This window comes from Ascaphus truei, unplaced genomic scaffold, assembly GCF_040206685.1.
Source record: "Ascaphus truei isolate aAscTru1 unplaced genomic scaffold, aAscTru1.hap1 HAP1_SCAFFOLD_386, whole genome shotgun sequence".
NCBI classification, from domain to species: domain Eukaryota; kingdom Metazoa; phylum Chordata; class Amphibia; order Anura; family Ascaphidae; genus Ascaphus; species Ascaphus truei.
The window spans coordinates 36,170-108,258 of NW_027456716.1; the positions used below are offsets into that span (position 1 = coordinate 36,170).

The 72,089-nt window shown below is 44.0% G+C and overlaps 2 protein-coding genes across 3 annotated transcripts; one reads left to right on the forward strand and one right to left on the reverse strand.

Annotated features, from left to right (window-relative positions):
• Positions 1-5,530: 5,530 nt before the first annotated feature.
• On the forward strand, positions 5,531-44,876 carry LOC142483891 (uncharacterized). The gene is made up of 9 exons (XM_075583820.1): positions 5,531-5,843; positions 13,396-13,512; positions 14,332-14,398; positions 16,064-16,137; positions 27,270-27,324; positions 27,413-27,474; positions 36,638-36,698; positions 37,631-38,985; positions 44,775-44,876. Exons 1-9 carry the CDS (start codon positions 5,697-5,699, stop codon positions 44,874-44,876), a joined length of 2,040 nt encoding a protein of 679 aa, XP_075439935.1. The 5' UTR covers positions 5,531-5,696.
• On the reverse strand, positions 19,325-25,965 carry LOC142483893 (uncharacterized). Of its 2 annotated transcripts, XM_075583823.1 has the most exons (3): positions 25,268-25,965; positions 24,255-24,434; positions 19,325-21,090 (listed from the first exon to the last, which is right to left on the reverse strand). In XM_075583823.1, exons 1-3 carry the CDS (start codon positions 25,509-25,511, stop codon positions 20,954-20,956), a joined length of 561 nt encoding a protein of 186 aa, XP_075439938.1. In that variant the 5' UTR covers positions 25,512-25,965; the 3' UTR covers positions 19,325-20,953. The 2 variants fall into 2 exon arrangements, with proteins under 2 accessions (XP_075439938.1, XP_075439937.1); XM_075583822.1 differs by having other exon boundaries at positions 19,325-24,434.
• Positions 44,877-72,089: the final 27,213 nt, after the last annotated feature.

Genomic DNA, 72,089 nt, shown 5'->3' on the forward strand with positions numbered 1-72,089 from the left:
ACAGGCACCATGCGGCTTCTGCACCATAAAAGTTCATTTGAATCAAAAATAATGTCATCTTTTAAGTGAGGCGCTATTGAAATCTTGGGGGTCTAAGTGTCAAGACAATCTTGACATAAAACGGAGGCATCATTTTCAATCATTCAATAATGATGTGGTTTTGGATGACAGTATTCTATGAGATATCATGGGAAAATAATAGGAGACATAATGGAAATACAGTATCGTCCAATTTGTGACCATAATGGGAATATACATAGCGCTTCCTTCACAGGAAATAATACATGTGACATAACGGGAATGTAGTAAGTATGTGGGTTTGGCTGGGATTATCCTACATCCTGCAGGGATATAATAACTGGGAAAACGCTATATTTGATACCGCCACGTTGTGGGATGAGCGAGTAAACATTGCATGTCATTTCCCAGAATCCCTTGCTGCAGTGGGAGCACTGTATGCTACTGTACTGTAGGTGATAATGGTTGAAATATATATATATATATATATATATATATAGATATATAGATATATATCTATATATATATATATATATATATATATATATATATATATATATATATACATACACATCAACCAGTACAATAATTTAAAAGGGGGGAATTAAAATGGTTGAAGTGGATAATGACAAGTATATACCGATCCAAAAAAACAACTCCTGAGCATGTATGTACTGCTTACATGGATGTACTATTAGCATGTACAGTGTTGTTTGTTACTGCAGTTACCAATTTATTTCCATTTTAAATATTTAATTTCTCTGAAATGGTGCAAGCAAATTGTATGAAAAGTTGCAAACGAATACATGAATGTTTTGTATCCAGAGTCAGGGGGATGAGATGAGATGGGGTCATGTTCATACAGTATTTGAACTGTACATTACTAAAAGAAGGCTTTTTTTCTATGCAGATACAGTATAGTGTTTCAAACACATGCTATACACACGTACACACACATACACATACACACACACACACACACACACACACACACGAGGTAATGTAAAGATGTGGGTGAACAGAGCGAAAAAGATTGTACTAGAAACGCTTATTAACATCAAAGGAATGGGCCTAAAGCAAAAGTTTGAACAGCAGCAGCAGCTGCAGTACCCTTGATATCTATGGATGGGACAGATACCCCCTGCAGACGCACGCACGCACACACACACACACAGGGAGGGGTCTGTAGTGTGACAGAGCACACCAGCTTCGCCACCAGGCACTCCTTCTTGAATTAAAATAAAACTATCTCCTTACCTCTTTCTGGATGCCCCCTCTTTACCAACAAGAGGGACAGGACCAGCTCTCCTCAGCTTCCATTTTCCTCTTCCTTTCCTCTCTCCCTTGAAAACTTTCTGCACCTGAGACAGTGGGAGGGAGGGAGATAGAGCATGAAACAGCACCCCAAATCCTGTCCCATTACAAGCAGCACAGGCTTCTGTCCCTCTACTCCTCTGCCTCCAGTCATTTGCATGGGAGGGAGGAGCTGCTTGCTCTCTCTCTCCCTCTTTCTCCCTCTCTCTCCTCTACCTCTCTCCCTCCCTCTCTCTTTTAGAAGCTTTACACCTGCCATCCTGCCTACAGTATGTGATGATATCACAATGTCTCTCTTACATCACAGACAGGCTGACATCATCACACAGGCTGGCGGCCAGCAAGAGACAGAAATGCAGATAGAGACACACTGACAAATACATACACTGTAGGCACAGGCACCATGCGGCTTCTGCACCATAAAAGTTAATTTGAATCAAAAATAATGTCATCTTTTAAGTGAGGCGCTATTGAAATCTTGGGGGTCTAAGTGTCAAGACAATCTTGACATAAAACGGAGGCATCATTTTCAATCATTCAATAATGATGTGGTTTTGGATGACAGTATTCTATGAGATATCATGGGAAAATAATAGGAGACATAATGGAAATACAGTATCGTCCAATTTGTGACCATAATGGGAATATACATAGCGCTTCCTTCACAGGAAATAATACATGTGACATAACGGGAATGTAGTAAGTATGTGGGTTTGGCTGGGATTATCCTACATCCTGCAGGGATATAATAACTGGGAAAACGCTATATTTGATACCGCCACGTTGTGGGATGAGCGAGTAAACATTGCATGTCATTTCCCAGAATCCCTTGCTGCAGTGGGAGCACTGTATGCTACTGTACTGTAGGTGATAATGGTTGAAATATATATATATATATATATATAGATTCAGAGGCAGTCACGTGGCGACAGCCTCTGAAAAATCAAATTTGACCAGCACCAAATTTCGCGCCGCCACGTCGCATTGCGCTTACTATAAGCGCACACAATGGCGGCAATACATGTTTTGCCGCAACGTCGCCGGCATTATAAGCGCAGCCTAAGGCTGCGTTTATAGTACTGGCGACTGCGATTTTGCGCAGTGCCTTAGCAAGTACATGCAGTCCATCGCGGGTGCCCATAATGGGGTCGACGCGATCGCTGGAAGACTTCTTCGGCCCAAAAAAACCTTGCGCACCCCTGCTTTACGGTAATGTCATGATTTGCGTGGTGGGAAATTTAAGTGGTGGTCTTGCAGCCTCCATACTATTTAAGAGAGTGGGGAGCACTATACTTGCTCACTGCACCTGACATAGGGAATCATTCTCTGAACTGTTGTGATCTTTCTGCAAATAAATGCATGCCTTTTTTTTTTCCCAACGTAAAATAGTGCGCGCGACAAAGTAACGGAGTGATGTCGCCGTCGCAAAAACTGGAAGCCGGCAAATTTTGATTTTTCAAGGGCTGTTGCGTCACGTGACGGCCCTTGAACAAATCAAATTGCCGGAATCCCGCAACGCTGCTGCCCGGCGAAACATAACTTCCGCCGGTGGCGACGTCACACGTCGAGTCGCGGTCGACGGCATTATAGGCACGGCCTTAGATATTGTGGAGAAGGCTCGGTTCAGTGTCCAACTTATTCCAGACTGACTTTCATCAGACTATATTGAAGTCTATGAAACCCCTCATGCTAAAAATCAGTGACGAACTCAGAATCAGTGATATGGAGAAAATCAATGGGCATTGACATGTCTGATATAGTTATCAGCATCGGCAGCCCTCACTTTGTTGTCAGCCCGAAATCTGTCCTCATGAAGCTGCTTCCCTGCGTTCCGCTTCAGTTGAAGGCTATGTCCTATTAGATCTTACAATGGTTAAGGAGCATTATGATTGGTAACAAACTATGGACAGTGGTGGTAGTGCATTTGATAAAAGCTGTGGTTTGGTGCTTGGTTGCTGAAGAATAGAATTTCTTTTAAAGCATTTAGAACTGTGAAGTGGCTAAACAGGATTTGAAGCAGTACAAGCTCCTTGTAACTGTGGGATAGTCACTTTGTCTGCTTTGTCCTTAAGCTCCAAGGCCCTAATGTAACATGCTGTGGAGCCGCTTCTTTGTGCAAGAAACTATTTTAGTCCCTATTGTTTAAATGGAGCTGCTCTCTTCCCCAGTGCAGGAAAGTAGTTTCACAGCATATTGTATAGTGGTGCAATAATTAAACGGTGAGCTTTAGGCCCGCGCTTATAGTGCCGGTGGTGGCGACGCGACGTCGCCCGAAAACATGCATTGTCGCCGTCGCGTGCGCTTATAGTAAGCGTGACGGGGCGACGCGATTTTTTGCAGCCGGAAGATTTGATTTTTCAGGGGCTGTCGCCTCGTGTGACAGCTCCTGAACCAATCAGTGGCCTGGTCGCCCGCGCCGCCGCCGCAAAGCGAAATACAACTTTCGCTAGCGGCGACGGGTGACGTCACGTGTCGCCGTCGCGGTCACTATACGCGCGGCCTTACACAGGCAGGGGACTAGTGCCTGGAAGCTGTATATAGAGTGCTATATAAATGAATACTGTAGTGCATTATCATACCATTACAGTTAGTCCCCGCTCTTCAACGTTTCACTATACAACGAATGGCATATCCAGGGGTGAGCAAACTTTTTATGCCGAGCCCCCCTTTTCATCCATGACCTTTCTCGGGGCCCCCCTGCCTGATGTAATAAAAATCGTATGGAAAAAAAAACCCTTTATTAAACGGTATACAATGTAAATACAAATATGTCTAAATACTTATATATTTCAACAGCTCACGCTTGCAAAATTAGGCTGCGTCCATGTTGCCGCTGAGAGCGGTGACATCTCAAAGCATGAGTCACATAATTTTGCAAGCACGAGTGGGGGGGGGGGGGGGAGTGGATCAGGGCTATTTTTGTGTGTAGCTGTGTGTGTGTGGCTGTGTGCATTGACTGCTGCTGAGCGTGCTACAAAGACAATTTTGTTTGTCTCCCCAAGCGCCAAGCTTGGGAGAGCGTACGTGCACAAAGGCAATCCTTTAGGGTGGGCATTCATCCACTTCTTTGCTACCTCCCTTTCCTCTCTCCATTTTTTTCCCTTCCCTCCCTTTTTTCCTTCTCCCATTTGCCTTTTTATTCTCCCTGCTCTTTAGCTTGCTTTCCCCAGTGTCATCCACACTCCTACCTACAGTATTATGTATTATTTATTTATTTCCGTTTTCAATGTTGTGTTATTTTTAATTATTTCTGTATATTCATAGTATGATTGATAGTGGCAGCCTACCCTTTCACTTGCAGAGGAAGTTGCAGAGGATCGCAGCGAAACAGTTTGCCAGCGGAGAGCAGGAACCCAGCGCTATTGCAGGGCAGACACCGGAAGGAGGGGCGTTTGACATCACAGCGCTGGGGCGTGCTCCTCCCCGTACCTCCGAAGCCCTCGCGCGTGCGCACACACAATCACGTGGCCGCCACCGGCACTATCCTGTTCGCCCGCGCACATCTTCGGCTGCCCGTCCGTGCACATCTTCTTGGCCCTTCCATGCACAGCATCTGCCGGCCCACGCACACCAGGTTTCGCTGCACGCGCCCCCATAGATAATCTTGCGCCCCCCCCCCCCCCCGTTTACGCACTGCTGCATTCAATCACAACACAGACACAGCACACATGATCACAACACACACAGAACACATACTCATATCACAACCTACACAACACACACAGACACAACACACACACTCAATCACGTAGCAAGCGTGCCCTCTATAGAACAGCCCTTGCAACGGTTTCACTATCCAACGCTACTTCCAGAACGGATTCCATTGGATAACCGAGGACAGCCTGTAATTATACACAGTACTATGCTGTTAAATTATTCCCCTTTCCCTGGCTGGAGATGAGATCAGCTCCAATCTAATGTGACTACAATCTTGTCCAGTACTCAAAAGCACCTTCACAGCATATTGAATTGGGAAGGTTTGTAGAATACAATCAGATCTTCTTGATGAAAATGAAAAGGCCACTTTCGGTCCAGAACACCTACATGTCACTCATGTTCTGTCCTTGGAGACTGATATCCGTGTTTCCTTCAACATGATTTCTGCTTTAATAACAGAAAGAGTAACATTGTTAAAAGAACGCACAGAACACGCGCACCTCAGCGCACAGAACACGCGCACCTCAGCGCACAGAACACGCGCACCTCAGCTAGGGAGACTGCTGCCCCAGCCCCCTCCGTGCTGCATTACTGTGACTAGGGCTGGCGTGCTGGCTATCAGTGACGTCACTACGCCTGCCCTCACCACCAGGCGCTGGTTTGGTGGCATAGAACGGGGCGTCTGCAGCGGCGGCGGCGGCATCATCATGCAGGGCGCAAGGGCAGGAAGGAGCGGGCAGGCTGCTGATCCGCGGCCGTGCAACGAGGTAACCACGGGCAGAGCCGGCGGGGCACTGAGCAGGGTTACCCCACGCGCTGCCAGGGTGGCAAGCAACACACGGGCAGAGAATTGGGTAAAGAGCGCCTTGTGCATGAAGAGCCGTGCTCAGAAGTCCGTGATTAGGGTGAAAGAGCCCGGACTCTGGGCCGGGTAGGCAGTAATATGCAATGGTGAAGAGTGTCTGCTTCCTGGAGTGACAGCTCTCTGCAGGGCCCCGTGGTTGGATTACCCACTGGCCCTATCTCACCAGCCTTACACATCCGTTCATACAATTCATCTCTCATTCCCAGCATAGGACACTGCAGGTTTATGTGGTGACATCTGGGATGGGGCAGGAGTGCATCGCCATGTTAGCAATGGTTTGGCTAAATGTTACTGCATGTGTACTGCATGTGTACTGTCCAAGTATTATTTTTTTTATCATAGGAATTCAGATTTTACTGCTTTTACACCTAGTTGTTTTTTTTGTTAATAATAAAACGCGTTACACGATTGTTGTGTCCAGCAGTTCTGATTAAAGCATTTACTGTAGTAAAAGAAAAACACTGCACAGAACAGCAAAGCGTTAATATTAAGCTATTATTGGCTTCTTGTTTTTTGTTTTACACAATTGCATCCACATTTTAATGTATTGAAAGTATGCAGAAAAATTCATTAAAACATTTTTTTTTACATAGTGAAACCATGCAACACTGCATGTGTAATTTTTGTAACTATGCCCAAGACATACAGTACTTGAAAAGGAGAGGTAACTCAATGTATTACTTCCTGGTAAAACATTTTTATAAATAACTCATTTAACCCCTAACCTGCTTGCAGAAACACTGAAGTTTATTGCTGGCCCTGTGACTGAAGGAATCCGAGTACTTTGACAGCAAAGCTTTGATTTGCTATTGAGGGTGATGTTTAACCCTTTGAAGAAAAAAAATGTTCCCAGCACTCATAAATGATGAGTAAGTGTCAAATGGATATGCCAAAAAAAACTTTACCCATATTACAAAATCATAACAAAAAACACGAATGAATGAACAGTTTAGACACTGTATGTATATATACATGCAAGAACACACGGATAGAGAGAGAACAGAGCACAGTGTGTGAACACAAATCCAAAACACCGTGCGCAAAAGGGAAATACTACACACAAGAACAGATGACCAAAGGGGGGGGGGGAAATGAGAAGGAAAAGAACACAATGAAAATCTGTTACCACCGAAAGGTCTGTGGTACTTCCCTTAAGACCCTTAGGCCTTGCCCCCGCTGCCTACTACAGCGTCCGCTGTGGCGGACGCTGCGCGCACGAGAGCCCTCCCCGCAATGGCGCCGGGCCCGCTGCGAGCGGGGGCCGCAGCGCTCGAGCGAGAGCTACTCCTGCTCTCAATAGAATTGAGAGCAGGACCTAGCGTCGAGCGATACGGCACGCCCCCCGGCGGTTCAGCCAATGAGGGCGAACCTGCCGGGTGACGTCATGGCCACGCCCCCGTCACTCCTCCGCCACGCCCCCCCGGTCTCTTACTGCAGCTCCCTGCAGACCAGGTAATCGGCTGCACGCGCCGCCAATCTCGCGGGCGCGCGTTGCAGCTGAGTTACAGGGGCCGTAGCCTTAGGCTGCGTACATTGTGCGGAGACGACGTGAGTGACGTCGCTTGCGCCGAAAACAAACACTAGGGCGCCATTATAAGTGTGTATAGTGTGAGCGCGTGCACAAGAGCGACCGGCGCTTCGCGCGACAACCTTTATTGAATTTGCTGTGCGATGCTGGTTCTCGTGAGCAGTTCGCCCAATGAGTGTGAACCAGCTCTGTGACATCACAGCCACGCCTCCCTGTCGCTTCTGCCTGCAGGACAGAACAGGCGAGCGTGACGTTGCACACGCATTCACTATGGACGAGTCCTTAGTTAGGTCCTCCCTTGTTGGCAAAGAAAAGATGTAAAATGTGTACTGTAGTCCCAATGATGGGAAAGCAGTTGCACAATGGCTGGCCTATGTAATAGCCCAAGAAACAGGTATGTCCTCTAGCAGTGATAAACAAAACAAGAAAAGCTTCCCTGTTGAATGCACTCGTACAGTGAGTGCGTTCAACAGGGAAACTTTTCTTGTTCTGTTTATCATTATTATATTGTTCCTATTGCACCTCCAGTGTTAACATATCAATCAATATATTAAGGCTGCGCTTATAGTGCCCGCGGCGGTGACGCGACGTCGATCCGAAACAAATACATTGACGACCTCGCAAGTGCTTATAGTAAGCGCAACGGAGCGACATTGCAACCAAACATTTTGTCGCCGGGTCTATTTGATTTTTTAGAGACAGTCGCCACATGTGACTGTCTCTAAACCAATCAGGGACGTCGCTTCAAATCAAATTATAACTTTCGCTGGTGACGTCTTCTGCCGTCGTCGCCAGCACTATAAGCGCGGCCTTATACTGTAAGTACCAGGTCGCACTATATTCGGGCAAATATGGTACTTAGGCTGATGCGGGAGTATCATCCCTTCCCCCTTTCCCACAGAGCTCCGAAACTTGTGCAAAAAAAAAAAAAGCTAAGTACAAGCAAAAGTTCAAAACGCTGGAAAGCTCCAAGTATAAGCGTCCTCAATACTAAATATTCCCCAGCAGGGCTAATGGTATGTGATGCAGGAACCAAAGAACCGTATAGCTGCAAATTCAGATTTCCTCCCTCCCCCTTTTTTGGTCATCTGTTCTTTTGTGTAGTATTTCCCTTGTGTGCACTGTACTTTGTTTTGGAATCATTTGTGTTCATATTTTGTTCACACACTACTCGGTTTTATCTGTGTGTGTGTGTGTGTGTGTGTGTGTGTGTGTGTGTGTGTGTGTGTGTGTGTGTGTGTGTGTGTGTGTGTGTGTGTGTGTGTGTGTGTGTGTGTGTGTGTGTGTGTGTGTATATATACACACACACACACACTACATTGTTCATTCATTAGTGTTTTTTGTTATGATTTTGTAATTAAGTAAAGTTTTTTTGGCATATCCATTTGAGACTCATCATTTACCTTTCAGTGCTGGGAACTTGAGTGTGTTTTCGTGTGGATATTTTCAAGGGTTTTAGGGTCCCTCGCATGTTCCACTTGTACCACCATTGCGCTTTTGCATAGATGTGTTTATTTTTAGAGTGCTGCCTATACTCTATACTTTAATGTTTAACCCTTTGGTTGCGATCTTTCAGTGACCACGGGAATAGAGGAAATATGGTAGGGCACTCGACCTGCATTGCGACCTTTTTAAGTGCTAGATAAGACCAGGAGGGCTTTAGCGTTTTCCAGGTAAATCCAAGCGTAGAGTATGTTACAGCAAAAAGAAAAAAAGTGAGAAGCGCAGTCAAAATTGGGTAGTGGTAAAACTAGACACTTTTATTAAAAATCCTGTCCCAGGGATCACCCTCTAGGACAACAAAAACATGATGATCAATATATAGACAATAAAGTTTAAAAACTGTGCAGATGAAGCTGTTGTGCAATTGCACTCAATGGGTCTCCAAGGGGTTAAAAACGGGAGAATCCCGGTGTACAGTCAGAGTCCTGTAAACTGTGCGCTGCCCGGGCAGATTATGATATAGAGGGGTACCCCAGGGTTGAAGCAATGCTCGATATGCTCACCCTTTAATCGCTGCTGGTCCGTGGGGGTCCGATGACTTTCTTCAATCTCGAAATTTGCTCCAGTACACGCTGCACAGATGCACGTTGACACACGATACCACGCAGCCCTCCGGGTGTCCGGGTCTGATGTCACTTCCGGCCGTGACGCACAGACCCTTCCCGGTAGTCTCTGGACTGCGTCCGTCAGCTCTCCTCCTGGTGGTTGCCGATGAAAGGCAAACAAACTTGAAACAGGTGCTACTGGCTGGAGCCCACTGTATGATGTTGCTTGCTCCACTGCACTGAATGAGAGCAAAAACCCTATGCTCCTCCTCCTACGCGTTTCACCATGAAGATGGCTTCGTCAATTTGGGGCCCCTTATTTGCCTGACAATGTCTTGGTTAAATCTCATCTGGAATTCTAAGGACATCTTTTTATTTATAGATTATGTATGCCATGATCTTATTGCTTTTTCCAGTTGTTTCTTTGCCATTAATACTGCGTCATTGCTCTGGAACACATTGCTTCACGAGAGGCCCACGCCAAGTATAGGGCGTAGGATAACCCTCTATTATATGCTGGAACATTACTGCTGTAGTGTTGGTAATGAGCTTCCCATATGATTTGGGTTTTATTGTAGAACAGTTGCCTTTAATCTAACCCAAGCAGACCAGATTTTAGGAACCATTAATGAAGCATTGGGCAATAATGCAGTTACTTTTGGACATTTAAAGTAACCCGTATCAGTTGGCATTATTTTAATGATTTTTTTTTTTTATTATCGAAACTGAAACTCAGAGGAAGGCCAGCGCTAAAACGAGGCACGGGCCGTGGCACCCAAATATTGAGGGGGAGTGAAACGCAATCGCCAGGAGCAGTAGTGGTAATGTCACAACCTTTTGAAGTGGGTGATCACCGTTAAAAACCCAGTGTCTGCTGCCTACGTCCTGGGTAAAGTCACTTTACGTCCCCTTGTGCCTCAACTACTGTTATTATAATGTTACATTATAATGTTAATAGTGCAGGGATTTATGCCTGAAAACAATCCAAGCACAGGAATGCATAAGCAACAATATTATATTATCATATCACAATGTCCCTATATTATTACCTCAACTTCAAAAAGAGTTTCCCGTGGTTTTAAGCTTAAAGCTACAGCGCCAGTGAGCGTGCGCGAGCAACGGAGTGCCTGGTGGCGCTCGTGGCCTTCAGCCGAGCAATCTGAGGCGGCGGGGGCGCAGCCATGATCTCATGTGTCTGCTTCGCCCTCATTGGCTGAACCGCCACCGTGACGTGGCCATCGCTCGGCCGCACCATAAGTCAAATTTCTTGACTTCTCAAAATGTAGTCGCCACTCGCGCTTGATCATATGCGCGCATGCACTGACTGGGGCCGGCCCCATAGAGCCGTATTTTGTACGTGCTAGCAGTGGGGACGAGGCCTTATGCCTTGTCCATGAGGACGGAGCGCCATGGCGCTCGCTTGCAGCACGGGCGATTCCTGGCCTGCAGTGTAGCGCGATGGGCGGCTTGCTCGGGGTGTGCCCGTGATGTCACGTGCGCAGTTCGCTCTCATTGGCTGAACCAAGCACGTGACCGGCCCATCGCGCAACAGACAATTTTTGTCTCTGCATGAATCGCGCCTACAGACGCGCGAGCGCGCACACAGAGTATGGACACTCCAATGGATTTACATTGATCAACATGGAGAGGCCTAAGGCTGCGCTTATAGTGCTGGCGACGTCGCGGCAAAACAAATATATTGCCGCCATCGTGTGCGCTTATAGTAAGCGCGACGGATTGGTCGCGATCGCTGGAAGTCATCTCTATTTGATTTTCCAGCGACCGTCACCTGACAGTCGGATCGCCGGCACTATAAACGTAGCCTAAGGCTTGCTACCGCCGGGTCACTTATGACTTTTAATATGTCTCACTATCGCTTTAGTGGGTCGGTGTGTGTGTTGCACACTTTTTTGATTTGCGTTTAGGTGTGTATTGTGTGTTGATCTTAATGTCGATCCGTTAATACAGTACAGCAGTGTTTTCTTTATAAAGCTTTCTATGGTTGCCTGCATTTCCCCCTTGGTTTGGACTCCAGGGCCCTGACACAGCGCTTTGTATATTGCATACTTTGGTTAGTCACAAAAACCTGGTCTCTCTGGTGTCCCTAAGGGTAGACGTGAGAAAGTATGGCTTCGACGTTATTAGAGATGGACGAGCGTGTTCAGTCTGCAAATTCTCACGCACATTACTATTTCTTTGCAAATCCGTGGAGGTTTGTGCAAAGAGTTTGTTATAAAAAGTTTGTGCAAAAACATGCAGTTTCACCTTGCGCCACTAGAGTTCGCACCGACAAACTTCATAAATTTCGCTGAGACTCGTTATCACTAGAGTCCCAAGTGCTATACAGGCATACCCCGCTTTAAGTACACTCACTTTAAGTACACTCGCGAGTAAGTACATATCGCCCAATAGGCAAACGGCAGCTCACGCATGCGCCTGTCAGCACGTCCTGAACAGCAATACCGGCTCCCTACCTGTACCGAAGCTGTGCGCAAGCGGGGAGACTATAGAGCCTGTTACAAATGCGTTATTTACATCAGTTATGCACGTATATGATGATTACAGTACAGTACATGCATCAATAAGTGGGGAAAAGGTAGTGCTTCACTTTAAGTACATTTTCGCTTTACATACATGCTCCGGTCCCATTGCGTACGTTAATGCGGGGTATGCCTGTATATACCTCCCAAAACACACCATTTTATACAACGTGGAGAGAGACGTGCACCTAATGGAACACCCCTGAGATTCCTGGGAAACATGCTATTTTATTTATGCAATATATATATATATATATATATTATATATATTATGTCTTTAACAAAACTACAAAAGTTACAAACGTGACAACCGGTCATGTTTCACTCCCCACAAAAAGCGAAATGCTGACCCTGAGACCATTTTGGTGGACACTCATGAATGTGATTGCATTGTGCAGTAGTTTAAGTGGGGCAACGTAAAGTCATCAATGCACTCACAAGATGCCAGTATCAGCGGGTTCATCAGAAAAGTGGGTAGTTCTCCTCGAAGGCATTGCAGCTGTATATGCTGGATGCTTCTAGTAGTGGTCTGACTGCAGAGTGTGCTGGAAATGTCACCCGAGCCTATTCCCACACTCCTTTCCGGTATCTTCACTGCCGCGCGTGTCCGGAGCCGGTTCATACTGTTTTTTAGTGAAGTGCAGAGACAACCTTGTGTAATATTTTGGTTCAGTGATTCATAAACCGCCCCATTATAAGGAGAGAACTCACCAGTGTAACATCATTTAAAGCTTGAATAAAACAGTGTTATCAGGGTAATTGTGCTCAAAACCAAATATAAGTGCAATTCTTAAATAAGAAAGTGCTTAGTGAATTATTCAATACTGTATAACAATATAAAATATAAACTGAAAATTCTGTGATGAAAGACCAGAAAGTGACAATTTTCACTTTTTGATTATTTAAAGCTTACCTGAAACCCAGCAAGAATACCTAAGATTATAGGAACTACTGCCAGGTTTACATAAAATGGCTATTATTTGTAGGGTTTTTTTTTGTGTGTGTCAAAACAAGCACACAAAAAAACAACAAATATCTCAGGAATTAAATGGTCCATTGAAGGTTGGAGGACCATGGATCAGCTCAAGGGGAACCCAATTCCAAGTAAGTTATAAACCAAATAAGAACCAAAAAGGTATAGCATCGTGAGCTGCTGATTTTTAACCTGTCTTGAGTATCAAACAGTAATGTTGAAATTAAGTTCCAGCACTAGTCTTCCATCCTATTATGCTTGGTTCTGGTTAAACATCAGGTAACCGACCTCCTAGATAGTTAGTGAACGTATTGGCTTGTTTGTTGCCCCTTCTTCTGTACTACAACAATGACATTAGTGAGACATTTTAAGAAGTTAAAGCCCTACCCTGAGTGCCTTTGTCGGTGAATTCGGAAGACTTGATTTTTCGTGTTTAATTTTACCCTACCCAGGTCTTCGCTGACCTGTCCTCCGGGAAATTGCCTCTGGACCCAAGCGGCGTTTTGAACAGTGAACTGGACAGAAATGAGAAGGTCTTCCAAGCTAAAATGACAATGATTTTAATGAAGGTAGGAGCCATATCGCTCTACCATGAATATATGGATTGATGTTTCTTACATGATATTTTCATTTAACCGTTTAAAGCCTATGCCTGTGCTATATATTATTTATGATGTGATCTGCATCAGGGGGGTTCGCAGACATTTCTCAGGTCTGTCAGAGGAATGGAGTACATGGGTTTGAAAGCCTGTACAAGAGTAGAGAGAACACACCTGGTACACCTGTGCATGTGTTTTCACAGGCTACTTTAAGTTGGTATTCCATATAAAGTGACAATCTCCTGTGCCCGCCATAAAAATAAATGTTTATTTCATTTCTAAATTCTGTAAGGGCATTCTGGATAAATGATTTTTATTTTTCTTCCCCTCCGAGGGAAATAAAAATGGTTGCTGCCACCCACAAACATTTTAAAGCAGCTATTTGCATGGGGATGTCTTAACAGTGCAATAATAAACCGGTGAAAACTGTGTAAACCAGTTTTTTGGAAAAAAATTAAATAGAACAAGAAAAATCTGCACAATACAATCTAACTGTTTTGGGTTCTGATTTTTATTTTTTTTATATATATATATATTATTTTGGTGGGGGATGCTGCTTCAACCCTAATTTTAGTGGAGCACCTGAAAAAGCAGATTGTGTGCTGCAGTACAACCAGCAGTGAATGTTATATCTGTATCCAACACACACCACCACGACATTCCATATCAGATAAGTGTGAGGTGTAGCTGAATAATGTGAAGGTATTTGTTGTTATGGTTCTGTCTGCTACAAAGTAAATAGTAACTGCTGCAACGCCTTTTCATGTCTGTTTTTTTTTTTTTACATAGTACGACAAGCCTTTTGAAGATGATCTACTAATAGATATTGCAAGTTTAACTTATGATACCCCAAATGGTAAGGAAGTATTTGCAACCGATAAAAGTCCATGGGAAATCTCATGTGAGTGGGTAAATTGTTCTTTTAATCGGTTAATTGTTGGAGCCAAGAAATGTAGTCTGGTCCAATAGCACGGACATGTAAAGTGTTTATATTTCCAAATGAACATGAAAACTACTTACTACTTTAAAAAAACAAACCCCAGGAAATGTCAAGTGACCTGTTAATACTGTGTATGATTGTATGCATAATAATTGTACGGTTTCATTTTCTGGCTTGTTATATCTTGTAACATTATTTTAATGCGTGTCTCACATTCAAATGAATGTTGCAAGTGTTAAAGATCCCATCGGGACCAGAGATTGATCTATTTAATTAAACACTTGGAACATTCATTTGCGAGTGGCGTTTGTTGGAGATTCTGCAGTACCAAGGCAATTACACCAGTGCTGCTGTTTTGGTGTCCCGATTACACTGTAGTAGCCAAGCGTGTCAGCTTTTTTTTATGGTGGCACTCCTCTCTATAATTGCAATATGGCATCGCTGAAATTGGAGAAAGGTGGGAATAGATCTAACTGCTTCATATTTTTTTACATTAACCATCATGTCAAAGAATGAATTGCTTACAGGCATACCCCAGTTTAAGGACACTCACTTTAAGTACACTCGCGAGTAAGGACATATTTACAATAGCACCATACCTCTGTGTCCATACGCTTGCTTCGCGAGTGCGGACACTTATTCTGCCCTACAGACCGCCGTAGTAGCGATGCGCTGATTCCCCTCGCCCAATAGGCAAACGGCAGCTCGCGCATGCGCCTGTCTGCACGTCCTGAACAGCAATACCGGCTCCCTACCTGTACCGAAGCATCGATAAGTGGGGGGAAAAGGTAGTGCTTCACTTTAAGTACATTTTCGCTTAACATACATGCTTTGGTCCCATTGTGTACGTTAATGCCTGTATATATATCTAAAAAATTTTTTAGACATGTGTCCAGTGTTGCAAAGATCAATGGCTTCGTTTTGGACAGAACATGTAATTAATTTCCGGTTGCACGTGATTTGATCATCATTTCTTTGTAGCTATTAGTAAGTGTAGGAAGATGTTTGTGTCATCCCTACCAATGATATCAAAATGAACGTCTTCGGCCAGTTCATATTGGGACCTCCTTTCATTAATTGAAAGTTGAACACGATCCACTTCTCTCTCCTCAAGTCTGCAATACTTTCCATCTTTATTCAGCCATCCACTTATCTCTCCGTTATGCTCCTTGAGTGGTTCATTTAAGACTCCTACCTATCTCAGTAGATGTCTTCTCAGATGTTTTGGCTCTTTTAACCTACTTCTGCCCACTGGTTCAGAGCAAGTCTCTGTAGCTGCCAGCATTTCTCTCCTCTCGGGCTACAGCCTAATTCTGACCTGATATTGATACCAACAGCTGCTACTGCAAGCATTCCTTGGTTGGGTATCCAGACTACAGCAATATTTGTGCTACCATTGTAGTTCACCTAGCACTGTGATGACACTTTTTAACCCATTAAATATGACAAGAAAAAGCAAACCTATAACGTCTAGCAATCCAATAAATTATTATCTCAACGGATGACTCCCCTTCTCTGCTTTATTTAATGTGTTCATTTTTACTCAATCTTTTCTTTCTTTTTTTTTTTTTTTAAATCTAGGACCCAAAATATGGAATGGCTGCTATAAAAATATTAAAAAGAAACCGAAATATAAAAATCGTTCAAAGAAAAAGGTATTTATCAACTTTGTAGTCTTATTTTGCTTAAGATAGATAGAAAAGACAAGCCCAAACCCTCATAAAGCATTACTAAACAAATATTTTAGTGGGTAAAAGGTACTGAATACACATATGGTACAGTGGAAAAATAAAAACAATTGGGTATAATAACCATCAGGAGTCGTCGGAATACCAGACCCTCATAGGCACACCGAAGTGACAGGGACCCCACAAGGAAGCCCAGCCAGCCTATTGGTAACAATGCAGGTAGGTGTATTCACACAATCACTGCAGCATTGGAAATACCCGTTCCGATAGGGAAAGCACCCTCTCCCGGTCCAAAGCATACACTCCATCACTGCAACTAAAATTTTCTTAAGACACGCTTGCGGAAGCCCCTTCTAAAGCCGCTCTCATTGCGGCTGCAGGGGCTCGCTGCCGAGCAGCAGCGCGCCTCAGCGCCTAAGCACTGACCATGCCCGAGGCCTAAGGCGTCCACACCCCACGCTCCACTCAGATGAGCAGGTTAAGCTGGAATCATAAGCAAAGAAAAGAAAGAAAGCTCCCTAATAGCCGCACAAGAGAACACCTATACCTATGTTAAAAATTACTATTTATTAATAAATGATTAAAATATATTTATTGCAGCAAAAAGCTAACGTGAACCAAAGTGATTAAAATAAATTAAAAAACGGAGCAGGTAACTGTATGCCTAATTCAAACTAACAGTGTATGCTAGGAATAACTATTTTAGAATGTCCCACTGCTATATAATTATACTAACAGTGGTAGTTATACCAATACAGTTCTATATAGTTTGAGGACTACACCTAAATGGAGAGTATAGCTTAATGTAGTGTGTGTGCTCAGAATAATATATTTGTTGAGCCAGCTAATGCTAGTATACGGATATATACACACACATATGTACCAGACCAACGGGTTCAAAGGTAAATGAACATAGAGGTCTGTTATGTTTAGCAGAACAGCTATTTCAAGATCACAAAGTATGTGTCTTGTACTCAGAACCATGACAAATAGGAAAGTAGTCAGAGTGTTGTGCTTCCTTTAGAAGGCTCCGAAACACTCTAACTGAGAGAAGGCAACAGTCCTCTCCGATATAGCCAGCGCACTAGGTGGTGACGCTTAGCCTGCCCAACATATGTTTCACCGTTGTGGCTTCATCGGGGGCTGGAATCACCTCCTTTCAGGGAGCAGCTGCGACACAGACACTCAAGGGTGACGTCACCGCTCAGGAGTGGTACAGAGATCAAATGATTACCGGTAGCATGTGTCACGGGAGACCAGGACTAACACGCATGGTACATCATTGGTGGTTTCTTCTCGCTCTTCCTCATCTGGATTATGCCCCGTGTTTTCCATGCTCCCATAACATTTCATGCATAAATCCTCAACTCCCTTTTAGATAAGTGCAAAGTCTTTTATGGAGATAATGTGTAATCCTTTCCCCTCCAACAGGACATACATGTACAGGTAAGGGAGGAGCTAGGTGTCCCTCTATAAAAGAGCTCTGTCCACCAAAGCTTGGGATTTCTTCCATTATGAGTTAATGTTCCTTTTTAGTAAATGCTGCAGCAATTACAAATTGAAGACTAACCCGGTTAGGGATTGACTAAAAAGAAAAATGAAACGGGAGCAATGAATTGCTGTGACAAGGACTGCCGTACCCTCCTGAGGGACTTACACATGCATACTCTCATATGCATACGTTGAAATGTGTCCATATATATATAACCAGTGTTCGACAAACCTATACATTTGCTCGCCCCGGGCGAGTGGATTTATCCCCCGGGCGAGTAAATATTGGCCCAAGCAGCACACGTTTAGTACTAGGTGGCGAGTAGATTTTTTTGTGTGGCGAGTAGATTTTTTGGTGATTTGTCAACCACTGTATATAACCATACACAAACAACTTTAATCACAAGCGTTTCCTGATATTAAGTATTCATATATAGCATATCACGCACAGTGAAAGCCCAAATAAATACTTATTCTAGTAGTACATTTATTATTATTATTATTATACCTATGTGGTCACACTTTTTTTTTTTACACTGCTTTACAAAGCAGATCTAGAATTTCCAACAACATGCATTGAAGTTGTGGTTCGGTCTTGGGTTTCTTTTGTCCCCCCTAGATTGGAAGCAGGAGCTGTACCGCGTTATTTTCAGCTTTGGGAATCATCTCTTGCAGATATACTTGCCTCTGACCCCCAGTGGTGGATTTTCCATTAGGCCTGTGCCTAGGCCGGCATATTTCTTTACACCCCCTCCCCCCACAATATAAAGAGGCCCCTCTCTCTTCCCCACTGGTTGCTGCAGGAGAGAATAGGGCCTCTAAAGTTCTTACCTTCTGCGTCATGCCGCGCTTCTTCTGCAGAGTCAAATGACGCAGCGACGTCCGGTACCATGGCAACGTGCTGCCGTGTCACATCGCGGTACCATGACAACATGACGTCACGTTACCATCGTAACGCGAAGCCATGGGACGTTGTAGCTTCATTTGATGCTGCAGAAGGAGGGGCGCGGCACCAGGTAAGTGACTATGGCCGGCAGTTTTTGTAAATCCACTACTGGTGACCCTCGGTACCATCCCCTGCTGGGGTAACAAAATTGCATCCTTTTGGCCCACGTGCCATGGGAGGTTTTAGATCCAGTAAGTACCAACAGCAACTACAGAAGTTAGTATCTTGGGAAGCATGGGGTCCGCAGAACCAAAACGAATGCGGTTCAGCTTCATACCGATTTACAATATGTGACCTTAGTATGGAATGCTCCTTTCAGAATTAAATATCTTAACAAATGTATAGATCCTTTTTATCTTAAGTTTGATATTTACATTATATGCATGCGTTGTCTGGTTTTCAAAACGTAAACATTTTCATTGACCAAGGAGGCGCGAGCTTCCCCCCCCCCCTCTCATAAAAACCCTCTACATAAAGACATACAAATAACAAGAGGACACATATATGGAGGTAAAAGGCCGCGGCTTATTTATTAACACAAATGGGGATAGCGTACCACCTGTCCGCGCCAGAATGCTCAGGGCTGGGCAACGCAAAGGGGGCACCCGGAAGTACGTCCCGGTGACCTGCCCAATTGCTTCAAACCCCCCGATAACCAGCCCCGAGCCACTTCTGGGGAACAAGCACCTACCCCCCCCCCCCCCCAACTGCCGCCGCGACAAAGCAATTGGTCCACTGACCCCTCCATCGTTATCTTTTCTTCCTTGTCTCGAATATATACTCTTATTTATCTGCAAAATAAAGAAATGTTAACACCCCCCCCCCCAACTGCCGCCACCAACGGGCCTGTTTAACCCCCTTAAATCAGACCCGTACCGCCATACCCCTTATGACCTCTTCCAAACCTTCCTGTAAATCATTATTAAACATATCCACACCCACATCCGACAACTGTACCCCATCTTCCCTAAACCATCCACTCAATTAAAAACTAAACTGCGGGTGACGAATGACCCCACCCCCACATTGAACCAAGAAATTCCCCACCTTCCTGTTTAACCTCTTCCTCATCTTGTTAACTCTCCCCGGGATACGCGCACCTTTCCAAACCAACCTGCATATTATCTTATTATCTCGGACCAAAATAATTGCACCTTTGGCCAAAACGCTAACATGCGCGCCAAATCTTGCTTAATCTGCTGGAATAAATCAATCGACCGCAATTTTGCCACATCATTACCCCCAACATGAATAATGATGATGTCCGGTGCCCTCCTACCCCTGGCCCTAGAAATTAGCAGCGGAAAAAGACGTCCCCACCGCATCCCTCTCATCCCCCACCACGTTACCTCCACCTGCTCCATACTCAAACCTAAATTCTTTCCATACGGGCGCGAATTCACCCTCTTCCCCGCCCAGTGTACCATTGAATCTCCCACGATCCAAATTACCACGAAATCTGAGGAGGCAAAAACATGGTGGGAAAAAAGAAAAACAACAGCAGAGTGATTACTCTATCGCAACATTCTCCCCTACCAAATCCGGCCTGATGTATGTCCGGTAACTGTCTGACTTCCAGCGCCCAATCCTCCGTATCTTTGCTACCGCGAGCCCAACGCGTGCTGCTTCCGTCGCTGCCCCAATGCGAAAAGAATGCGTTCCATACTGCCCCCTTCTAACCCTTGCTGCTTGAGACACATCCGAAAGACCCGCAAATATTGAAACCTTGACAATGCCCCCCCGTTCATGTGCACTAACAGTGGACCCCCTTGTTCTGGCCTAATGGCCAAATAATCTTCCAAAGCTTTTACTGGGCACACCACACTTCCAGGCAAACCCTTCAACAAGATCCACGCTCCCTTTCCTTTCGGATCCGTTTTAGACCTCCGTACCAGCAACCTCACCAAACCTTCTCCTAAACTTACGTCAGCCCGCTGCAAGCCACCCCCTCCTTTCTTGGATACACAAACCAATTCACCTGCTCACAGAGCTGCAAAAAATGCTATGATGAATGTGACCTTAAAAAGTACTGCCTCAAAACTGGAAGAGCATACCACGTCTGTGACCCACAACAAACCTTCCAAAATTACCGGCGTCACTGGTCTTCTGCCATCCCTGCTAGTTATCCCTTTAACCATGCCTGCTAGCACCTTCCTTACCACAAAACACATCAACCCTACCATTCAGCCTAAGGAAGAACGATATACCCGCCATCTTTCTCCCTATGGATCCACCAGCTAAACACTTGTCCCTCAAACTCATCATGTGACCCAGCAAAATGTCTACCTCCGAGATCTTTCCTCCCGCCAACCTTTCCGCCTCCCGAAATTCTCGCCAAGCAGCCACCTAAGCACCCCACGTACCCGGGGCGAGTGAAGCCTTGATTATATCAATCACACCTCCGTTACCAGATCCCACAAGACTGCTGGGCACCGTTCGCCCTGGGTCTCCGCCCCCGGTGCCAACCTCCGAAACAGCTCCATCTGCAAACGTGATAATGCATCAGCAATGTTGTTCTCCACCCCAGGAACATGCCTAGCCTTGAAACCTATATTAAGCTGTAAACACCGTAACACAAAATGCCTCAACAGAACCAACACTGGTGGGGACCGTGAACCAAAATTATTCACAGCCTCCACCACACCCAAGTTGTTGGACCAAAACGTCACCTCCCTGTTAGCAAACTTGTCCCCCCAAAGATGTACAGCCACTAGTAAAGGGAAAAGTTCAAAAAATGTCAGATTCCTGATAAGCTGAGTCCCTCGCCAATCCTCTGGCCATTCCTCCGCACACCAAGCTCCATTAAAATATACACCAAACCCTACTGACCCAGCCGCATCCGTAAATAGCTGCAGCTCATCGTTCCGCGCTGGACGCCCCCTCCACAACGTCCTTCCGTTGTAACTCTGTAAGAATTCTTGCCACACCACCAAATCCTTCCGAATATCTGTTGTGACCCGAATGAAGTGGTTGGGACACCTTACCCCCGCTGTAGCTGCTGACAAGCGCCTGGAAAACACCCTTCCCACAGGCATAATGCGAGCTGCAAGCACCAAATGGCCCATCAAAACCGGAAACTGTCTTAATGAGGCCTTCCTAAGAAGCATGAAATCCTTTATCATACTCTCCAAAACAACTAACTTCTCAGGAGGTAACCTATATTCCCTGTTCACTGAATCAATTACTATGCCCAGAAAACTGAGAGTGGTCGTGGGTGCCACTGTTTTTTCATTCGCCAAAGGAACCCCAAATTCGCGCGCCATGGCTGAAAATGAAAAAGCCACCTTGCGCACAAATCAGACCCCTGCGGACCAACGAAAAGGAAATCATCCAAATAATGTATGATCCCTGCTGCCTGCACCCTATTGCGGATCACCCACTCCAAAAATGTGCTGAATGTTTCAAAATAAAAACAAGACAATGCACAACCCATAGGTAAACAAAGGTCAACAAAATAAAGCCCTTCCAACATACAGCCCGATAAATGAAAACCATCTGGATGTACCGGCAAGAGTCTGAAAGCTGACTTAACGTCAGCCTTCGCCATCAATGCCCCCTGCCCCATCCTTCCCACCAAAGCCGCCGCTTGATCAAAAGTGGCGTAGCTTACTGAGCATAAGTCCCTATCTATCCCGTCATTAACTGACGACCCTTTCGGGTAAGACAGATGTTGAATTAACCTGAAAGCCCCCGTCTCCTTTTTTGGAACCACTCCCAACAGTGACACCCTAAGATTTTTCAGTGGCGGGGAAAGGAAAGGGCCCGCCATTCTGCCCAACTCAATCTCTTTATCAATTTTTTCTTTTGCCACATCCCCATTCAACCTGACCAACTTCAAATTCCTCTCGCCCCCCGATCCCTCCTGATACTCAAAGGGGATCCTGAATCCTTCCTTAAACCCCTCTCGTAATAAGCTAGCTGCCCGTCTATTGGGGTATTTTTCCAAAATGTGCTGAATGTTTCAAAATAAAAACAAGACAATGCACAACCCATAGGTAAACAAAGGTCAACAAAATAACGCCCTTCCAACATACAGCCCGATAAATGAAAACCATCTGGATGTACCGGCAAGAGTCTGAAAGCTGACTTAACGTCAGCCTTCGCCATCAATGCCCCCTGCCCCATCCTTCCCACCAAAGCCGCCGCTTGATCAAAAGTGGCGTAGCTTACGGAGCATAAGTCCCTATCTATCCCGTCATTAACTGACGACCCTTTCGGGTAAGACAGATGTTGAATTAACCTGAAAGCCCCCGCCTCCTTTTTCGGAACCACTCCCAACAGCGACACCCTAAGATTTTTCAGGGGCGGGGAAAGGAAAGGGCCCGCCATTCTGCCCAACTCAATCTCTTTATCAATTTTTTCTTTTGCCACATCCCCATTCAACCTGACCGACTTCAAATTCCTCTCGCCCCCCGATCCCTCCTGATACTCAAAGGGGATCCTGAATCCTTCCTTAAACCCCTCTCGTAATAAGCTAGCTGCCCGTCTATTGGGGTATTTTTCCAGCCAAGGCGCCATTGCCTCTGCTGAAACTGGCGTTCCCGCCTTCCTGAACAGCCTGCTGTCCTGCTCCCTTGAAACCCTTACTATCTTTCTTAAAGCACTTTGATTTGGGATGCTGACCCCCGCACCCAGCGCAAGTATGTTGGAATCTACATACAATTCTCAAAATTGCATCTTGACTCGTTGTAACGCCAACATACCCCCGACTGCTTCCCACCTGCACGCCCTCTCCCTGATGTGCGCACCTGAAAATGCTCCCGCCAGACCCCTTTGAGGCTATTTGACCCACGAAAGGACGACCCCCCGTGTTTCTGAAACGCTTTTCTAATCGTATCCTGATACTTAAAAAGCGCCGAGCATAAATGCGGATCCTTTTCCCCCGCAACGCCCGCCAAAATCCCAAATGCCTGCGACCAATTACTGAACTTGCGAGGAAAAAGACGCTTTTCCACATCCTCCTTTTTAGCCTCCCCCTTTTTTTTTCCGGATTTAGCTACCGCTTCATTGTAACCCGGAAGCAATGACAAAATCTCAACGTAATCACCCGCCCAAATCTTTTCCTTTACTTCCTTTGACAAATGCACGCCTAAGGAACGTGATATGGTCGTACATGAGTCCCCATAGGCCGCATCCGGCAGCCTTTTTGAACCTGCCAATGGCCTTCCGAGCCCTGTCCCCTGCCCAGCACCTGAATTCACCACCGGATGCTCACCTAACAAACTAACAACTGTCGTTAAATCAGCTCCTTGTCCCGCCACCTGCACCGGCAATGCTGTGGCCGATGCCAACGCATCTTGAATAACTTTCGGCACTGTGCTAAGGGTACAACCTGCTGTACTCTCCCCACCCAAAGACACCTGAGCCAACTCTCCACCCACTGTTCCACGGTTGCTCCCCCCATCAAGCACTGAATCTGACCCCCCCTGCCGCTCACTTGACTTGCATGCCTCCACTGCTTGCTTAGTGGATAATAACGTTGTCATCGGCAATAAAGCTAACTGAACGCCCTTAACCACCGCACTAATCATTCTTGCCTCGGCATCGCCCGCTAACCCCAACTCCAACACCTGTGGCCCAGGGGAGCTAACAATGCCCGGCAAGGTAACGCCCTTATTTCCCAAACAAGCAACTCTTTTTCGCTTACCCTTCGATGCCCCAGTCCCCGGCGGTGTTTTGAACCGCCTGTCGGGACCTGCCCCAAGACCCTTGTCCTCTAAGCCTCTGACAGCAAGCTCAACCCGAGGCCCGGACCGCTTGCGAGCCGTGGACGACGTACCAGCGCCACGAAGCGAGGTCGACCGCGTCCCGGCCGTTCCAGATTTACCTGTAAATGAGGAAGCAAATATTAAACCCCCAATTAAGCTAACCTTTATTCCTGAATAAACGCTTATTTTTTTTTTTTTTTTAAAAGGACCAATCCTTTACCTACGTTCTCTTCTAGGCTGGGACCAAACCCCCCAACCTCTATTTTTTTTTTTTTTTTTTTTTTTTTTATTACCAACTATCCTTTTCCAGCTTTCCTTTCACCAGTAACCGGCTATGGCGAGCATGTCGGCCCTCTCCCAAAATCCCCCCCTTTTTTTTTTTTTTAGGGGAGAAATGGAATACTTAGCCACCTACTGCTCGCCTCCATCCATGCTTTTTTTTTTTTTTTTTATATAAGGTTGGGACCCATGTCCCACCCCTGTTTTTCCAGGGACCCATGTCCCACCCTTGTTTTTTTTTTTTATTTATTTTTTTTTTCTCAGGGACCCATGTCCCACCCTTGTTTTTTCCAGGGACCCATGTCCCACCCTTGCTTTTTCCAGGGACCCATGTCCCACACCGGTTTTTGTGGGGACCCATGTCCAACACTTGTTTTTGTGGGGACCCATGTCCCACACCTGTTTTTGTGGAGACCCATGTCCCACCCCTGTTTTTTCCAGGGGCCCATGTCCCACACCTGTTTTTGTGGGGACCCATGTCCAACACTTGTTTTTTGTGGGGACCCATGTCGCACACCTGTTTTTGTGGAGACCCATGTCCCACCCCTGTTTTTCCAGGGACCCAATGTCCCACACCTGTTCATGTGGGAACCCATCTCCCAGGCTCCTCCCAAAAGTCACCCAGCCTTCAACCAAATAGGCTGTGATTTCCAAAAACTCCGCCATGACATACCCTTCTGCACCACCAACGCTTCCCGTGCTCCGTAACTAGGACCCCCTTCATCACTTGATGATGGCCACGCCTCAGCGCAGGTAGCATGGGAACCACCCTGTCCTCTCGCGTTTCCACGACTGCCCAAACTTCCTTGATCACTTCCAGCTTTCAGCACTAGTGCACACATCTGCTTCTGAAACCATCCTTCCTCATTGTTGTGCGCCTCCGCCAAAAGCTGCATGGTGCTGACCTGAAAGGACATCGCTACTAGCGCTGAATTTATCCAATGGCTCGTCAAACACTGGTTTAATTCCACCACCTAAATCCTGCCAGCAAACTACTCTTGAACTCTTGCCTGGCCGATCTTTCCACGAAAACCAGTTCACTTGAATAGACTTAGAACCGCTCTAAAGCTTTTTTTTTTTTTTAAGTATGGTGTCACCCACGACACGAAAAACCTTAGAATTGGCTTCCATTAACCACAACCAAGACCAACCTCAAAAGGCGTTTTTTTTTTTTTAAACCTTTTTTTTTTTTTAATATATATTTTTAATTATTTATTTAATTATTATTATTTTTTTAAATGGACAGCCCCTGTTTAAAAGAGTGGAAGAAAAAAGGGGGGGAAGGAAAAGGGCCAATATCTCCCCAAGGAGGAGGGAGGAGGGGGGGCAAAAGCCCACCATTCCAGCCAAACCACGAACAGCCCCCTCCCCCAGACGTAATAACAGCCTTGCCCCCAGCCCCCCCCCAAAAAAACCACCCCCTGATCATCGTCAGGAGGCGGAACCACATGACACTCGTGTATGCAAAGACCTCCCTTGCCATTAGCCCAACCGCACGGCTAAGCGTGGGCTGGGCGAGCCTCTCTTCCCCCCCCCAGCCACACAAGCGGCCACAATAGGAGGACAGGAACAGGGCTCGCAAACGGCGCCAAGCAAAAACCTCCTCCACGCCGATGCGCCTTCCTACACGCATCAGCCCCAGGTAGGAGTCACTCTCCTCATCCTTCTCCCTCCTCCCCCCGCCGCTGCTACCAATAAAACAGCGCGATAACGAAAGGCAGGACAAAAACCTATCCCTACTCGCAATCCCCAACCTCCCCCCGAGCACCGGCAAAACCGGCAAAAACACATGGGGGGGGGGGGGGGGCGGAGGGTCCCTCACCACGAGGAAGGAAGGGAGGTCCCACGCAGGACAAAAAACAACAGCCTTACTTGCAATTCCCCCCCCCCCCCCCCCCCGGGCACTGGCAAAACCGGCAAAAACACACGGGGGGAGGCGGAGGGTCCCTCACCACGAGGAGGGAAGGGAAAATCCCTCACCCCGGGAGGGGGGCCCAAATCAAACCAATTTTAACCTACTAAACGCAGGAGAAGAGAGGAGAGTGTGTGAAACTGTTGAACGCCAAGGAACAAGTGACAGTTGCTTGTTCCTTGGCTCTATTTAAAAACTAACCGCCCCAACTGCCTTCCCTGATCGTGCACGCGACCAACAGCCTAGCTGGGGGGGGGGGGGGGCCGCACCCCCCGGTCAATAGCTGTAGCCACCCATGCGGGCTAGGCCAGCTCTATAACGGGTAATGAGGATATTACATTTAGATTTTTTTTTTTTAATACGTGGGGTTTATTGATTGTTATTCACATGTTCCAATGATAAAGGGGGTGACCCCCTTGCCAGGTGTGATTTGCCTTTTGTGTTGGCAAAACAGAGTGTAGAGTAGATTATTGATTTTATCTATGAAGCATGTTTATACAGTAGCTGAATATAGATTCCCAGTTCACCAGCGTGGCCTCAAATTCTCTCGCCTCACAATTCCATCATTTTAACTTGAGTATGGTTTAACCAGCATTTATCAGCTGGCTGTTCATAGGAGTTATCAAAAAGTCGAACGAAGATGCAATGCTGATACCTGAAATTTGTTTTAATGGGTGACATTATTTACCAGACATCCATATTCTGTAATTATTTCACTGTTTTTAGAATAAAGGTGTGATACTTTCGTTTTACTCCTTGTCAGGTGCATGCGATTGAAGATAATATTAATGTGTGCTGTGACAGCTACGTTATCTCCGGTAAGAAGGATAAAATATTACTCTGTCCCTAAAAAAAAAAAATACTAAATGAATTGGTTTGCAAGAATATATTTTCTTTCTGTTAAAGGTGAAGATGACAGTGGAAGCCATCCAGATACTACCAGCAATTCCGAACTGAAATCTTCTAATGTAAGTACTGTCACAGGAGACCAGAACTTTTACACCGGGATCACTAGCACCAAATAGGACAAGGTTGTTGAGTAAAATGAGGTTTATTCTGGCACGCCAGCAGACAAAACAAAGATGCACAAAGCAAGATACAATACCACCTGGGGAGTAGACTAGCCTCGCTAGGTGCAGGGGCCTGCTTCAAAAAGGCTTGCCCTGTCCGCTTCTCGTCCAGGATATCAGAGTGCTGATCACACAGCAGCCCCTCTAACGTATCTCCAGCTGGTCACAGTCAAGATCCAAACTCCTTCACAGAATGTCTCCCAGATAGATTCTCTGATCAGCAGTGCCTCTTATATAGCCCTCTGTTGCTATCCTTTACATGGGACGGGTTGCTGGCCAATCAGAGCAGACCTGATTGACCACTCTTTCCCACTCGCCAAATGTCTTTAACACCTCCACGTTCCCAGCCTTTGTCACAATACACATTTCTCTGAAGGAACCTCAGCTGATTAAATCACAGAGTCCCCTCTATAGAAATGTACACATGCAAATCACATTACAAGTCTGTCATCTTAGAAATGAGCACATACAGTCACCTAATCCAATTTACACTTTACAGGGCTGACTCCCAAATCACATCACAGAACAATGTTGATTCACTAAACTGGGGGCTTGCATTTACAGGGAATAAAGTGCTTTGATTTACATACATAGTGCATTATACTTTCCCTGTTCTCCCCCAGATATTAAAGTACATTTGGCCAAAATAAGCCTTACATAGGTGGCCAAGTTACATGGATTATGGGGTAGCTAGCTGGGCTTCATCCCAGTTTTGTGATGACAGCTACCCCATCCATCACAAGTACAGGTAGTCCTCGCTGTCCAACGTTTCACATTACAATGAATGGCATATCCAATGCTTTACAATGCAACCCTATGGGCCATTTTTCTACGCCGGAATGCGTTATCCAACGCTCACCACCACTGATTAACATGGGACTCACTTTACAACGTTTTCATTATCCAACGCTACTTCCAGAACGGATTCTGTTGGATAACCAAGGACTGCCTGTTATTTATTTGCTCCTGATAATGAATGCAACACGAAGGCCTCGGTCAGGGTGGCGCTGAGCGGGCGCTCACGCTGGCCGCGATGAAACACATTGCGACAATGTGTGGCCAGTGTGAGCAAGTGCATGAGCGGCGCCTACCTGCTTGCCAAAGCAAGCAAAATTGAATTTGTTCCTCGCACATCACGTGAGCTGTTTGCCCAATGAGGGCGAACCAGCTCTGTGACGTCATGGCCGCGCCCCCAGTGTGCGCATCTAGCCAGCCACAAATCTCCCAACCGAGCAGGGAGAGTGACGTCACCGCGCATGAGCGCCCGCTCCCTGCCTGGCCTCTGCCTAAGGCTTAATAAATTGTTTGCATGAGAATGTTTTGCTTTATTGTTCAGCCATTAACTACATTATTTAGGGTGCTTTTGTGTGTACCTCTGATGGGGAGGGAGCGTCCTTCTAATCATTCAATCTGACTACATCTGTCTGTCTTCAATGACAAAAACACTCTAACATGGAGTGAAATGAGTGTGGAGGTAATTGCAGCAGTTCAATGAACCAATCCCTATTAGTATTTATATTGACAGGAAACAAAAACAAAAAGAACTTACCCTGTTACTCTTCCGTCACTATGTATTAATGTTCCTTCATAGTTTTAAATGATTCAATGACTGTCATACATTTTTTAATAAACCAACAACTAGAATTTTTCAGAGATAATTGAGTGTACAGAGATTTACAAACCCCTGCATCTCTTTTTCATGTGCAGATGAAGATGCACAACTCTCTCAGCGATTACCCGCACGATCTAGCGTGCCTAAAAGGGTTCAGTTGTTGCTGCTCCCTCATTGGATACAGTGAAATTCATTATTAACTTATTACATTGTTTTGCTGGTGACTTAATTGCCTGATCTATTTTCTTATATATACGCTCCGCGCTGAGCCCCTGCATCCTCAATGAGGATGCCTTGAGAGGGGGCTCACGCGAGCGTCCGCAGGCATGCTGAGGCGCTGGATTTTTCAGCCGACAGCCAAGCTGTTTTTCAGAGCGCTGTCGGCTGAAAACAACCAATCAGCGCGGAGCAGCGTCAATGTCACGGCGCCGTGACGTTGACATTGGTGCGTCGCGGGCGATTGGCCCAGCGACGTCACTGCCCCGCCTCCCTCAGTCTCCCCCCGCCTCCGATCGCGCCCGCTGGCTCGCCTGCATGGGCATGAAATCGCGCAGATTTCAGCAGGCGAGCCTCAGCGTCAGCGCGGTCCAGCCCTGCTTCCCCTTCTATGGACCCAGCCTTAGGCTTGGATTTGAACCAGGGATGGTGGCTATTTTGTCCGATGTGGAATGTGTTGCTTACAAAAACAGGAAGTCCATCTTCAGTTTGGAGGCAAACTGACCACCAGAATTTCCCACGTTTGCGCAATGTAACCATTTATTTAAAATTCGTTTTTGAGAGACGGGCTTTTTTTCTGTTTCAATTTTGTTGTTGCAATTAGTTAATACAAAGAAGTGAGATTTTAGCTCAGGGGACGGGTTTAAAGCTGCAGTTCAAGCAATATCCTACGTGTATGTTTGTTTTAATAAATCAGTTCTGTACAATGAGAAAATACTTGTAGCCCTTTTTTTTTTTTAACAATTTTTTAAAGACATTTTTAATGTATTATAATGTAACAAGCATTTTTGTTTCTATAGCAACCATTTACAAAGTCACACACACTTCCTCTTCTGAAACGCTCTGGCATACCCCTTTTGCCCTCTCTAGCAGTACACCAATTGTATCTAGTGGCTGCCTGGTCACATGATCTTTCCCACAGAACTTTGCATCTTGGGGAATCTTCTGCTGCCCTAATGGTGATGTAAAGAACCCCCAAAACCAAATCTTCAGCGATTAATTACAGGAGAAACAATCGATCTGCAGCTTAGCTAATCACTTGTCAGTGTGCAGATTTTATTGATGCACATATTAAATGAAAAAATAAATACATTAAAAAAAAACGGCAGCCTGAACTGCAGATTTAAGTAAATCATTCCATTTATGTGACACCCCATACTTTTTGGATCAAGTTAAAGGTCTATTTTCCCGTGGGAGGTATCCACAAAATATCACTGCACAGTATGGTCTGTCCAAAATGAAATCGGAAGGTGGGTGCTGAATCCTCCCCTTCTTCCCTTTTTTTTTAAAAATTATATAAATATGCTTCATGATCTATTCTATACTATATATAGTGATATATATATATATATATATATATATATATATATATATATATATATATATATATATATATATATATATATATATATTTTTAACAGGATCATGCTCCTTTAGTGCATTTTTCAGATCTGAAGCTTGGGAAAAAATATGTTGCAGATGTAGATATTATTGTTCACTTCAATGAAAGAGCAATTCCTAAAACATTGGCCGTAAGTATATATTTTTGAATCTTACATTTTAGAACCACTGCTCTGTACACATTGCAAGTTCTCTCCAAACAACTCTTCCACACACACATTTTCCATGATATCTCACTTTTTAGTCTCCTATTCCTCAACTTGCATCCAAAACCTCTGCCGGGTCCAAACATTTTCTACCTACCCTGGAACATCAAATTTGCCTTACCCTTCACATAAGGTGTCTGAAAAACGCCTTCCTTCGAAGAATGGTTTTCAACATCCTCCTGTTATGTTACTCTGCTTATTCCTGCCTCTACTGCAACACACATTAGCTCAGGGGTGGGCAACTCCAATCCTCATGGGCCACCAACAGGTCCGGTATTAAGGATATCCCTGCTTCAGCGCAGGTGGCAGTTTTTGACTGAGCCACCTGTGCTGACGCAGGAATATCATTAATACCAGACCTGTTGGTGGCCCTTGAGGACTGGAGTTGCCCACCCCTGTGCTAGATTCATAGTAGTCTTTACAACCACACCCATCTTTTGAAGTGAAACTTTAATGGCACCTAGTAAATTCTCATAGGACAAAATCTCCTTCACGGAGGCGAAAATGTGTAACGGAAGTGACGTAATTTGCTGGTGCTGCACCGCGCATACACAGAAGTGGTCGCCGCATGCGCAGGTGACATCAGAACCGCTTGTGCAGGAGCAGTCAGAGTGCATGCGCAGAAGCGGCAAAAGTTGCATCCACATGCGTACAAACGCCTGATGGCATTCGCGCATGTGCTGAAGAACTTTTCCATTATCGTGCATGCGCAGAAACAACTAACAGAGGCCAGCACCGCATTCGCAGAAACGACCAGAGCCGCTTGTGCATGCGTGTAAACGGCCGTCCACCCTCACGCATGCATAGAAGAGGTTTCCCATTTTCACGCATGTGCAGAAACAGCCAGAGCTGCTTGCACATGTGCTGGATGTTGGGAAACGTTGCTATGGTGTTCCCACTATTTATGGCACACCTGGCACATTTTGTGAGGTAAATTCTCGCTTCATCAAAGGTGATTCAATAGCCCTCTAAATGAGCAGAACATGAGCTTATAAAGAAGTAACAATTGATATTACACACCCATCTGTTAAATTCATTGTATGTATGAAAGAAAGTACAACTCTGTCTTGTCCTCGTCTCTTGATCTACATGCCCCGCTTTCTCTCTGCCGCCCTCGCCCTTCTAACCCTAGACCCTGGCTAAATTCCCACACGCGCATGCTGCGTTCCTCCACTCGTTCCTCTGAACGCCTCTGGAGGAAGTCTCACACTCTCGCAGACTTCCTTCACTACAAATTTATGCTATCCTGTTTCAACTCTGCCCTCTCGCAAGCTAAACAAGCCTACTTTTCTGCACTAATCAACATGCACAAGTCTAACCCACGCCGACTGTTCTCTGTCTTTGATACTCTACTCAAACCACCCTCAGCTGCCTCTCCTTCTTCCATCTCCGCTCAGGACTTTGCTGACTATTTTAAGGAAAAGGTGGAATCCATACGGCAGAACATCCCCTCTGTTCCTTCCCCCCATCCTACACCTCTTCCTAACTCTCCTCCTGCCTTCCTTGAGTCTTTTTCCACTGTCTCAGAGGAGGATGTGTCGCTGTTGATCTCCTCTTCTCCCTCTACCACTTGCCCTCTTGACCCCATTCCCTCCCATCTCCTAAAACCTCTAGCTCCTACTATAATCCCTACGCTTACACACATTTTTAACTCCTCCCTCTGCTCTGGAACCTTTCCATCCTCCTTCAAACATGCAACAGTCATACCATTACTCAAAAACAGCAAGCTTGACCCTACCTGTCTTTCTAACTATCGACCTGTCTCCCTCCTGCCTTTTGCCTCTAAACTACTTGAACGTCTTGTATTCTCTCGCTTGCTCCATTTTCTCAACACCTATTCTCTCCTAGACCCTCTACAATCTGGCTTCCGCACTGCTCACTCCACCGAAACAGCCCTCACCAAAATAACTGACGACCTCCATGCTGCCAAAGACAGAGGTCATTACACTCTGCTCATATTACTCGACCTCTCTGCAGCATTTGACACCGTGGACCACCCTCTTCTCCTCCACATTCTCCATACTCTAGGTATTCGGAACAAAGCTCTATCATGGATCTCATCCTACCTCTCCCATCGTACTTTTAGTGTCTCTTCTGCTAACACCTCCTCCTCCTCTTTTGATCTCTCTTTGGGGGTACCCCAGGGCTCTGTCCTGGGACCTCTTCTCTTTTCTCTGTACACACTCTCTATAGGTGACCTAATAACATCTTTTGGGTTTAATTATCACCTCTTTGCCGACGACACACAAATATACTTTTCAACACCTGACCTTACACCTGCTGTACAAACCAAAGTTTCTGAATGTCTCTCTGCTATATCATCCTGGATGGCCCTCCGACGCCTTAAACTCAACATGGCTAAAACAGAGCTCCTCATACTTCCTCCCAAACCTGGCCCTACTACCTCCTTCCACATTACTGTTGGAACTACAATCATTCACCCAGTAGCCCAAGCACGCTGCCTAGGGGTCACACTCGACTCCTCTCTCACATTCGCCCCTCACATTCAAAACATTTCTAAAACTTGTCGCTTTTTCCTCCGCAATATAACTAAGATACGCCCTTTCCTCTGTTGTTCGACTGCTAAAACTCTGACTCAGGCCCTCATTCTCTCCCGTCTTGATTACTGTAACCTCCTGCTGTCTGGCCTTCCTGCCTCTCACCTGTCTCCCCTACAATCTATCCTAAATGCTGCTGCCAGAATCACTCTACTCTTTCCTAGATCTGTCTCAGCATCTCCCCTCATGAAATCCCTCTCCTGGCTTCCGATCAAATCCCGCATCTCACACTCCATTCTTCTCCTCACTTTTAAAGCTTTACACTTTTCTGCTCCTCCTTACATCTCAGCCCTAATTTCTCGCTATGCACCATCCCGACTCTTGCGTTCTGCTCAAGGATGTCTACTTTCTACCCCCTTTGTATCTAAAGCCCTCTCCCGCCTTAAACCTTTTTCACTGACTGCCCCACACCTCTGGAATGCCCTTCCCCTCAGTACCCGACTTGCACCCTCTCTATCCACCTTTAAGACCCACCTTAAGACACACTTACTTAAAGAAGCATATGAATAGCACTGTGGATATTCTGAACACAGGATACATAAAGATTGGCCCCCTGCAGACGCACTTACCAGAACTCCCTCCTACTGTCTGTGTACGTTCTCCCTACCTACCAATTAGAATGCAAGCTCCTCAGGGCAGGGACTCCTCTTCCGAAATGTTACTTTTATGTCTAAAGCACTTATTCCCATGATCTGTTATTTATATTATCTGTTATTTATTTGATTACCACATGTATTACTACTGTGAAGCGCTATGTACACTAATGGCGCTATATAAATAAAGACATACAATACAATACAATACAATACAATGTATGCAACTGTCTAAATAAACAAACACTTCTGGTCTAAGGATAATTGAAAAAAAAAACTTAGTATGTGTGTTGAAAATTTATGAATGAAAAGAACCAGCAACACAAGCATGAGGATGAATAATAAATAAAATACAAATGTATCACATACTGTAACTAAGGACAACATGGGTAATCCTGAATGAAAGCAAAATATAGAAGTGAGTTTTTAAAAAAAAGTGTGTGCCGATCACGCGCGTTCGAAGTGAAACTTCTTTGTTTTGTCACTGATTTGTATTTTGATTTTTATGATTTTGATTGAATGAAAGACTTTTGAAAGTATCGGCATTTAGATACTTTAAAATCCAAATTATGTATACAGGTAAACCCCGTTATAGCGCGGTCCTCGGGGACCACCCGATCCGACCGCGCTACAAACGGGGTCGCGCTAATTAAATTAATTAATTAATTAAACAAATTTAAAAATGGCCGCCGCGCCCGGGGTTCCGTGTCTACAGAGGGGGGAGAGCTGGGATCGCATCATCGCACTGTGCTGCACTGTGCTACTCCTCCCTCCTCCCCAGCAGTCAGAGAGCTGCAGGCAGTGCTTGGAGAGTGCGAGGCTCAGGGCTGCAGCCTTCTCTCCATGGCAATTTTACTCACATGTCCACTGATCACCCGCACAGCAGCTTCTCCTGCTCTCACTCGCAAACTTTTCAGGGACGCCAGGGGAGCCTGCCCTGTCTAGAAAGAGAGCTGTGTGTCTGTGTGTCTGTGTTCCTGATAGCTTCTCCTGCTCTACACCACAGACATTCTATCCTGTGTGTGGGGGGGGGGGGAGAGGGAGAGAGTGTGTGTGTCCTGTGAGTGTGTGTGCTGTGCAGTGTCCTGTGAGTGTGTGTACTGTGCAGTGTCCTGTCAGTGTGTGTGCTGTGCAGTGTCCTGTGAGTGTGTGTGCTGTGCAGTGTCCTGTGAGTGTGTGTGCAGTGTCCTGTGAATGTGTGTGCAGTGTGCAGTATCCTGTGAGTGTGTGCAGTGTCCTGTGAGTGTGTGCAGTGTCCTGTGAGTGTGTGCAGTGTCCTGTGAGTGTGTGCAGTGTGCAGTGTCCTGTGAGTGTGTGCAGTGTCCTGTGAGTGTGTGCAGTGTGTGTGCAGTGTGCAGTCAGTGTGTGCAGTGTCCTGTGAGTATGTAGTGTCCTGTGAGTGTGTGCAGTGGTGCAGTGAGAGTGTGTGTGCAGTGAGTGTGTGTGTGCAGTGAGAGTGTGTGTGTGTGCAGTGAGAGTGTGTGTGCAGTGTGTGCAGTGTGAAGCGTGCAGTGTGCAAAAAAACATGTAAAAAAAAATTTTGATTTATATATTTATTTATTTTTAAATGGGAGCCACGTGAAAACCGCGTTATAACGGGTCGCGCTATAACGGGGTTTACCTGTATATCTTACTTTAGTTATCATAAGTCAATTGTATCATCTTTTCCAACTGGTATTATGGAAATTTCTGCAGGAAAAAAAATTATACTCAAGTCTTTAATTCAATCAAAATCATAACAATCAAAATACAATGTCAGTGACAAAACACAAAGAAGTTTCACTTAGAACGCGCATGCTCGGCACACACCCTTCCTTTTTTCTTCCCCACTGTAACTTGCACGCCCTCACGTTTTGGACTGTATCCTTTGAGCAAGGCCCTCCTTGCTTATTGTCTGTTAATGTCATTTTATTGTTATGGTCTTTCACAGCCCGTTGTACTGCGCTGCTAAATATTATCTCTTTATAAATAAATGACTTTTTACTAAGTAAATTCTATGATCTGTAGCCAATTGGCTTTTCTGCCATTTGATAGGAAATTGGCAAGTAAAATGTAGAGTATGACTTGTAGATGTCACTGCTAATTACACCTTTAGGCCTCGTCCATGGTAAGCACTTGCTTGCTGAAGCATGCTGACGCGCGCTCCCGTTCAGCACTGAGCCCCTACAGTCGCAATTAGAGCGGCTTCAGTAGGGGCTCGCTTACGCTTCCGCAAGCGCGCGGAACCGTAGGTCTTACCCAATTTTAAAAATCCAAAAAAATCAAGCGCTTGCCGGTCACGTGAGCGGTTCGCCCAATGAGGGCGGACCAGCTCCGTGACGGAACTGGCCCGCCCCCTGACGGAGCGCAGGGCAAGCAACCGCAAGGCCAGGGAAAGACAACGCTTTCCCTGCGCCTCAGCACGCAAGCGAAGAGCCTGGACGAGGCCTTAGTTAGGACGTGATCTATTATCTTTTTCTTTTCTTTTTTTTGTAGGTTGAACGCACAGGAGAAAAATATTTTTCTGTAAAAGTTTCGCCAATGAAAAATAAACACGGTAATAAAAAATGCCCCCCTCCCCCGCCATTCTCTGCCTTTGTATTGGATACAGATGTAGCCAGTATTACTATCGCCAGAGCTGTGTGAAGAAAAGCAAAACGCTGCGGCTCGGGGAACGAACCGTAAAAACCATGGCTGCTTTCAGTGGGTTTATTCTACCTGATACGACCAAGGCTGCATCTGTATAGTAATGTTTGGTAGATTGCTCAAGGACCTTGTAGACAAAATTGGTTGATTTGGAAACCATTCACTGAAAAATCTGATATCTGTCTTGTCCAGTTGGTTGTTTAGGAACTGCGGTCTCTTTTATGGTGAGAAGCAATGTGCTGTACTGTACAATCAATGGTGCATTAACTTTCATTTATGTGAATGGAAGTGACGTCACTGTTATAATGGTGCATTACTTCACTTCACAGAGGGTGTGTCATTGCAGATGGAAAGCTTGTGTGATCTGAGTTAGCATTATGTCAATGTTTTGTCACATTGTTACATCATGACAGAATATATTCACTAGCCCCTATTCTACAGCATACGTAACAGAACATTGTACATCTATCAAAGATCTCGCGGCAAACCCGGCTGGTTTTTATTAGTTTTGGGGAGTTCCCCGGAGCTGAATCTTACTATATGCTGGTGCAAATTACTGGTATAAAGCCTCCAGGGAAATTAAATGTCCGTTCAAATCGCAGGCCAATAGGAAGCTGGAATCATGGCCATTTAAATCTCCTGCTTCCACAGCGGTAACTTCACCGAAGGTATGTCTGGAACTAGGAGGTCACAGAGCTGAAAATAATGCAGGTCATGGGACTTGTCCAATCCAGTTACAAAAACAACTGCAGAATAAATACACAGTGTTAAAGCTGAACAATTATTGACTTTTTTTAGATCTTTAAAATGTAATTGATAACGTTATAAATTTTCATTTTCCAGGTAACAGAGAAGATATTTCTCTTGGATATCTTGAACATAAAAGTACCAATGCTTCCCGTTCTTTTGCTTCTCCTCTAAAAGTCTCCATTGCCACACAACTGAAAAGATTTATTGGTAGACACAATAGACAGTTGGCGTCGGATAGTACAGCAGGAGCATGTAAGCAGACACTTTGTTTTACGGAAGGGGAGGACAGTGAAACAGATAAGCCAGAATCTGTGGACTGTAACGACTCTAATTTCTCTGAATTCGGGGATGTCACTCTTGCTGACTTTTATCCGAATATGATACAATTTTTCAGCAGACTGATGGAAATCCAAAGCAAAAAATGGGCAGCCGTTAATGTACTTCAATACTACAGACGCAATGTTTGGTACGCTAACAAGCACAAGACAGATCTTACCAGAGTAAAAAGAGAGATTCCCACATCCAGGCTTTCAAAGTCGCTGCTGGGCCCAATTTCTAAGAAAGAGAAAGCGTGTTGCACTGTTAATTATGAGGCAAATTCCCACATGCCTTGGAGACCTGAAGATACAAGCGATTTGAACAATTCCGGTATTGCTGAACGTGGGCAGAGGAGCTTGTGCTCCAGAGATCCTTACACAGAACAAAGTCTTCAAGTTGCAAAGCCGAATCTACTGCAAGCTTCTTTTTTGTCACATACCCTTCCCACAGACCAGACTTTTACTAACGAAATCTGTAATGAGAGCGGCATCGCATCAAGGCCAGAATGTTTGCGTAAAAGTGACGCATGGTTTACCAGATGTGTACTTCCATGTTCTTCATTATTGGGTCCAAGAGAAAGCTATCAAGTTGGTGAATCGCCATCAAAACTGTTGTCTGCGGCGTTGCTGAATCAAAGGAAGCTGGAGAATTGTGAGATAAAGTCACCAGCACAGACTTCTAACCATGTAGGGCTGATTATGTGGCCCAAAGAGATTCAAGGCACCATAAGAAGAAGGCATTCTTTTTCCACATTTCCTATAGTGAAAAGTCCTGCTAAAACCAGTTCAGAACTTAAAACCGTGTACAGGAAACTAGTTTTAGGGGATCCACATCCGATGTTTTTGCCCAGGCGAAGAATCCTAAACGCAATTAGCCAAGAAACGCAAGTATCAGAAACTGTAAATGCTCTGATCAATTCACCAGTGTCAAGCAGACGTAAAAGGGCAGCAAGTGATGATCTGTCTTTTTCAAAGCTTAAAAGGCACAGAAGTATACCAGAAAGCCATATGTCGGGTGCATTGCAGCCACAATCTTATTATATAGCAAACCGGTGTCCCCAGTGGGAAAGGACTGGCATGACTGAGAGTGTTTTCGAAGCCTCGTACAATGGCAACTCTAGTCATTATCCAGTAAGTCAATCTGCCTTTTTGGTCTTGCAAATGTATTTTACTGTTATGGTTCTAGAACAGAGTGCATACTGACTAAGCCAAAGTCTGTTTTCTAATCTTCCTCCTGGATATAGTGCAGTGTATGGGTTCTCTCCCTCCCCACCCACCTTATTGAATCAAATCAAAACTGTAACTCTGATCCTTTGTTCCAAAAATACGCTTTAGTTGAATTTTAGCCATTTGAGCTTTTTGGAGTAGAACGGTCCGTGAATGCCAGTGCCTGTTACTAGTCTCTTTGCCTCAGCTTGCAGAGCTGGGATCTTTTTTCACTTTGTAGGCTATCGTTCTGTGCAAATTAGTGCATTAGAAAGTTCTGCTGGATCCCACTTCAGAGCTGACTGCAAATTGCTCTGAAGTAGTTTTATAGCAACTTGTAATTGTGTGTGTCTGCGACACTTTCTCTCAATCTTCTCACTTGGGCACCTTAGCTAGGCTATTGGCTGGTTATATCCATCACACATTCATATTTAATATAATTGCACACATGCTTGGTAATTAATTTGTTATTCCTAACATTTGAGTTGTCCTGAGAAGATTGTTGAGAAAAACTGATTATAGTGAGTGCAAACTTTTTTTGAAGTGAAACTTCCTTAGTGGCACCTCATTCGTGATGGGGCAAAAAAGAATTGTGGAGACAGAAATGAAACGGATGTGACGTCAGTGCTGGCAGTTGAGGCCGGGCTGTGTTCTGGCTCAGCCCGACCCCAACACTGACATCACACCCGCTCCACAAATCAGATCGCCGCCGGCGCCGCTCCTAATCGCTCCCCCCCCTAAGCCCCCTCCCCCCCCCAGCCCCACCCCCCCCACACATCGTGACAAATGCGGCGCTCCTAACGGCCGCTGCCATGCCGCGCATGCGCAGTTGTGACGGCGCCGCTGATTCCCCGCCCGTTCCCCGCCCATTGATATGCTGCGCATGCCCGGTAGTCATGGCGACGCTCGAGACGCCATGACTCTCCTCACAGGGACACTGAAGCCCACACTGCTCCCCGGGGCTCTATGCAGGCACTGATCTCCTGCGGCCTCTCCTCCCGGTGCATGCCCCGGCCGAGGCATAGAACTGCTCCGGAAACGGGGGGGGAGGAGGGGGGTGATGAGTGCGCTGCGTCCCCCACGTCCCCCACAGCACCATCAGAAGCCTCCGAGTTGGCTCCAGCTGACGATGACGCGCTTCTCCCTCTCCCCCCGCCGACACTGCCTCCATCTCCTCTGTGCCGCGATCTGGTAGGAATGGGGGGGGGGGGGAATGCTGAAAGGGTCTGGGTGCAGGGAAAGGATAAGGGTGCTGGGGGGAGGACAAGTGTGCTGGGGGGAGGACAAGTGTGCTGGGGAGAGTCAGGAGAAAGGGGGGCAGGACACACACACACACACACACATACATACACACTGACACATACACACTGACACATACACACATACTGTACTGACTCACATACACACACACTGACTCACATACACACACACACATACACACTGACTGACACACACCCCCACACACTCACTGACCCCCTCCCCCACACACTGACTGACCCCACCCACTGACTGACCCCCCCCACACACACTGACTGACCCCCCCCACCCCCCCCACACACTGACTGACCCCCACACCCCCCCCACACACTGACTGACCCACCCACCCCCCCCATCACTGACTGACCCCCCCACCCCCCCCACACACTGACTGACCCACCCACCCCCCCACACACTGACTGACCCCCCCCCACACACTGACTGACCCACCCACCCCCCCCACACACTGACTGACCCACCCACCCCCCCCCACACACTGACTGACCCACCCGCCCCCCCCCCACACACACTGACTGACCCCCCCCCCCACACACACAGACTGACCCCCCCCCCCACACACACACTGACTGAACCCACCCCCCGACACACACTGACTGACCCACCCCCCCCCCACACACTGACTGACCCACCCACACCCCACCCACAGTGACTGACCCACACACTGACTGACCCACCCACCCCCCCCCCACACACTGACTGACCCACCCCCCCCACACACTGACTGACCCACCCACCCCCCCACACACTGACTGACCCACCCACCCCCACACACTGACTGACCCACCCACCCCCCCCACACACTGACTGACCCCCCCCCCCCCACACACTGACTGACGCACCCACCCCCCCCACACACTGACTGACCCCCCCACCCCCCCCCACACACTGACTGACCCACCCACCCCCCCACACACTGACTGACCCACCCACCCCCCCACACACTGACTGACCCCCCCACCCCCCCCCCACACACTGACTGACCCACCAACCCCCCCCCCCACACTGACTGACCCACCCACCCCCCCCACACACTGACTGACCCACCCACCCCCCCACACACTGACTCACCCACCCCCCCACACACTGACTGACCCACCCACCCCCCCACACACTGACTGACCCACCCACCCCCCCACACACTGACTGACCCACCCACCCCCCCCACACACTGACTGAACCCCCCACACACTGACTGACCCACCCACCCCCCCCCACACACTGACTGAGCCACCCACCCCCCCCCACACACTGACTGACCCACCCACCCCCCCACACACTGACTGACCCACCCACCCCCCCACACACTGACTGACCCACCCACACCTCCCCGCACACTGACTGACTGACTGACCCACCCACACCTCCCCGCACACTGACTGACTGACCCACCCACACCTCCCCGCACACTGTCTGTCTGACTGACCCACCCACACACACCTCCACGCACAATGACTGACTGACCCACCCACCCACACTTCCCCGCACACTGACTGACTGACCCACCCACCCACACTTCCCCGCACACTGACTGACTGACCCACCCACACCTCCCCGCACACTGACTGACTGACCCACCCACACCTCCCCGCACACTGACTGACTGACCCACCCACACCTCCCCGCACACTGACTGACTGACCCACCCACACCTCCCCGCACACTGACTGACTGACCCACCCACACCTCCCCGCACACTGACTGACTGACCCACCCACACCTCCCCGCACACTGACTGACTGACCCACCCACACCTCCCCACACACTGACTGACTGACCCACCCACACCTCCCCGCACACTGACTGACTGACCCACCCACCCCCCCCCCACACACTGACTGACCCACCCACCCCCCACACACTGACTGACCCACCTACCCCCCCCACACACTGACTGACCCACCCACCCCCCCCCACACACTGACTGACCCACCCACCCCCCCCCACACTGACTGACCCACCCACCCCCCCACACACTGACTGAACACACACTGACTGACCCACCCACCCCCCTACACACTGACTCACCCACCCCCCCACACACTGACTGACCCACCCACCCCCCCCACACACTGACTGACCCACCCACCCCCCCACACACTGACTGACCCACCCACCCCCGCCCCCCACACACTGACTGAACCCCCCACACACTGACTGACCCACCCACCCCCCCCCCACACACTGACTGACCCACCCACCCCCCCCCACACACTGACTGACACACTGACTGACCCACCCACCCCCCCACACACTGACTGACCCACCCACACCTCCCCGCACACTGACTGACTGACTGACCCACACCTCCCCGCACACTGACTGACTGACTGACCCACCCACACCTCCCCGCACACTCACTGACTGACCCACCCACACCTCCCCGCACACTGTCTGTCTGACTGACCCACCCACACACACCTCCACGCACAATGACTGACTGACCCACCCACCCACACTTCCCCGCACACTGACTGACTGACCCACCCACCCACACTTCCCCGCACACTGACTGACTGACCCACCCACACCTCCCCGCACACTGACTGACTGACCCACCCACACCTCCCCGCACACTGACTGACTGACCCACCCACACCTCCCCGCACACTGACTGACTGACCCACCCACACCTCCCCGCACACTGACTGACTGACCCACCCACACCTCCCCGCACACTGACTGACTGACCCACCCACACCTCCCCGCACACTCACTGACTGACCCACCCACACCTCCCCGCACACTGTCTGTCTGACTGACCCACCCACACACACCTCCACGCACAATGACTGACTGACCCACCCACCCACACTTCCCCGCACACTGACTGACTGACCCACCCACCCACACTTCCCTGCACACTGACTGACTGACCCACCCACACCTCCCCGCACACTGACTGACTGACCCACCCACACCTCCCCGCACACTGACTGACTGACCCACCCACACCTCCCCGCACACTGACTGACTGACCCACCCACACCTCCCCGCACACTGACTGACTGACCCACCCACACCTCCCCGCACACTGACTGACTGACCCACCCACACCTCCCCGCACACTGACTGACTGACCCACCCCTCCCCGCACACTGACTGACTCACCCACACCTCCCCACACACTGACTGACTGACCCACCCCTCCCCGCACACTGACTGACTCACCCACCCCTCCCCGCACACTGACTGACTCACCCACACCCCCCCGCACACTCTGACCCACCCAAACACTGACTGACACACACACTGACTTACACATACACACTGACTGACACACATACACACACACTGACTGACACACACACACACACTGACTGACACACACACTGACTGACTGACTGACATACACACACACACACTGACTGACTGACTGACTGACTGACACACACACTGACACACATACACACAAGGAATTCACACTTAGTGCAAATAGCTAATACATGGGATGTGTGCCGAGCACGCGCATTCTAAGTCAAATTTATTTGCGTTTTGTAACTGAAATTGTATTTTGATTTTTAATTAAAACATCACCAACACAAATACAATTTCTGTGACAAAAGTCAAAGAAGTTTCACTTACTATGCGCGTGCTCAGCACACACAGCTTTTTTTTTTTTTTTTAATGTTGCAGTGGTCTCAATTTTGTACTTTAAACTGTGAAGGGCTAACAAAGTTGAAGAGACAATGTTATATTGCTTAATCCTTATTGCATCGCCAGTTTACATTCTTAAGTCGGACGGCACGTGCTCCTAGAAAGTATGCCAAATTTCCTGTTCTTTTGGTGACCGGTTTAAATTCAAATAATGTTTATTAGCAATGTTTAGTAGTTAAGGTAAGAAATAATAAGTCTGTGCTTTGCATAATATAGAACTATTTGATTTGCAGAATGAATATCCTGCTCTTTCAAATCGTACATTATCTCTGAGTCCAAGTGCCTCTGGTAAGTTGTTTAGAACACTTAGCAATGTATTTCATTATCAATTTGCAGTGCAAGTTCATTTTACAATAATTTGGTGTACTCTGGGTGACAGAGATTTGGGAACAGGTACAGAGAAAAACAATCTTACCTAATTGATTGTCAAATCTGTAGTTAACCTGTTGAGAAGCAGACTTCACACACGTTTTGAATTATTTCAAAATTATTATTTGAGTATGGAACGAGTAGATATACTGACATATTTATGGTATGATGACCAAGAGAGAACATCGATATAGGAAGGTGCAGTGCAGCAGGTTTTCTGTTATAGGTATTATTTTGTTACTCATCACAGCACAGTTTTCTCTTGCCAACTTACCTATGATATTATCTCACTTCAAATGTGTATTGACTGTCTAATTCCAATGAAAACAACATGTTTACAACAGAAGTAAATTACGACAGCCTGTCATTCCTATGACCAAATCTCGGTATATGAATTTTCATTCTGCTTCAAGGTTCTTTGGCTCAGAGGGGATACAGCTGGAGCCCAAGAGGTCCCAATACTTGGAGCTCACCTAGAAGAGTACAAAGGACCAACACCAGGTATGGTGAAATGACGGTAACTTCTAAAAAATGGAACAAAGGATTTAGTAACATAAGCTTTCTTCAGTACTCCTTAGTTTAATTTGAAACCTGATTTAGCTGTTGAGCAGCCAGTAAAAATCCATGTGTTTTTTCATTTCTTAACTATTTGTTTGAAAGCATAAATGTGCATTGTTTCTGTTTTTTGTTTTTAAAGGCACAATGTTTAGTATCAAATCCTGGTTTGGCTGTTGTTATTACCATCACAGTTTGGTTAATATATGGAGTCGTGATAAATGTTCCTGTAAAACATGTCACGAGAGCTGAATGTCAGATGTAAAAGAAGTACAGTACAAGCATAAATGCAACTGTACACATTATATTATCTCTCACCACATTTAACATGCATTCCAATTAGGGAGTGTTTACCGCATTCTCGTCCCTGAGCACTTCACTAATCTGCGGGTAGAGAATTTCTCCTATGGAAAAAGAGTACAATAGAAAGAAAGCCATGTTGATAAATGTCACGTAGATGCTTGAGTGTATGAAAGGGATCAACCACAAAACGGGTCTCTAAATACCTTTACAAGTCTGTAGGGGAGTGTCTTGATTGTTTATCACTTTCCCTTGACCGGGGACACATTTATGACCTGAAATCGAGGACTTTCATTTATTTCGACTTTAATCAGAGTATAAAAGACTCCATAAGTCTCTCCAAGTACTTAACCAGCACCATCATATTCCAGATAACCCCTCAGATATATACATATTAAATGTAATTTGTGGGTGAAATTAATGTATCTGCAACTGGTTACATGTAAAAATGTGTAGAATATCATTATAACAACCACGTACATTGGTTTGTACACCAACACATACTGTACAAAACATTTAATTCTTGCTAGCCTGTAGTTGTAAAGACATACCAACCCCATGGTAACTCCATTTAAATCTGGTTTTAATGGATCCTTTGGAGAGAACGTCCTTAGAATTGCAAATCTGAGTACACGCGATCCGTCTTGGTCGCCCCAGCTGTCATTTTCATATAAAGAATTAGAGAGCCGGCATTCCCTTATATATTTTAGTACATGGGCCTGCACTTGGAACCTAAGCTTTTGACACAGACGCAAGGCAGAACTTAACCAGGGTATTAACCTTACTAAATGTGATCATCATACCGCACACAAAAGCAATATTTACTATATTGTGACTATATAAATTCAATTGAATAATAATTAAATGTTGAATCATAATTATTACTCCAGTAACTATATGGGGCAGACTTTGTAGCAGGCTTTCCAGAAATAACGAGACCACACACCAGGCAACCTGAATTCCAAGATGTATTGCAGGTAAGTGGTACAAACACCCAACGTTTCGGTCCTACAAACTGGACCGAAACGTCGGGTGTTTGTGCCACTTACCTGCAATACATCTTGGAATTCAGGTTGCCTGATGTGCGGTCTCGTTCTTTCTGGAAAGCCTGCTACAAAGTCTGCCCGGTGAGGATACTTTTGTCTATCTGCTTATTATGGGACAAGCACCTACAATCACTTTTATACACGAGAATGCCATCTGTTCATATATATATATTTATATATAATATATATATATATATATATATATATAGTCAATCGGTGCTAGAGGTATCATATGGTTCTCTTGGTGGCTCTAACAGGTTGTGGTGGTCCCTACTGACATGTCCTAGCACTGTGCTTGAGCTCAGAGGGATCGCGAGACTGAGATCCGTGTTCCGCATTCAGTTTCCATCCCCCCTAAGCTCCTCACATTGAAGTGGCAGTTGTGAAGTGGGGGAAAAGTAGCCAGGGCGTGGCAGGTTCTCTTGCACTCTCCTAGGGGCTGAGGCCTATTGTTCATCAGGATTTTTACTGTTTCCCTTATATGCAGCCCAGAAGACTCCCATTCATACACAAATACTACAGTATTACTACCAACTCTGACTCCAGTTAGGCATGTGGTGTATTTCTGTCTCTGTGCCGCACAGATTGTATTTACAGTAACTAATTTCACGTACATTTTGCTGAAGATGGCATCTCACCAGAGCTTGTAGTAAATAATACATTTGTAAAGCGTGGCGAATATTTGGAAATGTCACTAATTATTTGTTTGTGGCGGAAGTCCCAAATTGACCAGTTTTGCTCATTTGTGTAACATTTTTATCTCCAGTCGCGACATTAAAATAGAATACGTAGAACCTGCCAATGTATAAACTGTTGAAACTTCTCTTAAGGGTTAACGTGAAAGTTGTGTACATTCTAGTTATGATAAATTAAGTTAACCACATGCTCCATAGATCCTGGTAGATTAGTGAATGCCAGATATGGGGGGGGGGGGGGGTGAAGAAGTAACAGCATTAGAGACCCCCTGTATTTGTCTTTTTCATCTCTTTGTATTTGTGAAGAGTTATGGGATATTAAAGATTTCTAATATACTGCTCTTCTTTTTAGCATCTACAGGAAATTGAGCTACAAGTAAGATATTGACTCGGCTGCTGAGAACTGCAAGATCATTTTTGAAATATGTATATTTTTGTACTGATTCATGCTTAAGCAATCCCTTTGCTGGTTGCATTTTATCCTAAGAGTAAATCATTAAAGTCCTTTTAGGTTGCCTACAAATGTAGGCAAATCTAGCATTCCTGGAGCCACGGCAGAAAAAAAACAAACATCCCTAGGCTCCAGGGAAGGTAAAAGCCACGGCTTCCTGTGGGAGAGGGTTCATTCCTTGTATCTGTCCCTAGGCACTATCGATGCCTGCTGCCGGGGAACGCTGTGGTCACAAGCCTGTGGCTTTCCTAGCTTATAGGTAAATTTAGTTTAGCTACACCTGTATTAAGCATCTGCACATTTTACAACGGGAGTCCACAGCTGTACGTCTCCAGTTTCTGCATTGTCCCTTATGTAGGTGAAGGTGGATATTGCTCTCCATCGCCTATCTCCCAGGAGCTATAATACGCACGTGAAAATGTTGTCATAGAACTCAGTTGGTCATGTCATGAGATGCGCCGTAACATCACGGAATCCAACATTTCCATTCTTGACGCGTATTTCGTGTGCCGACTGAGAATAAACCTGTAAACCTTTTGTGTGGATAGGAAGTCTCAGCTATATTACTAACGTGTTAAGTGGATTTGAAATGCAGATTTGGGGAAATCTGAATTCGCCGCATTTTATCCTTTTTTTACTTCCAATTAGCAAGTAAATTCAGTTGAGTTGAAAAGCATGGTTTTAATGTTAGGATACATTTTTAATCGAGGCAATTGTGTAACTGATAACGGGATATTCCTGTAATGTACATGTTTTTTTTTTATTTTAACTGCCACTTAGTGTGTCTAGTTCAACTGTTTCTTAATTGTAAAAACATTTCTATTTAGATCCGTTTTATCCAAATGTAATACTTATTTTAAATATTGTGGCGATTCTTTTCTTTTTTTTAAATTTTTTTATTATTATTTTAAAACACCGATTGCCCAGTTATACAAATACTATGGAAACCTCAACATTTATGCTGAAAGATGTAAATATTTTCAACAGTATGGTTGTGTTCACTAAACCTGTATATGGTTACTTTTATACAGTATTTGTTCAATGTAATGTTTTTGTGAGTTAATATTGTGGAACTGTCATTAAACTTTGTGGTTTACTATATAAAATACTTCGTCTTGTATAGTTATTGTTTTTGTATGTCCAGATTTTGTGAAAATATTCATGTTCTCAAAAAAAAGCAAGAAAGTTATATTTCCTGAAATTGAAGTTTACTGCACGATCCTAACACACTACACCTGTATAGCAAGTCCTCTACTATACGTTCTCACCATATATAAGGCCAGCATTTAGCAACAAGTCACGTTCATTCAACACTGAATGATGCATAAAATATACCTGGCTGTTAGAGGGCATACTTTTTACAATAACTTGTTCTCCTTGAATTATTCTAAGGATTTTGTATTGGGTGCAAGAATGTAAACTGGTTTGGCATTCCCTTCCGTAGGTGTAAAATGTATTACTTTGCCTCATAATGTATTGTTTTTTTAATCTGTAGCCTGCCTTTACATGCACAATCCTAGTTTACCAAAACATATATACAGCTCAACCCCATTATAAGGCGATCCGTTACAACGCGAATCTGCTTATACCGCGATGCAAGCGTGGCTCCCACTTTTCTTATTTATGAATACTTAACACGATTATTGATATCTTAAATACTTTCTTGTACAATGCATACAATTATACATTATTTCTAACGCGATCTGCTTATAGCGCGATGTGATTCTTTGGACCCCAAGAAAAGCGTTATAAGGGGGTTGAGCGGTATAATGAAAATGTAGCAATGAAATGGTCTTTGTTTAAACAAATGTAATCAGACTTTAAAACATGTCTGCTTTAACTTCTTTTAAGTAAAATTTTATTTTCATCAAGGACCTCTTAATGAGGGGGTGGGAGTCTTCTCAATTACGCATTCAATCTTTAATTGCCAAGACCTTGATTTTTCTTGGACCTCTAACCATAACATTGAAGAAGGTGTAATGAAGGGAGCTTTGCTTGTGCTTATTCATTAAGGCTTGATAAAGATTACTTTGGTACAGTAACTGAAATGTCAAATATTAATGTTTTGAGTGCCTGTTTCTGGTTTTCATATTCTTTTCATAGGCAGAGATACTAGGGTTTAGTTAATCTTGAAATTCCTTTCAGATTTAGCAGGTCAATCAATGTCAGACTGTTCTTGGAACAACCAGTGCTGTGTCGTCATGGTTTTAGTACAGCAGTGTTATTTTGTTGATATGTGAACCTTCAGTTGCTTAGGTACTTGCAAAGAATATTACTATATAAGTGGTAACACAACCATTATTGTACATAGCATCCCCTGGGGTTACAGATGGGACAATGGGGGTTATTAATTCATCTGTAATGGCACCATCGAGTGGAAATTGCCATTGACATCCATGGGAGTTTGTGTGCCATAGTGCCTCTATCGGCTCCATCTCAATTGAATGAATAACACCCAATATGTATTTTGTACACTCCCTAAGCAAAATAAGTGGTTTGACGTAAACTTAATTAGAGAATAAACAAATATATACAGTATAGATATAGGCAGCAACGTTAAAAATTCTAGGGAAATTACCTCTGCGCTGGGCTGTGATCGTGCTTGGCCGCACTTGAGCCGCGGTCCACCACGTGATGCACGGGGAACTTGTATCGCGCCTCATCTGTATATAGATCTAGGTCATACACTTTTCATTGATCACATCATGGGTGAAGGGGATCAGGATAAATATCTAGCTCTGGGTCTTTTCAATATTTGACATTCTTCTGAAGTTTTCCAACTCTTGACAAATATACACAATGTTGGTCAGAGATACGAAGTTTAACTTGGGTGGATATTCTCTTTGTTTTTTATTATAACGGATGCAGTTCTTTAATGCGTGCTAATATATGTTCCAAATCTACCCGTAATCTTTCAGGAACCCTATACAAAGCAACGTACAGATTCCTTTTTATCTACTTCTAAAACTTGTCACAATTTTTGTATAATCTTGTAACTTTGACCCAGTTAATCGAAAAATCATAAACTCCCTCGACAAAATAATTAAATCAATGCTTCTCATTGATTGTAGGTGGACTGCAAATATTATAAATTTTACTTCAAGTAGCTGTATACCACAGTGCATTTATTTTCTATCACCACTGAAGATCTAATGATTAGATTAGTTTATGCTATATTTACGGGTATTATATATACACCGATTTTTATTGCTAGTGTTTATTTTTATATTTATCACTAATGTATCCACCTTTAATATTTATACTGGTTTGTTTTTGTTAGTTTTGTATAGCACACAGTGCATTTTATGCGATTTTAGTATTGATTATATCATTTTTCTAACAATAATATCATACTATTAGCCGTTTTCGATTGTGTGTTGAATCAGCAGAGCTGATTCCAGTCTTCTTTGAGCTTTTTTCGCCGTGTTTACGTGGACTTTGCCCTATAAAACTGGCTATGACACATCAACCAATCAACTCCTGAGGAAGTCACGCAACGTGACGAAACGCGTAGAGACGCGGTGACGTCATCTCAGGCGGGCGTGTGGGAGGAGGTACTGTGTTCTCGTTACCTTTCAGCTGCTCTGCCTGTATTTCCAACGGTGCATTACAGAAGGAAGCTCTTTTGAGCACTTGAAACGCTGCAGGGCTCGTGGCAGGAGTCAGATGCAGCTACACCAGATGCACAGTATCACTATGCCCCCCACCCCCCCCCCTGCTCCTGTAGATGACGCCCCATACAGTTTCTCTCCAATGTACATGTTATTTTAACCTTTTGTAAGTGTATCTCCTAAGGACACTCTCCTTAATAAATTTACCCATTTTTGTACACAGTTACGCGCTATGAAGCGTGTGCTTTTTTTTGTGTTATGTATTAAAATATATTGAGAATTAAAAAAAATATATATATATATTATATACATATAACCCCTCTTTATTTTACCTCAGATTATATGGCCTATCACTGAGGTGGGAGCCTGAGTCCTATGGGTTATTGTTTAATTCTTATAGTGTGAGCTACATGTTGTGTGAGACTGTAGTGACAAGATACAACACAGTGGTAATGAATTATAACAATTTTTATATTCTCATAGCTATAATTTGTGGCGTTGCATATCTCATATGAATTAGTACGGTGACTTAATCTCAGAATCACTCCATACACATATTTAAGCAAACTATACCAACAGTGCGAACGCTGTGCAAACAAATAATAACTTTTATCTCTGTCTGGCCTCCCAATCATGGGGTACTGGCCTGTAGATCCTGGTGCGCTAGCACAATCGTTGCAGCTCATAAACTGTGTGTGTGTTGCAGGCCTGGTGCTTCATAAAGATCAAACTGATGGCAATATAACTGCAGTTTAAATCCTTTGTGGGTTAGCTCACCCACTCCAACCTGGTGTAATTCATGCACAGCCGGGCTCCCTAATCTCTCTCTGTAGTAGCCTCACTCCCTTGGCTCCCTTTCCAACTGTCACTCCACTGGCTAAGCACAGTCACATGGTCCAGTGGAATGTAATTCTTAAAGGGGCCATGTCCTGTGCTGATAGCAGATACAGGGGGTTACAGTAGTATCAATCACAAAATCTGAGTGGGAATCAGGTAGTCCATGTGTAATCCCAAATAGTAAAGTGAATCCAAGTTTCCTCCGTGGATTAGTCTGAGTTACTGGTATTCTCTGAGAACATATTGAATGGGTGAAATGACATCACAATACCGTGCAGGTCATAGTACAATGAGTAATGGAATGGAGTGTTGTTCTAAGGTTCTAAGGTTTCTATGTTTCTTTATGAAGTTCAGATGCATCAGACCTTGACTCAACAGTGATTATCCCTGAAGCCTTTCATATTCTCTCCACACAACTTTCTGCTGAGGTCTGTCACTTTTATCTTACTTATTTATGGTACCAACGTCTCCGTCTGCTGATGAAGGCCCCATAGCTGACCAAAACATTGGTATCATTTCTTGACCACAATACAAACTTTTTTGATTCACTCAGTGTGCTGTGTCCTTTATCCAAGTTCCTGCCTGGGTATTGTACGGTATATATGGTTAATCGTAGATACATGCTGGGCTGCCAAGAGTGAGTTCGGGCCCCGGTGAAATGTTTTTTTCCGGGACACTTAGCAGCTCTTTTCTCTCCCGCACTTAGATGTGTGGCCGCCTCTTTGCTTACGGCCTCCTTCTCCATCTGAACCACAGCGTAAAATGACGCCGCTGACGTCACCGTGACGGTGTCGCGTTGCCATGATAACACGACGTTCTGATGTCATTTAATACTGCGGTTCAGAAGGAGAAGGAGGGCGGCAGCAAGGAGTGACAAATAATGATACTACCGAGAAAGCGAAAACATGCAATATAGTCGGGTCCCGGGCCCCCTTTCAGACCCTGTTAATTTGTACCAGCTTCTCCCCCCTTTTCCTTTGTAGTGGTGTGTGTGCACATTTTAAGTTTTGGTGGGTGAAAAAGGCAACAAAAAACCTCCATCGTTAGCATATAGCCAATAAAGAATATCACTTGTGAGCACAATCACATGTCTTAGACAGGTCTACAAACCTGCCTTTCACCATTATCATCTAGCATACAGTGCTTCCACTGCAGCAAGGGATTCTGGGATATGAATGTGCTCACAAGTGATATTCTTTATTGGCTATATGCTAACGCTGGAGATTTTTTGTTGCCTTTTTCACCCACCATGACTTAAAATGTGTTAGGTAAATCCACCCAGCCTTGAAAATTGCAAAGCCAGTACAACAAACCTCACATTGATGAGACCCATTAAGGTTGAAGCATGTCTGTGCGTGGTTTGACTGGCTTTGCATCTAATCCCATGCTGTGCGTAAAAGCTGTGTGAACAGCAGAGCATTTGCTTATATGGGGTCCATGTAAATGGATTTCAGGCAAAAGGTGACACATTGTGTGCTCATTTGCATGTAATTTCCCAGAATCCCTTGCTGCAGTGGAAGCACTGTATGTTAGGTGATAATGGTTGAAAGGCGGGGTTGCAGACCTGTCTAAGACATGTGAATGTGCTCACAATTTATATTTTCATTTGCTATATACTGTGTGTGTGTGTGTGTGTGTGTGTGTGTGTGTGTGTGTGTGTGTGTGTGTGTGTGTGTGTGTGTGTGTGTGTGTGTGTGTGTGTGTGTGTGTGTGTGTGTGTATCTTCCAAATGTTTACTAACAATGCAGTTGCCCACAAGATGGGGACATTTGAGAATCTCTGCGCTTTACTGCATATGGACCCCATTATTATCTGTTGCAGCAATGAAAACTTGAAATAGATTAATAAACTATACATAAGAATTTTTGTTGTAAGTGAAAAATTATAAACTAATCACCGTAAAAAAAAAAAAAAGAAGAATTGTACTGACTGTTAAGCACCCCTTCCTATAACTTTCATCACTAAGCTATGAGATAAAGAAAAAAGACACAATGGGAACCACAAAAAAAAGTGCACAGACAGGCACCTAATTCAGATGTGTCCCTTAATTTTTTTTTTTAATATATACAAAGGAGAGCACTGGAAAAACAAAATAAATAAACACAGATTTTACCAACAAATTAACATGGAGAACTGGATTCTTCAAGTCCTTAAATATAAAAAAACATATATAGGTTATTTGTAAATTCACACAGTGGTTCTTCCAGCATCTTAATATATTCATATAATCCAGCACATGTATATGTACTTGTTTATATATGAAATCATTTTATACAAAGTTATCTACAACCATTTTTCCGTATACTGCACTGTTCATTTTTAGTAAGTATTACAGTCCTTCCAAACGAAGACCGATACAAAACAGTCTTATTGCAATATATTTACTTCGCTTTGGATGTGTAATCAAGGCTGGCATTATTGAACGCTCTTTTGTGCAGTTGTATTCATGTTTCACACTACTGCAAACATCTTTACCAGTGAGATGAAAGAGCTTTCAGCACACTCATTTTCTACTACTACTGTAAGACCTAAGGAAGGTCCCACAGTCAGTAAATAAGGCTACTAACAATTGGTCATGAGGGATCTGTGCTTGTACCTTTTCTCATCTCAGTACTAAAAGAATCTAGAGGCCGTTGACCTGTTAAAGTGAGCTCCCTATCATGTTTTCTTTCAACATGCTTCCTTTATATTCTTCTTGTTTATTGCTCAGTATATTATTTTCGCAATTACACTTTTTCCGTTCGTGGTATATGCCAAGTACAGATGATGCAAGTACCCCAGATCATATTAAGCACAAAAAAATCCCAGTCAGCAGATCACAAATTCTGCTTCGGGTGGGTCAATCAGTTTGATTTTGGTCCTCTGTAGATATGTTTCTTGTTTTATGTATAGCCTGGCCTTCGGCAGCTATTGCTAATTCTGGGCCTTTCCTCTGTCAGTCCTGTTAGAACGGGCAGTGGAAAGGTTCATTCCTTCAGTTAGCCTGTTTGTGAGTTTCAGCTCTGAAGTATTGTAGCAATATTCAGAGGCGGGCCTAAGCAACCTTTGAGCATGTTAATCCAAAGGGTGGATATGGGTTGGAACACCCCCGGATGTGTGTGTGAGACAATCGTTATCCAGCTTTGAGTTGTAATGATTCAAAGTTAGAGACACTCCCTGAGGATATTCAAATTGAGACATGTCTCCAAAAATATAGTATGTTAGTTAGTGATCAGGAGTTAGTCTTCAGAGAGAGCTGAGAGAGATAGCAAGCCAAGAAGAGTTCTCTCCCTCCTTCCCCACCTGGGTGAGGAGGGAGGGGAATTCAAGCTGCCATGAGCAGAGGGGCAGAGATTACTCCAAGCCTGTGATATCATGCTGTATGCTGTCTGCACATCTATGCTGCTCTGAATAAAGATCCACAGAAAAGAAGCTGCTGTGTGTGTCCCTGTGTATGGAGAATGGAGTGTCAGTGGGGGTCTCTCCTCTGTAGACCCAGGGGATCCCTGCTGGCTGGAGGCACTGTGCACCCTGAGAGAACAAGGTAACCTGTCCCACACCACACCTCCTGTCCCTGTCCTGGGTTCTCCCCACAACACCGCAGAGCACTCAGCCCTCCTGTTTACCAGCAGGTCACAGCACCCAGACCACTCAGTGACCAGAAGGAGTGTACCCCCAATCTCATGTCAGGTGGGGTACCATAGAAGGGTTACATATGTATTAGGTGGTAGAGCCTGATTGGGTCGTCATGGATCATATCCTCTGCGGCATTGCTTTCAGCTTTTAACTGCTCACTGTTGAGGTATATGCTGGATCTAGATACGATATTGCCAGGCTTCAGGGGTTTTCTGTCCTCCACACAATCTTGAGCATCTATATGGCAGGCTTTCTTTTTTTTATTTTTCCTGGGCTTTTTAGGGCTGAGGTCCAGTGCTGCATAACACACTTGTTCCTCAAATTCCACCTGAAGAATATAGTAAACAAATAAAATAAAAGGAAAATGTGATCAACAGTCTTTCTTTCAAAGTTTGTAATAAAATAATAATAAAATATGCCAATTTATGTCTGTAGAACAAAAAAAAATCAAAGTAACATCTCTTCCAAGGTAGAAAAAATGGGGAATCTTTTTCCTTGAAAAAGCACCATAGGTGGCGTGAAATGCGTGGGTGGAGTTTTTTCACTGTCTTTATGTTTTTTATGTAGCCTAATAAATTGTTTTTAATTTTCTATGGCTGGTGGGTTTCCCCATTTTTTTCTACCTTGGAGCAGCTGTTACTTTGATCCTTTTTTGTTCTGTCTACTTTTTTGATCGAGGAAACGCCACCGGGGCAAACCGGAGGACGCACACAGTTTAGCAGCAGCCATGCTAGCAGCTTCAATCCAAAGGAGTCACAGGGCGGTGCTTAATAGTGAGTAGAGGCTACTCACACCGGCTTAACCGAGGACTCAGGGATTTTTGCTTATAGCTCTATAAAACATCTCCCTTATACATTATGTCTCCTCCTGTTCTCCAGTACAATTCGATTTGATATAGCTGCAGCAGACCTTCCGTTATAACCCGATTTTTCTCCTCACGTGCCACCTGACTTCCTCTTTCTTTCTTCGTCTGCTTTCTGGGTAAACTTTATAGCTATCTGACTCTCCTTATCTGCTACCAACCAGGCTATGTGCATTATGATGGCACGTGCCAGATACAAAGCCTACCAGTTACAGCACATGGAACATAACGTTCCTAGCAGCACCCTCTTTGGAATGTTCGAGAGGATCCAAACCATGACTATGGTTTTTATACATAAAGTAAACCTTCCAAGTTTGGTTGCCCTAGGTCTTATAGTTTGGCGTGCATAATGAGAGAGAGAGAGAGAGAGAGAGAGAGAGAGAGAGAGAGAGAGAGCAAGCAGCTCCTCCCTCCCATGCAAATGACTGGAGGCAGAGGAGTAGAGGGACAGAAGCACAGATATACGCGATTTCACAATGTGTTCCTAGAACAGCTGTGAGCAACTTTTTTACACCACGTTAACAACACATTTGAAGCTCAATATTTCATGGGCTGAAGCGGGGAAGATGGAAAACGTGTGCCCTGTAAAGGCGAAGTCTGTGGCATTAACAGGAAGGGAGAAAAAGTACTTTCTACCCATTTTTAGGTTCAGCGGTAAAATGGCAAGTCTCTATGGAACTGCATCTCGGCTTGTGACTGTGGTTTTCCCGGTCACACAAAAATGCTGAAATTCGACTTATACAGTGTTTTTGCTTATTAAACTTGATGAATTCTCTCCTCTTGACTGTAGAATAGTGTGTAAAGCAAAGCACAATACATTGCTATGTGTAGAAGCAAAGATATACGCGATTTCACAATGTGTTCCTAGAACAGCTGTGAGCAACTTTTTTACACAATGTTAACAACACATTTGAAGCTCAATATTTCATGGGCTGAAGCGGGGAAGATAGAAAACGTGTGCCCTGTAAAGGCGAAGTCTGTGGCATTAACAGGAAGGGAGAAAAAGTACTTTCTACCCATTTTTAGGTTCAGCGGTAAAATGGCAAGTCTCTATGGAACTGCATCTCGTCTTGTGACTGTGGTTTTCCCGGTCACACAAAAATGCTGAAATTCGACTTATACAGTGTTTGTGCTTATTAAACTTGATGAATTCTCTCCTCTTGACTGTAGAAGAGTGTGTAAAGCAAAGCACATTACATTCCTATGTGTAGAAGCAAAGATATACGCGATTTCACAATGTGTTCCTAGAACAGCTGTGAGCAACTTTTTTACACCACGTTAACAACACATTTGAAGCTCAATATTTCATGGGCTGAAGCGGGGAAGATGGAAAACGTGTGCCCTGTAAAGGCGAAGTCTGTGGCATTAACAGGAAGGGAGAAAAAGTACTTTCTACCCATTTTTAGGTTCAGCGGTAAAATGGCAAGTCTCTATGGAACTGCATCTCGTCATGTGACTGTGGTTTTCCCGGTCACACAAAAATGCTGAAATTCGACTTATACAGTGTTTGTGCTTATTAAACTTGATGAATTCTCTCCTCTTGACTGTAGAAGAGTGTGTAAAGCAAAGCACATTACATTCCTATGTGTAGAAGCAAAGACATACGCGATTTCACAATGTGTTCCTAGAACAGCTGTGAGCAACTTTTTTTACACCACGTTAACAACACATTTGAAGCTCAATATTTCATGGGCTGAAGCGGGGAAGATAGAAAACGTGTGCCCTGTAAAGGCGAAGTCTGTGGCATTAACAGGAAGGGAGAAAAAGTACTTTCTACCCATTTTTAGGTTCAGCGGTAAAATGGCAAGTTTCTATGGAACTGCATCTCGGCTTGTGACTGTGGTTTTCCCGGTCACACAAAAATGCTGAAATTCGACTTATACAGTGTTTTTGCTGATTAAACTTGATGAATTCTCATCTCTTGACTGTAGAATAGTGTGTAAAGCAAAGCACAATACATTGCTATTTGAAGAAGCAAAGATATATGCGATTTCACAATGTGTTCCTAGAACAGCTGTGAGCAACTTTTTTACACCACGTTAACAACACATTTGAAGCTCAATATTTCATGGGCTGAAGCGGGGAAGATAGAAAACGTGTGCCCTGTAAAGGCGAAGTCTGTGACATTAACAGGAAGGGAGAAAAAGTACTTTCTACCCATTTTTAGGTTCAGCGGTAAAATGGCAAGTTTCTATGGAACTGCATCTCGGCTTGTGACTGTGGTTTTCCCGGTCACACAAAAATGCTGAAATTCGACTTATACAGTGTTTTTGCTTATTAAACTTGATGAATTCTCTCCTCTTGACTGTAGAATAGTGTGTAAAGCAAAGCACAATACATTGCTATGTGTAGAAGCAAAGATATACGCGATTTCACAATGTGTTCCTAGAACAGCTGTGAGCAACTTTTTTACACAATGTTAACAACACATTTGAAGCTCAATATTTCATGGGCTGAAGCGGGGAAGATAGAAAACGTGTGCCCTGTAAAGGCGAAGTCTGTGGCATTAACAGGAAGGGAGAAAAAGTACTTTCTACCCATTTTTAGGTTCAGCGGTAAAATGGCAAGTTTCTATGGAACTGCATCTCGGCTTGTGACTGTGGTTTTCCCGGTCACACAAAAATGCTGAAATTCGACTTATACAGTGTTTTTGCTTATTAAACTTGATGAATTCTCTCCTCTTGACTGTAGAATAGTGTGTAAAGCAAAGCACAATACATTGCTATGTGTAGAAGCAAAGATATACGCGATTTCACAATGTGTTCCTAGAACAGCTGTGAGCAACTTTTTTACACAACGTTAACAACACATTTGAAGCTCAATATTTCATGGGCTGAAGCGGGGAAGATAGAAAACGTGTGCCCTGTAAAGGCGAAGTCTGTGGCATTAACAGGAAGGGAGAAAAAGTACTTTCTACCCATTTTTAGGTTCAGCGGTAAAATGGCAAGTTTCTATGGAACTGCATCTCGGCTTGTGACTGTGGTTTTCCCGGTCACACAAAAATGCTGAAATTCGACTTATACAGTGTTTTTGCTTATTAAACTTGATGAATTCTCTCCTCTTGACTGTAGAATAGTGTGTAAAGCAAAGCACAATACATTCCTATGTGTAGAAGCAAAGATATACGCGATTTCACAATGTGTTCCTAGAACAGCTGTGAGCAACTTTTTTACACAATGTTAACAACACATTTGAAGCTCAATATTTCATGGGCTGAAGCGGGGAAGATAGAAAACGTGTGCCCTGTAAAGGCGAAGTCTGTGGCATTAACAGGAAGGGAGAAAAAGTACTTTCTACCCATTTTTAGGTTCAGCGGTAAAATGGCAAGTTTCTATGGAACTGCATCTCGTCTTGTGACTGTGGTTTTCCCGGTCACACAAAAATGCTGAAATTCGACTTATACAGTGTTTTTGCTTATTAAACTTGATGAATTCTCATCTCTTGACTGTAGAATAGTGTGTAAAGCAAAGCACAATACATTGCTATGTGTAGAAGCAAAGATATACGCGATTTCACAATGTGTTCCTAGAACAGCTGTGAGCAACTTTTTTACACCACGTTAACAACACATTTAAAGCTCAATATTTCATGGGCTGAAGCGGGGAAGATAGAAAACGTGTGCCCTGTAAAGGCGAAGTCTGTGGCAATAACAGGAAGGGAGAAAAAGTACTTTCTACCCATTTTTAGGTTCAGCGGTAAAATGGCAAGTTTCTATGGAACTGCATCTTGGCTTGTGACTGTGGTTTTCCCGGTCACACAAAAATGCTGAAATTCGACTTATACAGTGTTTTTGCTGATTAAACTTGATGAATTCTCATCTCTTGACTGTAGAATAGTGTGTAAAGCAAAGCACAATACATTGCTATTTGAAGAAGCAAAGATATATGCGATTTCACAATGTGTTCCTAGAACAGCTGTGAGCAACTTTTTTACACCACGTTAACAACACATTTGAAGCTCAATATTTCATGGGCTGAAGCGGGGAAGATAGAAAACGTGTGCCCTGTAAAGGCGAAGTCTGTGACATTAACAGGAAGGGAGAAAAAGTACTTTCTACCCATTTTTAGGTTCAGCGGTAAAATGGCAAGTTTCTATGGAACTGCATCTCGGCTTGTGACTGTGGTTTTCCCGGTCACACAAAAATGCTGAAATTCGACTTATACAGTGTTTTTGCTTATTAAACTTGATGAATTCTCTCCTCTTGACTGTAGAATAGTGTGTAAAGCAAAGCACAATACATTGCTATGTGTAGAAGCAAAGATATACGCGATTTCACAATGTGTTCCTAGTACAGCTGTGAGCAACTTTTTTACACAATGTTAACAACACATTTGAAGCTCAATATTTCATGGGCTGAAGCGGGGAAGATAGAAAACGTGTGCCCTGTAAAGGCGAAGTCTGTGGCATTAACAGGAAGGGAGAAAAAGTACTTTCTACCCATTTTTAGGTTCAGCGGTAAAATGGCAAGTTTCTATGGAACTGCATCTCGGCTTGTGACTGTGGTTTTCCCGGTCACACAAAAATGCTGAAATTCGACTTATACAGTGTTTTTGCTTATTAAACTTGATGAATTCTCTCCTCTTGACTGTAGAATAGTGTGTAAAGCAAAGCACAATACATTGCTATGTGTAGAAGCAAAGATATACGCGATTTCACAATGTGTTCCTAGAACAGCTGTGAGCAACTTTTTTACACAATGTTAACAACACATTTGAAGCTCAATATTTCATGGGCTGAAGCGGGGAAGATAGAAAACGTGTGCCCTGTAAAGGCGAAGTCTGTGGCATTAACAGGAAGGGAGAAAAAGTACTTTCTACCCATTTTTAGGTTCAGCGGTAAAATGGCAAGTTTCTATGGAACTGCATCTCGGCTTGTGACTGTGGTTTTACCGGTCACACAAAAATGCTGAAATTCGACTTATACAGTGTTTTTGCTTATTAAACTTGATGAATTCTCTCCTCTTGACTGTAGAATGGTGTGTAAAGCAAAGCACAATACATTGCTATGTGTAGAAGCAAAGATATACGCGATTTCACAATGTGTTCCTAGAACAGCTGTGAGCAACTTTTTTACACAATGTTAACAACACATTTGAAGCTCAATATTTCATGGGCTGAAGCGGGGAAGATAGAAAACGTGTGCCCTGTAAAGGCGAAGTCTGTGGCATTAACAGGAAGGGAGAAAAAGTACTTTCTACCCATTTTTAGGTTCAGCGGTTAAATGGCAAGTCTCTATGGAACTGCATCTCGTCTTGTGACTGTGGTTTTCCCGGTCACACAAAAATGCTGAAATTCGACTTATACAGTGTTTGTGCTTATTAAACTTGATGAATTCTCTCCTCTTGACTGTAGAAGAGTGTGTAAAGCAAAGCACATTACATTCCTATGTGTAGAAGCAAAGATATACGCGATTTCACAATGTGTTCCTAGAACAGCTGTGAGCAACTTTTTTACACCACGTTAACAACACATTTGAAGCTCAATATTTCATGGGCTGAAGCGGGGAAGATAGAAAACGTGTGCCCTGTAAAGGCGAAGTCTGTGGCATTAACAGGAAGGGAGAAAAAGTACTTTCTACCCATTTTTAGGTTCAGCGGTAAAATGGCAAGTTTCTATGGAACTGCATCTCGGCTTGTGACTGTGGTTTTCCCGGTCACACAAAAATGCTGAAATTCGACTTATACAGTGTTTTTGCTTATTAAACTTGATGAATTCTCATCTCTTGACTGTAGAATAGTGTGTAAAGCAAAGCACAATACATTGCTATTTGTAGAAGCAAAGATATATGCGATTTCACAATGTGTTCCTAGAACAGCTGTGAGCAACTTTTTTACACCACGTTAACAACACATTTGAAGCTCAATATTTCATGGGCTGAAGCGGGGAAGATAGAAAACGTGTGCCCTGTAAAGGCGAAGTCTGTGACATTAACAGGAAGGGAGAAAAAGTACTTTCTACCCATTTTTAGGTTCAGCGGTAAAATGGCAAGTTTCTATGGAACTGCATCTCTTCTTGTGACTGTGGTTTTCCCGGTCACACAAAAATGCTGAAATTCGACCTATACAGTGTTTTTGCTTATTAAACTTGATGAATTCTCTCCTCTTGACTGTAGAATAGTGTGTAAAGCAAAGCACAATACATTGCTATGTGTAGAAGCAAAGATATACGCGATTTCACAATGTGTTCCTAGAACAGCTGTGAGCAACTTTTTTACACAACGTTAACAACACATTTGAAGCTCAATATTTCATGGGCTGAAGCGGGGAAGATAGAAAACGTGTGCCCTGTAAAGGCGAAGTCTGTGGCATTAACAGGAAGGGAGAAAAAGTACTTTCTACCCATTTTTAGGTTCAGCGGTAAAATGGCAAGTTTCTATGGAACTGCATCTCGTCTTGTGACTGTGGTTTTCCCGGTCACACAAAAATGCTGAAATTCGACTTATACAGTGTTTTTGCTTATTAAACTTGATGAATTCTCTCCTCTTGACTGTAGAATAGTGTGTAAAGCAAAGCACAATACATTGCTATGTGTAGAAGCAAAGATATACGCGATTTCACAATGTGTTCCTAGAACAGCTGTGAGCAACTTTTTTACACAATGTTAACAACACATTTGAAGCTCAATATTTCATGGGCTGAAGCGGGGAAGATAGAAAACGTGTGCCCTGTAAAGGCGAAGTCTGTGGCATTAACAGGAAGGGAGAAAAAGTACTTTCTACCCATTTTTAGGTTCAGCGGTAAAATGGCAAGTTTCTATGGAACTGCATCTCGGCTTGTGACTGTGGTTTTCCCGGTCACACAAAAATGCTGAAATTCGACTTATACAGTGTTTTTGCTTATTAAACTTGATGAATTCTCTCCTCTTGACTGTAGAATAGTGTGTAAAGAAAAGCACAATACATTGCTATGTGTAGAAGCAAAGATATACGCGATTTCACAATGTGTTCCTAGAACAGCTGTGAGCAACTTTTTTACACAATGTTAACAACACATTTGAAGCTCAATATTTCATGGGCTGAAGCGGGGAAGATAGAAAACGTGTGCCCTGTAAAGGCGAAGTCTGTGGCATTAACAGGAAGGGAGAAAAAGTACTTTCTACCCATTTTTAGGTTCAGCGGTAAAATGGCAAGTTTCTATGGAACTGCATCTCGTCTTGTGACTGTGGTTTTCCCGGTCACACAAAAATGCTGAAATTCGACTTATACAGTGTTTTTGCTTATTAAACTTGATGAATTCTCATCTCTTGACTGTAGAATAGTGTGTAAAGCAAAGCACAATACATTGCTATTTGTAGAAGCAAAGATATATGCGATTTCACAATGTGTTCCTAGAACAGCTGTGAGCAACTTTTTTACACCACGTTAACAACACATTTGAAGCTCAATATTTCATGGGCTGAAGCGGGGAAGATAGAAAACGTGTGCCCTGTAAAGGCGAAGTCTGTGACATTAACAGGAAGGGAGAAAAAGTACTTTCTACCCATTTTTAGGTTCAGCGGTAAAATGGCAAGTTTCTATGGAACTGCATCTCGGCTTGTGACTGTGGTTTTCCCGGTCACACAAAAATGCTGAAATTCGACTTATACAGTGTTTTTGCTTATTAAACTTGATGAATTCTCTCCTCTTGACTGTAGAATAGTGTGTAAAGCAAAGCACAATACATTGCTATGTGTAGAAGCAAAGATATACGCGATTTCACAATGTGTTCCTAGAACAGCTGTGAGCAACTTTTTTACACAATGTTAACAACACATTTGAAGCTCAATATTTCATGGGCTGAAGCGGGGAAGATAGAAAACGTGTGCCCTGTAAAGGCGAAGTCTGTGGCATTAACAGGAAGGGAGAAAAAGTACTTTCTACCCATTTTTAGGTTCAGCGGTAAAATGGCAAGTTTCTATGGAACTGCATCTCGGCTTGTGACTGTGGTTTTCCCGGTCACACAAAAATGCTGAAATTCGACTTATACAGTGTTTTTGCTTATTAAACTTGATGAATTCTCTCCTCTTGACTGTAGAATAGTGTGTAAAGCAAAGCACAATACATTGCTATGTGTAGAAGCAAAGATATACGCGATTTCACAATGTGTTCCTAGAACAGCTGTGAGCAACTTTTTTACACAATGTTAACAACACATTTGAAGCTCAATATTTCATGGGCTGAAGCGGGGAAGATAGAAAACGTGTGCCCTGTAAAGGCGAAGTCTGTGGCATTAACAGGAAGGGAGAAAAAGTACTTTCTACCCATTTTTAGGTTCAGCGGTAAAATGGCAAGTTTCTATGGAACTGCATCTCGTCTTGTGACTGTGGTTTTCCCGGTCACACAAAAATGCTGAAATTCGACTTATACAGTGTTTTTGCTTATTAAACTTGATGACTTCTCATCTCTTGACTGTAGAATAGTGTGTAAAGCAAAGCACAATACATTGCTATGTGTAGAAGCAAAGATATACGCGATTTCACAATGTGTTCCTAGAACAGCTGTGAGCAACTTTTTTACACCACGTTAACAACACATTTGAAGCTCAATATTTCATGGGCTGAAGCGGGGAAGATAGAAAACGTGTGCCCTGTAAAGGCGAAGTCTGTGGCATTAACAGGAAGGGAGAAAAAGTACTTTCTACCCATTTTTAGGTTCAGCGGTAAAATGGCAAGTTTCTATGGAACTGCATCTCGGCTTGTGACTGTGGTTTTCCCGGTCACACAAAAATGCTGAAATTCGACTTATACAGTGTTTTTGCTTATTAAACTTGATGAATTCTCATCTCTTGACTGTAGAATAGTGTGTAAAGCAAAGCACAATACATTGCTATTTGTAGAAGCAAAGATATATGCGATTTCACAATGTGTTCCTAGAACAGCTGTGAGCAACTTTTTTACACCACGTTAACAACACATTTGAAGCTCAATATTTCATGGGCTGAAGCGGGGAAGATAGAAAACGTGTGCCCTGTAAAGGCGAAGTCTGTGGCATTAACAGGAAGGGAGAAAAAGTACTTTCTACCCATTTTTAGGTTCAGCGGTAAAATGGCAAGTTTCTATGGAACTGCATCTCGTCTTGTGACTGTGGTTTTCCCGGTCACACAAAAATGCTGAAATTCGACTTATACAGTGTTTTTGCTTATTAAACTTGATGAATTCTCTCCTCTTGACTGTAGAATAGTGTGTAAAGCAAAGCACAATACATTGCTATGTGTAGAAGCAAAGATATACGCGATTTCACAATGTGTTCCTAGAACAGCTGTGAGCAACTTTTTTAAACAACGTTAACAACACATTTGAAGCTCAATATTTCATGGGCTGAAGCGGGGAAGATAGAAAACGTGTGCCCTGTAAAGGCGAAGTCTGTGGCATTAACAGGAAGGGAGAAAAAGTACTTTCTACCCATTTTTAGGTTCAGCGGTAAAATGGCAAGTTTCTATGGAACTGCATCTCGGCTTGTGACTGTGGTTTTCCCGGTCACACAAAAATGCTGAAATTCGACTTATACAGTGTTTTTGCTTATTAAACTTGATGAATTCTCTCCTCTTGACTGTAGAATAGTGTGTAAAGCAAAGCACAATACATTGCTATGTGTAGAAGCAAAGATATACGCGATTTCACAATGTGTTCCTAGAACAGCTGTGAGCAACTTTTTTACACAATGTTAACAACACATTTGAAGCTCAATATTTCATGGGCTGAAGCGGGGAAGATAGAAAACGTGTGCCCTGTAAAGGCGAAGTCTGTGGCATTAACAGGAAGGGAGAAAAAGTACTTTCTACCCATTTTTAGGTTCAGCGGTAAAATGGCAAGTTTCTATGGAACTGCATCTCGGCTTGTGACTGTGGTTTTACCGGTCACACAAAAATGCTGAAATTCGACTTATACAGTGTTTTTGCTTATTAAACTTGATGAATTCTCTCCTCTTGACTGTAGAATGGTGTGTAAAGCAAAGCACAATACATTGCTATGTGTAGAAGCAAAGATATACGCGATTTCACAATGTGTTCCTAGAACAGCTGTGCGCAACTTTTTTACACCACGTTAACAACACATTTGAAGCTCAATATTTCATGGGCTGAAGCGGGGAAGATAGAAAACGTGTGCCCTGTAAAGGCGAAGTCTGTGGCATTAACAGGAAGGGAGAAAAAGTACTTTCTACCCATTTTTAGGTTCAGCGGTAAAATGGCAAGTCTCTATGGAACTGCATCTCGTCTTGTGACTGTGGTTTTCCCGGTCACACAAAAATGCTGAAATTCGACTTATACAGTGTTTTTGCTTATTAAACTTGATGAATTCTCTCCTCTTGACTGTAGAATAGTGTGTAAAGCAAAGCACAATACATTGCTATGTGTAGAAGCAAAGATATACGCGATTTCACAATGTGTTCCTAGAACAGCTGTGAGCAACTTTTTTAAACAACGTTAACAACACATTTGAAGCTCAATATTTCATGGGCTGAAGCGGGGAAGATAGAAAACGTGTGCCCTGTAAAGGCGAAGTCTGTGACATTAACAGGAAGGGAGAAAAAGTACTTTCTACCCATTTTTAGGTTCAGCGGTAAAATGGCAAGTTTCTATGGAACTGCATCTCGGCTTGTGACTGTGGTTTTCCCGGTCACACAAAAATGCTGAAATTCGACTTATACAGTGTTTTTGCTTATTAAACTTGATGAATTCTCTCCTCTTGACTGTAGAATAGTGTGTAAAGCAAAGCACAATACATTGCTATGTGTAGAAGCAAAGATATACGCGATTTCACAATGTGTTCCTAGAACAGCTGTGAGCAACTTTTTTACACAATGTTAACAACACATTTGAAGCTCAATATTTCATGGGCTGAAGCGGGGAAGATAGAAAACGTGTGCCCTGTAAAGGCGAAGTCTGTGGCATTAACAGGAAGGGAGAAAAAGTACTTTCTACCCATTTTTAGGTTCAGCGGTAAAATGGCAAGTTTCTATGGAACTGCATCTCGGCTTGTGACTGTGGTTTTCCCGGTCACACAAAAATGCTGAAATTCGACTTATACAGTGTTTTTGCTTATTAAACTTGATGAATTCTCATCTCTTGACTGTAGAATAGTGTGTAAAGCAAAGCACAATACATTGCTATGTGTAGAAGCAAAGATATATGCGATTTCACAATGTGTTCCTAGAACAGCTGTGAGCAACTTTTTTACACCACGTTAACAACACATTTGAAGCTCAATATTTCATGGGCTGAAGCGGGGAAGATAGAAAACGTGTGCCCTGTAAAGGCGAAGTCTGTGACATTAACAGGAAGGGAGAAAAAGTACTTTCTACCCATTTTTAGGTTCAGCGGTAAAATGGCAAGTTTCTATGGAACTGCATCTCGGCTTGTGACTGTGGTTTTCCCGGTCACACAAAAATGCTGAAATTCGACTTATACAGTGTTTTTGCTTATTAAACTTGATGAATTCTCTCCTCTTGACTGTAGAATAGTGTGTAAAGCAAAGCACAATACATTGCTATGTGTAGAAGCAAAGATATACGCGATTTCACAATGTGTTCCTAGAACAGCTGTGAGCAACTTTTTTACACAACGTTAACAACACATTTGAAGCTCAATATTTCATGGGCTGAAGCGGGGAAGATAGAAAACGTGTGCCCTGTAAAGGCGAAGTCTGTGGCATTAACAGGAAGGGAGAAAAAGTACTTTCTACCCATTTTTAGGTTCAGCGGTAAAATGGCAAGTTTCTATGGAACTGCATCTCGGCTTGTGACTGTGGTTTTACCGGTCACACAAAAATGCTGAAATTCGACTTATACAGTGTTTTTGCTTATTAAACTTGATGAATTCTCTCCTCTTGACTGTAGAATGGTGTGTAAAGCAAAGCACAATACATTGCTATGTGTAGAAGCAAAGATATACGCGATTTCACAATGTGTTCCTAGAACAGCTGTGAGCAACTTTTTTACACCACGTTAACAACACATTTGAAGCTCAATATTTCATGGGCTGAAGCGGGGAAGATAGAAAACGTGTGCCCTGTAAAGGCGAAGTCTGTGGCATTAACAGGAAGGGAGAAAAAGTACTTTCTACCCATTTTTAGGTTCAGCGGTAAAATGGCAAGTCTCTATGGAACTGCATCTCGTCTTGTGACTGTGGTTTTCCCGGTCACACAAAAATGCTGAAATTCGACTTATACAGTGTTTTTGCTTATTAAACTTGATGAATTCTCTCCTCTTGACTGTAGAATAGTGTGTAAAGCAAAGCACAATACATTGCTATGTGTAGAAGCAAAGATATACGCGATTTCACAATGTGTTCCTAGAACAGCTGTGAGCAACTTTTTTAAACAACGTTAACAACACATTTGAAGCTCAATATTTCATGGGCTGAAGCGGGGAAGATAGAAAACGTGTGCCCTGTAAAGGCGAAGTCTGTGACATTAACAGGAAGGGAGAAAAAGTACTTTCTACCCATTTTTAGGTTCAGCGGTAAAATGGCAAGTTTCTATGGAACTGCATCTCGGCTTGTGACTGTGGTTTTCCCGGTCACACAAAAATGCTGAAATTCGACTTATACAGTGTTTTTGCTTATTAAACTTGATGAATTCTCATCTCTTGACTGTAGAATAGTGTGTAAAGCAAAGCACAATACATTGCTATGTGTAGAAGCAAAGATATATGCGATTTCACAATGTGTTCCTAGAACAGCTGTGAGCAACTTTTTTACACCACGTTAACAACACATTTGAAGCTCAATATTTCATGGGCTGAAGCGGGGAAGATAGAAAACGTGTGCCCTGTAAAGGCGAAGTCTGTGACATTAACAGGAAGGGAGAAAAAGTACTTTCTACCCATTTTTAGGTTCAGCGGTAAAATGGCAAGTTTCTATGGAACTGCATCTCGGCTTGTGACTGTGGTTTTCCCGGTCACACAAAAATGCTGAAATTCGACTTATACAGTGTTTTTGCTTATTAAACTTGATGAATTCTCTCCTCTTGACTGTAGAATAGTGTGTAAAGCAAAGCACAATACATTGCTATGTGTAGAAGCAAAGATATACGCGATTTCACAATGTGTTCCTAGAACAGCTGTGAGCAACTTTTTTACACAACGTTAACAACACATTTGAAGCTCAATATTTCATGGGCTGAAGCGGGGAAGATAGAAAACGTGTGCCCTGTAAAGGCGAAGTCTGTGGCATTAACAGGAAGGGAGAAAAAGTACTTTCTACCCATTTTTAGGTTCAGCGGTAAAATGGCAAGTTTCTATGGAACTGCATCTCGGCTTGTGACTGTGGTTTTACCGGTCACACAAAAATGCTGAAATTCGACTTATACAGTGTTTTTGCTTATTAAACTTGATGAATTCTCTCCTCTTGACTGTAGAATAGTGTGTAAAGCAAAGCACAATACATTGCTATGTGTAGAAGCAAAGATATACGCGATTTCACAATGTGTTCCTAGAACAGCTGTGAGCAACTTTTTTACACAATGTTAACAACACATTTGAAGCTCAATATTTCATGGGCTGAAGCGGGGAAGATAGAAAACGTGTGCCCTGTAAAGGCGAAGTCTGTGGCATTAACAGGAAGGGAGAAAAAGTACTTTCTACCCATTTTTAGGTTCAGCGGTAAAATGGCAAGTTTCTATGGAACTGCATCTCGGCTTGTGACTGTGGTTTTACCGGTCACACAAAAATGCTGAAATTCGACTTATACAGTGTTTTTGCTTATTAAACTTGATGAATTCTCTCCTCTTGACTGTAGAATGGTGTGTAAAGCAAAGCACAATACATTGCTATGTGTAGAAGCAAAGATATACGCGATTTCACAATGTGTTCCTAGAACAGCTGTGAGCAACTTTTTTACACCACGTTAACAACACATTTGAAGCTCAATATTTCATGGGCTGAAGCGGGGAAGATAGAAAACGTGTGCCCTGTAAAGGCGAAGTCTGTGGCATTAACAGGAAGGGAGAAAAAGTACTTTCTACCCATTTTTAGGTTCAGCGGTAAAATGGCAAGTCTCTATGGAACTGCATCTCGTCTTGTGACTGTGGTTTTCCCGGTCACACAAAAATGCTGAAATTCGACTTATACAGTGTTTTTGCTTATTAAACTTGATGAATTCTCTCCTCTTGACTGTAGAATAGTGTGTAAAGCAAAGCACAATACATTGCTATGTGTAGAAGCAAAGATATACGCGATTTCACAATGTGTTCCTAGAACAGCTGTGAGCAACTTTTTTAAACAACGTTAACAACACATTTGAAGCTCAATATTTCATGGGCTGAAGCGGGGAAGATAGAAAACGTGTGCCCTGTAAAGGCGAAGTCTGTGACATTAACAGGAAGGGAGAAAAAGTACTTTCTACCCATTTTTAGGTTCAGCGGTAAAATGGCAAGTTTCTATGGAACTGCATCTCGGCTTGTGACTGTGGTTTTCCCGGTCACACAAAAATGCTGAAATTCGACTTATACAGTGTTTTTGCTTATTAAACTTGATGAATTCTCTCCTCTTGACTGTAGAATAGTGTGTAAAGCAAAGCACAATACATTGCTATGTGTAGAAGCAAAGATATACGCGATTTCACAATGTGTTCCTAGAACAGCTGTGAGCAACTTTTTTACACAATGTTAACAACACATTTGAAGCTCAATATTTCATGGGCTGAAGCGGGGAAGATAGAAAACGTGTGCCCTGTAAAGGCGAAGTCTGTGGCATTAACAGGAAGGGAGAAAAAGTACTTTCTACCCATTTTTAGGTTCAGCGGTAAAATGGCAAGTTTCTATGGAACTGCATCTCGGCTTGTGACTGTGGTTTTCCCGGTCACACAAAAATGCTGAAATTCGACTTATACAGTGTTTTTGCTTATTAAACTTGATGAATTCTCATCTCTTGACTGTAGAATAGTGTGTAAAGCAAAGCACAATACATTGCTATGTGTAGAAGCAAAGATATATGCGATTTCACAATGTGTTCCTAGAACAGCTGTGAGCAACTTTTTTACACCACGTTAACAACACATTTGAAGCTCAATATTTCATGGGCTGAAGCGGGGAAGATAGAAAACGTGTGCCCTGTAAAGGCGAAGTCTGTGACATTAACAGGAAGGGAGAAAAAGTACTTTCTACCCATTTTTAGGTTCAGCGGTAAAATGGCAAGTTTCTATGGAACTGCATCTCGGCTTGTGACTGTGGTTTTCCCGGTCACACAAAAATGCTGAAATTCGACTTATACAGTGTTTTTGCTTATTAAACTTGATGAATTCTCTCCTCTTGACTGTAGAATAGTGTGTAAAGCAAAGCACAATACATTGCTATGTGTAGAAGCAAAGATATACGCGATTTCACAATGTGTTCCTAGAACAGCTGTGAGCAACTTTTTTACACAACGTTAACAACACATTTGAAGCTCAATATTTCATGGGCTGAAGCGGGGAAGATAGAAAACGTGTGCCCTGTAAAGGCGAAGTCTGTGGCATTAACAGGAAGGGAGAAAAAGTACTTTCTACCCATTTTTAGGTTCAGCGGTAAAATGGCAAGTTTCTATGGAACTGCATCTCGGCTTGTGACTGTGGTTTTACCGGTCACACAAAAATGCTGAAATTCGACTTATACAGTGTTTTTGCTTATTAAACTTGATGAATTCTCTCCTCTTGACTGTAGAATAGTGTGTAAAGCAAAGCACAATACATTGCTATGTGTAGAAGCAAAGATATACGCGATTTCACAATGTGTTCCTAGAACAGCTGTGAGCAACTTTTTTACACAACGTTAACAACACATTTGAAGCTCAATATTTCATGGGCTG

Bases quoted from the DNA above. Each gene is read 5' to 3' on its own strand.
- LOC142483891 (XM_075583820.1), top strand. From the start codon at position 5,697: ATGCAGGGCGCAAGGGCAGGAAGGAGCGGGCAGGCTGCTGATCCGCGG. The intron at 14,399-16,063 runs GTAAGGAAGTAT...TTTTAAATCTAG, and splicing joins AACTTATGATACCCCAAATG to GACCCAAAATATGGAATGGC. The intron at 16,138-27,269 runs GTATTTATCAAC...ACTCCTTGTCAG, and splicing joins AAAATCGTTCAAAGAAAAAG to GTGCATGCGATTGAAGATAA.
- LOC142483893 (XM_075583822.1), bottom strand. From the start codon at position 25,511: ATGTCCTTTCAGGTCAGCACCATGCAGCTTTTGGCGGAGGCGCACAAC. The intron at 24,435-25,267 runs GTATGTCATGGC...CCTCATTTACAG, and splicing joins AGCGTTGGTGGTGCAGAAGG to GTAAATCTGGAACGGCCGGG.